This window comes from Capricornis sumatraensis, chromosome 22 (assembly GCF_032405125.1).
Source record: "Capricornis sumatraensis isolate serow.1 chromosome 22, serow.2, whole genome shotgun sequence".
NCBI classification, from domain to species: Eukaryota; Metazoa; Chordata; class Mammalia; order Artiodactyla; family Bovidae; genus Capricornis; species Capricornis sumatraensis.
Genome location: NC_091090.1, coordinates 44325926 through 44398014, shown reverse-complemented (window position 1 = coordinate 44398014; position 72089 = coordinate 44325926). Strand labels below are relative to the sequence as shown.

The 72089-nt window shown below is 42.3% G+C and overlaps 1 protein-coding gene across 1 annotated transcript; it reads left to right on the top strand.

Moving 5' to 3' along the window:
* The first annotated feature begins 22157 nt into the window (after positions 1-22157).
* On the top strand, positions 22158-42996 carry MYLIP (myosin regulatory light chain interacting protein). Its single transcript, XM_068960583.1, has 7 exons — positions 22158-22409; positions 23469-23659; positions 34866-35051; positions 36530-36727; positions 37399-37563; positions 38508-38928; positions 41519-42996. The coding sequence occupies exons 1-7, from the start codon at positions 22323-22325 to the stop codon at positions 41606-41608; spliced, it is 1338 nt and encodes a 445-aa protein (XP_068816684.1). The 5' UTR covers positions 22158-22322; the 3' UTR covers positions 41609-42996.
* Positions 42997-72089: the final 29093 nt, after the last annotated feature.

Genomic DNA, 72089 nt, shown 5'->3' with positions numbered 1-72089 from the left:
ATAGAGTGATTTGGTGTGGGGGTGTCAATTTGATTACTTCATTATCTGTTACCTAAATATCTCAAAAGAAAATAGAGTCTGTTTCAGTCTTATCTTGTAGACTGTTACAAAACCAAATGAGATCATGTCTGTACACTGTTTTGAGCTTTTTAGTGGAAAAAACATTATAAACAATGTGTCTTCTTATTATACATAATAACTTGTTGCTGAAAGAGAGCTCAAAATTACCTTAAATGGAAAGTGATTAGGAAATTAACGTTAGTCTCCATTGCACTTATTTTTGGAAATGGCAAATTTTCTAAAATAAGAAATGGAAAGTTCCAGGGGCAAGTGTAGACTATTACAATAAAGTTTTCCTTTATTTAAAATTCTTCTCTAAACTAAAGAAACAAAACCAACTCTGCGTGTTAGGGGAGGGGGAGTGTAGTTCTCATGAATAAACTAGGTCCATTGATTTTGGAAACTGTTCAGTCCCTTTATGATGGGGGAAGAGGAGGGTTACTGCTGTTCCCGTTGTGTCGTTGTTATTTCTGAAGTGCTTACTATACTATATTCCTTACCCTGAGTTTCTTTCTACATTTGCAACATGGACTGAGAAGCAAGACACTACTGAAGTAATCTGAGTGACAGTAGTGTGACAGAGATGTCACAGCTTTGTAACCATATCAGATCTTGGCACCCTGGGAATAGGCAGAGGCCAGTTCTGGGGCTGCTGGCTTGGTCATTAGGATCCAAGGTCACCTGCAACCATGGCGGCAATGTCACGAGCAGAAGCCTAGTAGCCATGACTGATTGGGCGAGGCAGCCTCCGGGGGCCCTACCAGAGCCTTTTTGAGGGACCACGGCCCAGGAGGAGGAACCGGAAGAGGGAGCAACGACCCAGCATACAGAGGCCTGTGTGGACTTAGCAGAACCTTCTGTGGCCATTTTAACTGACTTCTGTGGCTACATGCTCAGGCAGAGGCTTCCACGGTGAGGCAATTCACAGGCACTAGATGAACTCTGGCCAGATACGTTGGGCAAACAGAAGCAATCGTCCAGATTAGTATAGGAATTGTTCACTTTATACGGCTGACTAGAACCTGGAACCAGAACTTTGTTCAATAGAAATAAAGTTTTCCTTCCAGGATTTTCTGAATTTGTGTTGCAATCAATTTCATTAACACAGAGCAAAGTCCCTCAACAGGGCAGATGTGAGAAGCAGCTGATGTGAATGGAAAATCACCCACAGTGCTGTCTAGTGGATATCGATAACACTAGCCCAAGGTAGGCCAAAGGTCTGTGTGTCCAGGAGAAGCGAGGTCGGGTGCTCAACGCAAGGTCAGAGGAGTGCTGGACTTTAAGGGACCATGGCCGTCAGGAAGGATCGTTTTTGTCCATTTCACAATTTGACCTGGGTGTGGATGGCCCTAAAAAAAAAACTTGCACTTCCTTTGCTTTCAGGCAAAGGTTCAGTTCAGTTCAGTTCAGTTGCTCAGTCGTGTCCGACTCTTTGAGACCCCATGAATCGCAGCATGCCAGGCCTCCCTGTCCATCACCAACTCCCGGAGTTCACTCAGATTCACATCCATCGAGTCAGTGATGCCATCCAGCCATCTCACCCTCTGTCGTCCCCTTCTTCTCCTGCTCCCAATCCCTCCCAGCATCAAAGTCTTATCCAATGAGTCAACTCTTCACATGAGGTGGCCAAAGTACCGGAGTTTTAGCTTTAGCATCATTCCTTCCAAAGAAATCCCAGGGTTGATCTCCTTCAGAATGGATTGGTTGGATCTCCTTGCAGTCCAAGGGATTCTCAAGAGTCTTCTCCAACACCACAGGTCGAAAGCATCAATTCTTAGGTGCTCAGCCTTCTTCACAGTCCCACTCTCACATCCATACATGACTACTGGAAAAACCATAGCCTTCAGGCAAAGGTAGACACCTTTATATGTATTCTGAGGCTGGGAAAAAACTGACCTTAACCATACAATTAAAATTTTTTTTTCACCTTGTAGAATAAACGAATTTGATTAAACTATGTGAAATTATCATCTGTGACCTTAACAGATTCATATTGCTCAAACTAATATTCCTATTCATCATCATGCTTAGTCACTCAGTCGTGTTTGACTCTTTGCTACCCCATGGACTGTAGCCCACCAGGCTCCTCTGTCCATGGGATTCTCCATGGAGTGGATTCAACCCATGGAGTGGGTTGCCATGCCCTCCTCCAAGGGATCTTCCCAACCCAGGGGTCAAACCCAGTCTCCTGCACTGCAGGTGGTTTCTTCACCATCTGAGCCACCAGGGAATTCCTATTGAGTAGTGTTTAATCATATTGGTATTACTTACTGCATCAATGAAAGAAAGAGGAACTTGTAAATGTAAACACATCAGATGCAATGGTCTCCAACCTTTTGGACACCAGGAACTGGTCTCTGGAAAGACAATTTTTTCATGGAGCAGGGTGGTGGGAATGTTTTCAGGATAATTCAAGCACATTACATTTATTGTGCACTTTATTTCTATTATTATTACGTCAGCTCCACCTCAGATCACCAGGCACTAGATCCCAGAGGTTGGGGACCCCTGAGTTAGAGGATGTTTCTGACTCAAGGGAATTATTAGTAGAATGACCTTATAAGTTGTAATTGTAAAGTCAGACAAAGCCATACAAAGAATCTGTTCAGTCAAATATAATGTCGTATGGTCCTAAAACATAAAAGACTGAAAGACTTCATCAATTTCCAAGATCTTTAAAATGACATTTCTTGTGATCGCATTAAATCTAAGGTGTAGAGTTAGAAGGAGAATGACCCTTATTTGTCTTATAAGGACTTACCAACTTGAGTGGGAGCGGCAGGCTCTTAGGGTTGACAGAAGAACAATCTAGTGGAGGGGCAGGTGATCACCCCCCCTCTTAAATTTAAGGTACTATTGACAAAACAACTGTAAATAGGTTTAGGCACCTTACCTTGGTATCACAAGAGAACTAGTCAGCCTTCCACCTAAATCTCTATTAGCAGATATCATCAGTTGCAACAAAACCGGCTGCTAGCAGCCTGAGTCCCTTTCATATATGCTGACCAAGAGGGCTACCTTTCAAAGAACTCTGGAGCTCAGCCCAGAAGGTTTCAATTCTCTTTCAGCTGTTGCCTTCCAACACCTGGTGGGCACATGCTATTATCATCAGCATCACCTCTATTTCAAGTATTTTCTCTGCAAAAGTGTGGACTGCCAGGCTGACAATGGACCCTCAGCAACATAGCCTTATGGGCCAGGAGTGCATGTATGTGCAGTCTTCTCCAACTCTTTGCTAACCCCATGGACTAGCCCAACTAATCTGCCAGGCTCTTTTGTCCATGGAATTTTCCAGGCAAGAATACTGGAGCAGGTTCCAATTTCCTACTCCAGGGGATCTTCCTAAGCCAGGAATTGAACCTGCGTCTCCTGCTTTGGCAGTCAGATTCTTTACCACTGAGCCACCTGGGAAGTCCACCAACCAGCCAGGAGATATGACTACAAAGATTCTGGGGAAAGATTGTCTTGGCCCCAGTGAACTGAGACCTGTGAAATTATCTTGACCATCCTCAAAGGCACAAGCATGTCATTCTGAGCTGTTTCTATGCCGCTTTCAGAGACACTTGAATGATAAGCCCCAACTACATCCAATTTACCATCAAAACTAGATGAGGCTAGTATTCCAAAATATTCAAAAAAAAAAAAAAAAGAACAATCTGGCCTTTGGTATAAATAGGCTTATTTATTTTATTTCAGTTGAGAAGATAAACTGACACACATGCTACCATTAAGGGGTTAACAAACCCTCCTCAATTTGTAATACGTGCTTAGAACATTTCTCAGTAATCTGTGAGGTCCATACCAACTGGAGCTAGAATGTCCTGCACATCAGCTACTGATTTTGAAATAGATGAGAAATAATTTTGTTAAGGCTTTTTTCGTTATTCCTGTACAGAAAAAAAGATGAGACTGATTTATACAAATTTTGAAGATCATTTAAGACCTCAGAAAAGTCCTAGAGGATCTTCCACAGCCCTGTGGCAGCTTCAGATAAAAGGCAAAGTAACTGAACAAAGACCACAACCAAACTTTGAAGGACTGGGTAAGAAGGCAGAAGGCATGATATCAGGGCTATTAGCATGAACAGGAAAATCAGCAAGCTGATACCAGTGGTGGGTGCACAAGTCTTGCTTACAGCTGTGGTTTGATCTTCCCTACGTGGAGGATCTCGGAGAAGGCACTGGCAGCCCACTCTGGTATTCTTGCCTGGAGAATCCCATGGATGGAGGAGCCTGGTAGGCTGCAGTCCATGGGGTCGCTAGGAGTCGGACATGTCTGAGCGACTTCACTTTCACTTTTCACTTTCATGCATTGGAGAAGGAAATGGCAACCCACTCCAGTGTTCTTGCCTGGAGAGTCAGGATCTGCTTATGCACATCCATGCCTGATTAAATATGCAGGGGGTCTCCCAGCATGTGCAGGGCCACTCAGAGACACACGGTTCTGCTTCTCACTGTTCAGGGCTGGCTGCTTCTTAGACAAGCCCATAGGTGTACAATCTGTATATCTGTACACACGGCTTCTACCTCTTGGCTTCACCGGCCATCCTGCAAGGGTCAAAAGCCTGTGTTTTAGCATCAGTCAAGTTGATGGTTCTTTAAGGCCAAACTAGGAGTTCCATGAGAGGTGCCAGACCATTTCACGACACCAAAAGCACAGAGCCCCCCAAAATGTTCAATGTAGTTTTAGACTTACTTGTTTTACATGCATTCACTGACAAGGGAGCCTCTTGGCTCATTAGTTTTAAGTGCTCCAGCTAAATCATGTACATTTCACAGAAAATGTAATGTGTCATTTAAAATGTCACCAGAAAAAAGATATGCAAAAATATCACCACTGCTGTCTCCTTTTTATTTATTTATTTATTTTTTTGCTGAATTTAACAACTAGTTTCCTTTATTACCTTTCCATTTTCTCTGCAATACCCTAAAAAATGAAGTCAAAGAAAATGTTTTTAAGGGTCATTGGGTTAAATTTCAAACATGCAAGGAAAACATTGCCACCTGCTACCCTCAGAAACCACCTCCTTGTGTCTCTATGTAACACACCGTCAAATATTCCAGTAGGATTGCTAAGGTGATGGCAGTCTTCTTTGGAAGAGCTGAGTCAGATTCCCTGTCCCAGCTTCTCATCTAGGAGCTCTGTGACCAGGTTACTAAGTTACTGAATCTGAACTCGTTTCCTGTTCTGTGAGATCCAGGCAGCCTCACAGGGCTGTTGTCTTAAATAACACATAGAACCCTCAGACAGAGCCAGGCATGGAGCAAGCACTGTGGCTGTAGCCTTGGGGTAGGAATACACGCCAACACAGACTTGACAACCCAAGCCCTGCTCTGCAATCTTTAAGTAACAAAGCAATATGGCTGCTCCCATGGAAGAAAGGGAGCAAGCTGAATGTGGTTACTCCTTTGCCGTATGGCAGGGAATATTCATTTCCTGCAGCTACACTCAGTGGTAAAGAAATTGCCTGCAACGCAGGAGATGCAGGTTCGATCCCTGGGTCAGGAAGATACCCTGAAGGAGGAAATGGCAACCCATTCCAGTATTCTTGCCTGGAAAATCCATGGACAGAGGAGCTTGATGGGCTACAGTCCATGGGGTTGCAAAGAGTTGAACATGACTGAAACAACTTAGCACGCATGCACTAAAAGCACAGATTATCTTGCCTTTTATAAACATCCTTCTAAGTTAGGAGACTTGATGCTGTTTTGTCAAAACTGAACTGCTCCTTCTTTTAGCCTAACATATTATTGAAATGTACAGCTTTATCCTAAAGTAGGACTGATTAAAATTTAACATGTAGAAAAAGTATAAAGATTTTTAAAATAAGCATTTAAAAATCTAGGCACTGAGAAATTTCTGAGTCAGATATTTCACTATGGTTAGGGAGTTAAACAGTAGGCAACGAGGGGAAAACATTCCAAGGTAAGTTCCGGGTGATATCTTATTTCCTCATTGGTTTTAAGCAAACATGTGATGCATAAGGACGAATTTTTTCCATTCATTTGTTTTCATCATGATAATATTTTCCATTATAGTGCAGGGAAGGGTGGAAGAATGTCTTATTTTGGCAGGCCTAAAATGCCAAATAGTATCTACAGTCAAAACTTGTTGTGGTACAAGTACACAGATCATAGACACACAGTGTGTGGTCTCTTCTACTCTTATTTTGTGTTGTAAAGGAAAATAACAGACTAAACGGTCTGGCCTTTACCCCCACAGATGCTCTGCTAAAGATGTCTGAGAAACGCATGGTAGATTAGTTACCTATGTTGTTGTTTGGTCACTAAGTCATCTCCAACTCTGTGATCCTAAGGACTGCAGCATGCCTGGTTCCTCTGTCCTCCCCTATTTCCTGGAGTTTGTTCAGATTCATGACCATTGAGTTGGTGTTACTATCTAAGCATCTCATCCTTCTGTCCCCTTCTCCTTTCACTTTCAATCTTTCCCAGTATCAGAGGCTTTTCCAATGAGTTGGCTCTTCACATCAGGTGGCTAAAGTATTGGAGCTTCAGCAACAGTCCTTTCAGGGTTGATTTCCTTTAGGATTGACTGGTTTGATCTCCTTGCTGTCCAAGGGACTGTCAAGAATCTTCCCCAGCACCACAATTTGAAAGCATCAAATATGTTACCTAGGGGTTAGCACCTTTCTGGTGTTCAGTATTTCCCTGTGTTCGTGGCCCTGGGTCTCTGAATCTGATGACACTGTGATCCTATTTCAACTGGTAGATACTGGGAGTGTCCCAAACTAGAGGTTTTGTGAATTGCCATAGCAGATGGTACATGCCTCAGTCTTCCCCAACAGGGACTCAGTTCACCGCTGGCAAATTGAAAACAGATATCGATGATATCATCACTGACAAGGAGCTTCCTCCTCATTCCAGCCACTGTTTATTCCAGCATCTGTAAGCATTCATTTCCTTCAGCAGACTGGGAATTACTGGTTATGGGTGGCAGCAGCAATGATGGAAGAACTTTGTTGACTCCTTTGGATCCCTTAAGGAAATCCAATGAGAGAAAACTCCTATTGTGTCCTTAATCAGTGCTCGTTCTTCCTAAAGAAGCAAAAAAATTCATGCTAATTTCTGCCTTATTGCTGCTCCTAGATGAACATCAAGTTGATTAAGTATTTTTTGTTGTTGCTTAGTTGCTTAGTCGTGTCCGACTCTTTGCAACCCTACAGACTGTAGCCCGCCAGGCTCCTCTGTCCATGGGTTTTCCAGGCAAGAATACTGGAGTGGGTTGCCATTTCCTTCTCCATGATTGGATTATAACTATTTTTTGTTGGAAAGGCACTAGCCTGAGCTGATAGGGTAGGAGGAAAAATGAGATTGATTCTAACATGAAACCAGAGGTTTGCGCCGAAACACACCAAACTTTTGTAATAAAAGGCTCATTTTCAGGGATTTCCCTGGTGATCCAGTGGCTAACACACTGCACTCCCAATGCAAGGGCACGGGTTCAATCCCTGGTCAGGGAGCTGGATCCCACATGCCAGAACCGAAGATCCCGCATGCTTCAGTGAAGATGGAGGACCCTGTGAGCCGCAGCTAAGATCCAGCACAGTCAAATACATAAGTAAATAGATTTTTTTTTCTTAAAAAAAGACTCTTTCTCATTTACAGCTGAAGCTAGAAATAGGTTCACATTCTGCTACACTGCTAAGGTTGTGCTCAAAGAGGGGGCTTGTACTCACCAGGTACAAGGGAAACAGAGGCAAACTTTGAATGCCACCAGCCATTAGGGCCCCAGCAAAGAGTGGACTAGAGATTCTGTTTCTCGCTGCTCTGTAGGGGGGCACTGAGCATGCAAGGGGGTGAGAGAGGGAAATATCACTGCAGGCATGTCTCAGAAAACACACAGCACTCCTGCAACAAGCCCTAGCTGTGGCTCTGGCTGGGTAACTGCTGCGTCATATTGACCTGCCCCAGAGAGAAGGGGCCACCAGTTTCTGTTTATGGAGTCACTGAGAATTGCAATATGCCACTAACATCCTTTAGGCTTTAATACAGCATTTGCAAGTAAATTAAAGCTACCATTCTAAATTCAAGTGGCCTGGACCAGTTGTTTATGTTAGGGTCACAGGCTTCAGCTAACTCAGGAAAGTCAGCCAACTAAAGGAGGGAAGGAAGTCTGTTACAAATTGGTATTTGTTTGAGAAAAATACAGATTCCCCTACCAGAGTTCCAGGATTCTTCTGCCAAAATGCAGCCTTTACATCCACGTCGTCTGAGTTCCAGTGGACATTTGGAGAGTACCGGTTTCCATGGCAAATCCAAGGAAGATATAGTTTCCCCAACTGTTTACTCTTTGAGTACAACCTAAAAATGGCAGCACATAGGAAAGCCTGACCCACTTATGTAAGAGGCATAAGTTCACTTTCTGATGAAAGCTACAGTAATTTAGAACTTCCTATGCTATTGTAAACATAGTAGATAATTAAGGTTTGAATTCCTTTCCATAGAGACTAAAGGAAACAGTGGAATATCCTGGAGAAAATTCTAGGAGTGGAAGCCAAGAGTTCTTCTGCTGGCCCCCAAATTTGTTGTGTGATCGTAGGCAAACGGCTTTAAATCTCTGGCCCCAGTCTGCACGGTGAAAGTTATGTCTGGGCCTCTAAGATCAGACTCAGTGCTAAACCTAGGAATGTCTAGTTGTGCTATAACCTAGAAAAACCATTCAGCATTCATTTTCAAGTCTTATATCTAGAAATACAGCTTCCAAGTTTCCCTTACTTGCTGAATCAATATTTGCATAGGAGAACTTCCACAATAATATTTCAGAGATAGTCACTCTATGAAAAATTGCAGAACTCTTTTAAGTGTTTCTTCATATTACATGTTTGTGTGTTTGCATTACATTTTTCATAAGACTGTTTCTTCTTTTCACTCTTGAAGATTAAAATATTAATAACTGTATCAGCCACAAGGCCACAACTGTGAACCAGAGTGGAGTTTACCTTCATGAGAAGGGGTTAATGTTACCCCTCAGGAGAGAGTGTTTTACTCTCTGCTGTCATAATATTGTGAAGAGTTGACTCATTGGAAAAGACTCTGATGCTGGGAGGGATTGGGGGCAGGAGGAGAAGGGGACGACAGAGGATGAGATGGCTGGGTGGCATCACTGACTCGACGGACGTGAGTCTGGGTGAACTCCGGGAGTTGGTGATGGACAGGGAGGCCTGGTGTGCTGCAATTCATGGGGTCGCAAAGAGTCGGACACGACTGAGCGACTGAACTGAACTGAACTGTCATAATATTTGGATTTTTCAACAAGGTAGGATTAAGTAAACATTTTTAACCACCATGGGATGTTAAAATACACACACATGTATGCATGTAGGCACATAAGTATATATTGGGTTAGCCAGAACTGTTGTTCAAGTTTTTCAGTAACATCTTACAGAAAAACCCAAATGAATGGTTTGGCCAAATCAAAATGTCTATGTATGTATAGAACCATGCTAATTTTCATCAGAATTTAAAAAGCTAATTACCAGGTTTCACTTAAATAATACTCTAGAAATATCTATCAGGCAAAACATAAAATATTTACAAAAAGAAGCTTTATTGAACAAAGTTCATAAACCACAAGATATCATATTCAAATAAAGACTATAAGTACATTTAAATCTCTACTTGTCTCATTTCAGATCACAGTAAACCAGCTTTACTCTCACTGGTCTTTACAACTTGCAAAATGATTTGGCTTAAGTTTCCTTGGGAATTCTGTCCTGAGAAATCTCTCCACAGTCTCACCATTACTGTGAAAGTCTCACATTTTAGAAGGCTGCTGCAAGCAAGTCTCCTTCCCCAAACTCACACAACTCCAGACAGTTTTTAAGGGTGTTTGCATGCACATGTGTTTCCCCCTCTCCTTTTAGCTTGAGGAAACAAAAGCAATACATGCCAACTATTTATTTACAATTCCAACATACCTAAATAAGATTCAATAAAAATATTTGAACCTGTTTTATCACAATAGCTATAATAACCAGTCTTCAAATTGTATTCAGCATCTGTCACAAATTATCTCAAATAGAAGTTTAATTTTACCTACATGCCCATAAAACAGAACCATTTTAAATATTTATGGTAGTATATTTATGCACTAAGCAAATATTTATGTAGCTCTTTGTTTATGCTAGGTACTTTTCTACGGATTGAGCACTCAAAAAGCAAAAATCAAATAAAATAAAGATACTACACTAAAGCTATTACACATCCTGACCCTGGATCCCTGGCTCAGGAAGATCCTCTGGAGAAGAGAATGGCAACCTACTCCAGTATTGTTGACTGGAGAATCCCGTGGACAGAGGAGCCTGGCAGGCTACAGTCCATGCGGTCGCAAAGAGTCGGACATGACCTAAGTACACACTTAGAGGCATCATCTCACAGATGCTCACTTCATCTAGAGCTTGCTTCTCATCCCCTTCAGAAACAGATCTTTAAGTGTATAGGATCCAAGCAATGCTTAAAGTTCTAACCATATCTCTTTCCATGCCAGGCTACTTTAAAAATATGCAAACTGTGTTGAGAAATATAAATAAGCTCACAATCTATTCAATGGGATTCCAATTTGCAAAACTAGAAACTTTACTTTCTTTACTGGATCTTATCTTGCTCTTGAGCTCAAAAGTGCTCCATGTTTGGTCAATTAAAAAGTAACAGATCATTATAACATACTGTTCAGGAAGAGTTAATGTGGCAAGCCTGAGACTGCTCTTTAGAAAGGACAACTTGCAAGGCTAGCCCTTGGCTTGGGTCTGGGAATTTGGATTTCAGGAGGGTTCCCACCAGTCCTGGGTTTCCCCAGTGGCTCAGCAGTAAAGAATCTGCCTGCCAATGCAGAAGATGGAGGTTCGATCCCTGGGTGGGGAAGATTCCCCTGGAGAAGGAAATGGCAACCCACTCTAGTATTCTTGCCTGTGAAATCCCATGGACAGAGGACCCTGGTGGGCTACAGTCCATAGGGCCAGAAAGAGTCAGACACAGCAGCGACTAAACAACAACTCACCAGTACTAGAACTGACAAGAATGACTCATGGTGCCCAGTCTGTCTACACAAACAACTTGGCTTATGCTGCACACCTGCTTTGCTTTGGGGAGTCTGAGATTTAAAAATTTTTTGCCATGCCACACAGCATGTGGGATCTTAGTTCCCCAACCAGGGATGAAACCCACTCCCCTACATGGGAAGGATGGAGTCTTAACCACTGGACCTCAATGGAAGTTCTGAGTCTTTGGCACTTGCCAGGCAGAGAGTCGGAGAAGGCAATGGCACCCCACTCCAGTACTCTTGCCTGGAAAATCCCATGGATGGAGGAGCCTGGTGGGCTGCAGTCCATGGGGTCACTGAGAGTTGGACACGACTCAGTGACTTCACTTTCACTTTTCACTTTCAGGCATTGGAGAAGGAAATGGCAACCCACTCCAGTGTTCTTGCCTGGAGAATCCCAGGAACGGTGGAGCCCGGTGAGCTGCCGTCTATGGGATCACACAGAGTCGGACACGACTGAAGTGACTTAGCAGCAGCAGGCAGAGAGTGCTTATGTGTTGCTGCTGTTTAGTCACTAAGTCGTGTCCAACTCTCTTGCGATCCCATGGACTGTAGCCTGCCAGGCTCCTCTCTCAATGGAATTTCCCAGGCAAGAGTACTGGCATAGACTGCCATCTCTTTCTCCAGGGGATCTTCCCAACTCAGGGATCAAACCTGCGTCTCCTCGATTGGCAGGCGGATTCTTTATCACTGCGCCACCAGGAAAGCCTGTGCTTATGTGACCAACCTACAATAAAAACCCCTGGCCCCGAGTCTCTAATGAAGTTTCCTGGTAGACAGCAGTGTGCATGTGCTATCATGACTCACTGCTGGTTGAATTGTGTTCTGTGTGACTCCACAAGGAGCAGACCCTGGGAAGCTCGTATCTGGTTTCCCTAAACTTCATGCCCTGTGTTTTTTCTCATACTGAATGCACCAGGTAGCCTTTCTCCGTAAGCAGTCTCAGCTGTGAGTACTGCCAGTCATTCCAGAAAATCACAGACCTGGGAGTGGTCTTGAGGGCCCCCAACACACATGAAATTAATGAGTATCTCCTCTCCCCCAAGTACTTTCTAACAGCTGAGGATATTTCAGTGAGCAAAACAAAAGCCCCTGCTCCAGAGAGCTTACATTCTATCTGGAGCAGTTAGAGGGAAGACAGGGAGAGGAGGGAGGAGTCAGGCAACTGAAAGACCAAACAAGCAAATTATATTAAGAAAATATGCTTGATGGCAAGAGGCGCTATGCCCAACAAGAAAGCAAGAAAGGGCTTCCCAGGGGGTCCAGTGACACAGAATCTGCCTGCCAGTACAGGGTACGCAAGTTCGCTCCTTGGTTCAGGAGGATCCCACCCACCACAAGGCAACTAAGCCCAAGTGCCACAACTACTGAAGCCCACACACCCTAGAGTCTGTGTTCTTCAACAAGAAAACCCACCATAATGGGAAGTCTGCAAACTGGAAATACAGAGTAGCCTCAGGTCGCTGCAACTAGAGAAAACCCCTGAGCAGCAAGGAAGACCCAATGTAGCCAAAAACAAATTTAATGAAAGAAAGCAAACAAGAAAGAAGGTATGGAGTTTAGTCATGGAAGGCTTTGAGTTAGGAGAGGAAGGAGGTATGGAGCAAGTCATGGAAATATTCAGGACAGAGCTTTCTAAGCAGAGGGAACCGCTGGTGCAAAGGCCCTGAGGCACGAGCATGTTCAGTTCAGGAACAGCAAGAAGGGCAGTGCAGCTGCAGGGCAGTGAGCAACCCCCAGGAGTGGTAGCAGATGGGCTGGGGAATGTGGAGGCCAGACCAGGTGGGCCATTACCAGCTCTCTGGCTTTTATTGAGTCAGACAGGAAACCATCAGAGAGTTATGAGCAGAGGAATGATTTGATTTTAGAGCATCATTGTGGCTCTTTATGGAGGATACACTGTAGATTACTGCCAGAATTTGTGGACGACTTAGATGCAGAGTGTGTGAAAAAGAGAGGAACCCATGATTCTCGGGCTTCAGTTGGTGAAGTTACTGTGTATTGAGGTGGGAAAACTGAGGAAGGAGAGGGTTTGGCAGATGTAGTTGTAGGTCCGAATCAGAAATGTAATTCTCTCTTCCAAAAGGAAATTTTCATTTCTCTTTTGTGTAGACCAGCAAGGGAGATGGCAGAGCTTCCTTCGAAAGCCACTGATGTTTCGATGGTCATCACACAGAGATCTGGCAGCAGGGATCCCATATTCCACATGACTCTTAAAAGAAAACACATGTGCCTTGTGATATCATTGCACAGCACGTTGTTTTTATAATTTTATTTCCATTATGTTATATACTTTAATCCTTTGGACTTTAAGAAACATAAAATTAAGTATATCTCCGATTGTGCATAAAGGAAAATATATCTTGCCTCATATATTAATAGTGCTTTTATGTAACTGATCTCATTTAAATCATATAACAACCCATTGTGCCCAATGACACAAAGTCTTACCCCAACTTTACAGCTCTGAACACTGAGCCTCAGGATGTGGCTTTGATGTGATTTACAAGGTCAGCACTAAAATTCGCATGAGTATCATTTTCTAGCCTATCAGTCTGAAGGCTGGTGATCTTCACTGACCATGTTTCCATTTTGCCTATGTGGATGTTGCATAAAGGACTCTGAATGAAAACTTAGAGCAGAATGATCTTACAGGGAGGAAGAGGAAATATTAGAAGTTGGTAACAAATGACCTACTGCCTAACTTAGCTCATAAGCTTTTAGAGACAGCATTGCTTTATTTCTCTCTGGAAGTATCTCAGACATTATCATATTAAAATATGTACTTGGTATATGTATACACACATAAAGACACTTCCTTATGAAAATCTCTTTGGTGTGGTACAGCTTGTTTCTCGAGTTAGACTGGCTGCTTCCTTTGTATCTGAAGCTACATGTTGGTGTTACAGGAAGCACGATCGGAAAGGTCTGCCTTAATAGTTGTCCTAGAGCAATGAGATAATATTATTATAATTAACAAGGTTCAAAGGACTTTCAGGTAATGAGAATGTACAGAGTTTTAAAAAATAAGAAACATGGGCTTCATAGAATTTAAAGACTGCAAAAACTCCCTACTTCTTTTCCAGTAACCTACTTGTCCAAGCATACATATCCACTAGACAGTATTTGGGGAAATAGCCTGAACAGTTAATGAGTACCTTGAATTGACAGAGTGGGTAGAATAATATAAATATTTATCCTTTGAAGTGTAACTAATGGAGCTTCAGTGTATTCATAGTGGAGCTCCATATCAAAGTTCCATTTCTTTGGTTAGTTTAAAATACCTCATTAATATTTTGAGTAATGCTGAGGAACTACAAGACTATTTCTAATACTATTTTTAGACAACAGAAACAGTGGTGACTCATTTATATAAAGTTCTAAACTAAAGAAAATTAGGTGGTTCTTTTACATCTCTTTTTATAAAATTCTTGCTAACTGAAACAATTGCAGCCAACACTTTGGTATATTTCCTTCCACGTTATTTCAGTTTGTAGGTTTGGTGTGTGTTTTGCATTCTAGCTATATTACCCCCTGGGTTCTTTATTTATGTATTTATGTTTTTGGCAGTGCTAAGTCTTCATGGCTGCATGGGGGCTTTTCTCTAGTTGCAGAGAGCAGCAGCTTCTCATTGTGGTGGCTTCTCTTGTGGGGAATGGGCTCTGGAGCATTCAGGCTACAGTGGTTGTGACTTATGGGCTTAGTGGCCTTGAGACACGTGAATCCTCCTGGACCAGGAATTGAACCCATGTCCCCAGCATTGGCAGACAGATTCTTAACCACTGGACCACCAGGGAAGTCCCTCCCTAGTGCTTCTTACACTTTACTCAGCAGTGAAGTAAGGAGGGAGGGGGGATCCTAAAGGCTCTGCCACCCGGACAGATTCTGTCTGCCCTTTGTTATTCCATTAATTTTTGCTGGGTATGGTGGATGCTGAGCCCCCAGTTGTTGGTCACCCTCAGAGGCCTGCAGAAGAATCTTCCCCCGGGGTGAAATATGCAGACAGAAGTTGAGAGTACCTTGAAGGTTAAGCACCTAAGGGCTAGACAGGACTGAGGTATGTGCTAAACCATTCACACAGGACTTGCCTGCTATGTGCCCCCTGATGCTTGCATACTTTTTCTTCTCCCAGGTGGACAGGACGCTCATTTTCCATTGCCACAGCGACGGGAAGGAAGGCTGAAACCAGGAGTGCCGGCGGGAGAACTGCAGGGCAGGACGCAATGCCATCCAGTGCCTGGGGTCTCGTTATTAGGAAATGTGAAAAGGTTCCTGAAACTGGTAAGCAGCCCACGGGAGCTGAATAGTCCCAGTGATGAGGGAGGCACTGCTGAACACTGAACCCTTTTTCATAGTTTGATTTCTTTTGATGACAGCATCCAATGAAGGCATTATAGTTTTGAAAGACCTCGAAATGAAGGTGAGTCTGGCAAGGGATAGCCAACCCCTCACAAAGCTATTAACCCATCTAATTGGAATTTGATCATGACAATTAAAGGCACATGTCCGTCTTTTTCTTTTTATAACCTTCAAATAAGATCTATGTCTGAAAGCTCCATCTATGACGACAATTGATTTAGAAAACCGAAAAGTGTGTGAGGGGCATTAAAAAGAAGGTCTGGCCTTCAGTAAACCTTTTACCCTTCTTTGGAATAAGTGTGTTACATTGTGTTATCTTTGCTTTTACTTTTAAAATTATTATTCTCAACTTGAGGCATAATCTACAAGATCTATGCTCTTCAAAATATCAATGTCATAAAAGACAAATAGAAGCTGATGAAGTGTTTCAGATCAAAAATGGGTAGAGTGACGAATGCAAAGAACAACCCCGGGTTTTTCTTTTGCTATAAAAGACACTAATGGAAAAAGTGGTGAGATATGAATAAGGCCTAGATATTAGATAATCGTATCACATCAATATTAACTTGCTAATTATAATTGTGTGTGATTCTGTAAGATAATACCCTAATTTGGGACTATGTGGATATTCATTTCAATTAATACTTATCCTTGAAGTATTTAGGGTTAAAGGTAGCATCGTGTATGCAACTTACCCTCCAATAATTCAGGAAAAGATTACACACACAAAGAGACAGAAGAATAAAGCAGTGTGATCCATATTTGAGGATCTGGTGTGAAACTGTTTTGAAATCATTGTATTATTCTTTCCTGTAAGTTGAAAATTATGTCAAGTAAAAAATTTAAGTAATGAAAGATAGATTTAAATCTTAAAACATGTTTAACATGGTCTTATTAACATTATATAAATATTGCAAGGCACCACCATAAACACTTAGGATAGTGTTTTTCCCAAAGCTTTTTATTTTGTATTGGGGTAAATCTAATTAACGATGTTGTCATAGTTTCAGGTGAACAGTGAAGGGACTTAGCATACACAGTCATGTCTGCATGCTCCCTCAAACACCCCTCCCATACAGGCTGCTATATAACATTGAGCCGAGTTCCATGTGCTATACAGTAGGTCCTTGGTGGTTATCCATTTTAAATATAACAGTGTGCACATGTCCATTCCAAACTCCCTAACTATCCCTTCCCTCCATCTTCCCCACCACCACCACTCCCTCAGCAACCAGAAGTTCATTCTCTGTTGGTCTGTTTCTGTTTTGTAAATAAGTTCATTTAATTATTGATAATAAGTGTTTTCCTTTTCATGACATACACTAAAATCCTAATGGTGAAACATGATTTTTGCATTTATAGTAAGAAATGAGCTAACTAGTCTTACTGTTATATATATATCACCAGGAGCAGCAAATCCTGCCAATCATCCAACAGCAAGAATTGTCCCCTAAGAGAGCTGATTTACACAGCAGGACATCAAATAGATGATAAAGGCACAGAATATTGGTGAGCAATTTAAAGGAATACTATCATTTTTACCACTGTACATTTGAATATCACTTTTATTTTTTTCTAAGTATTTTTGCCCATATTATCTCATTGTATATCCTGCCATATATTTAAAACTTGCCATTTTTCAAGTGGCCATTTTCACAGCTAGATGGGATTTTTTAAAAATCTATGTATATTTGAAGCTGGTTAAAAACAACTGTAATCTAAGAAAGACCTCTTATTGACTGGAGCTAGAAAAGGAAGAGGGGATTTTATTATTCTCAAAACACCTGGAAATTTGATGTTGCTTATTCTTAGTCTATATCACAATGCTGAAGTCTAGCACTTGCCTTGAGCAGTCTGTATATGATAAATAATTTTTAGTCATGAAAAGAATGGGCTTCCCTGGTGGCTCAGACAGTAAAGAATCTTCTTGCAAAGTGGGAGACCTGGGTTCAATCCCTGGGGTGTGAAGATCCCCTGGAGGAGGGCATGGCGACCCTCTCCAGTACTCTTGCTTGGAAAATCCCCATGGACAGAGGAGCCTGGTGGGCTATAGTCCATCGGGTTGCAAAGAGTTGGGCAAGACTGAGCGACTTACACTTTCACTTTTACCCTCACCAAGTTCTGTGTCACACCCATCCACACAATATATCATGTTAGCTCCCTTTTTCTTTTTTTCACAGAAGGGCATGTCCAGACACAGTGTGAAAGGCTGGGAAGAGGGGTGTCATTACAGATCAGCTGGTTGGAACACCTACCAGTTAGGGCAGGTTTGTGAGTATGAGCCTTAGGCACACTGGATCTGTTCTCTGTTCCACGCCTCCCAACTACATCCCCAGCATCTACCTACGCAAACTCAACCAAGATTAGAATGACTATATACCTTGTTGTGGGTGGATCAGCCCTTGCATATCACCAGACTTGAGAAACAGTTGCCTAATCATCTATCATCTCCATAAATAAAAGACATGTATCCAAAGAATGAACAAATAATTTTTGTTGTTACACAAAACTTGCCAAATTGGAAATTATCTCCCAGTTCTAAGCATCTCTCAATGAAATGATACATGCAATTCACGGTATACTAGGAGTAAGAAGGAAAACAGAAGAAAGGGGAATATTTCAGAAAATTTTTTAAAAGGAGAAAGCTGAGAAAGAGTAGTAATTGGAATTTTTCATGAAGGTTATTTTTCTGTTTATGAAAGTGAAAGTGTCAGTCGCTCAATTGTATCTAACTCTTTGCGACCCCATAGACTGTAGCCTGCCGGGATCCTCTGTCCATGGGATTTCCCAGGCAAGAATACTGGAGTGGGTAGCCATGCCCTTCTCCAGGGGATCTTCCCCACCCAGGGATCAAACCCAGGTCTCCCACATTTCAGGCAGATTCTTTACCATTTGAGCCACTTATAATTATTTATAATTTTCGTAATATTCATAACATTAGGTTTAGATTTGGAACTCCCCACCACAAGTGTCTCTTGATCTTTCTCCAGAACTTCATATGCAGTATTTGATTATACAACAATCAAAATTTAGAGCACATTGCATGCAAAGTACAAAAGTAAAACAGCAACATTAACTGGAAATGCCTGATAAAATACAGGTACTTCATTCTTCCCTTATACTTCTGTCTTTTCTAAGAACACCATAAACATAAACTACTGTCACAACTAGGGAAAAAACCATTTAAACCGCCTGCTAGTTAAGACAATGCCATTTTATATGTTCCAGAGTCTAATATAGGTGTTGCTTCTCCTGTCCTACTCTTCAGACAGCCAGGTTTGGAGATGAGATGCTCTACTTTGATGGCAGGCCAACATCAAATTAAACTACTCCTGAATTTCACAAATCTAACATTTCAAATGAGAGACTTCAGCACACTCCACACAGTTTAACACACTTGTGCTCGATGAAGCATTGCTGATAGAATAATTAGCTTGAATAATGTGTGAGAGGGTAAAGACAGCTTTTTAGGCAGTCGCTCACACTATTCTTCCCTCTGTGCTCTTACAAACAAGCATTCAAGAGGTAAAGAGGGAGAAGGGCCTTTCCTTTGACCCAGCACGGGATCTCTGCAGCAGTGTGTGCAGTGTTTAGAAAGGAATGCACACGGAGAGGTAGCCAGACAGCCAGATCAAACCTCGTGCTCATCCAGAAGCAATATTTTGAAGCCAGACTACCATCGTATTGCATCTTAAAAATCTTATCTAGTACTCCGTCTTTAGCCTTTGTACCTGTGACAGAAAGAAAAGGTGTGGATGCTGGGTGTACTTGAACAGCCATTTAAGCTATGGTTTCTATTAGCATTTTTAAAATCTACCTTCTTGCAACCAATCCTTTTACTTTGCTGGTTAATTTTAACCCCATCTTTAAGAGGTTACGGCTAATGGAGAGCATAAGAGAGCAGGCACAAGTAAAATGTAGCACTTCGCTGGCTAATCCGGAACTGCCAGTCACAGCTCAATCCAATACAGTTACCACCCCCAGGCCCGGGTGTGCAGGCTTATTTTGGAGTTAGACCCAGCTGGGGCTTGAAACCGGCTCCAGACGTTTCATAGCATTGCCAGATGGTGGGATCCTCTAGGAAGCAGTTCTACTGTGGGCTTTTTACTCCCTAACCAGGTCTTTGAACATAATCTGCTTTCTCACCCAGGCACCAGCAAACTTAGCCTTCTCATTCCTAACTAATCTGCTCTCTATATCTCTACTCAAGGAAGAAATGAGGAAAGAGAAAAACCAGGGAGAGAGAGAGGAAGAGAGGGAAAGATTAAGGTCTCCTATTTCCCGGACATGCTAACAGAAGCCAGTATTCTTTTTCTTCTTGGTTATCATGATTTCTACCCCCACCCCAAGTGCTGCTTTTCCCATTTTTAGCTTTGTTTTGTTTTAAGAAACCCTTCTCCTTTAGTCTTATCTGATGATTCAATTTCAAAACCCACTGACATCTTTACCAACCATCCCACAGTCAAAGCATGGTCTGGGTTTGTATTAAGAAATATCCCTGGCAAGCCAAAAATATGCTATTTTTAAAGTAGTTTCTCCACAGCATGAGTATTTGGTTTCGGCGTTTGGTTGTTTTGGGTTTAGGTTTTGGTTTTTGATTTTTTGTTTTTGGCCAATTGATATGTCTCCCTTTCCATTCATTCTCAAGCCTCGTCCCCACTGATTCTGTGAGCTCCCCCAAATTTTGTGCACTAAATTCTCTTTTGCCTTAGTTAGACAACTTTTGGTTCACTGGCATTGGTTTAGCCAGCGTGGTCACTCAATAAGCAAAACTGTTTACCAGTACACTTGGCCTCTGTCTTGCCCCTCACCTCTTCTCCCAGTTCTAAAATTTCTACAGATTAAGCACAGATTAGATGACAATTACACAAATGTTGTCTCCTAGATAAATTTCCCAGATCAGTAAACTGAAATTAAATGAATCAGGAACAAGAGTTGATACAAGACAGGACTATTTCAGCAGCATATCCTGAGATGTATTATATATATATATATATATATATATATATATATGGCTGTGTTTGGTCTTAGTCACGGCACAGGGGATCTTCCTTGCATCACATGGGATCTTTCCTTGTGGAGCAGGGACTCTGGTTTTAGCGCTAGGGCTCAGTACTTACAGGGCTAGGCAGCTGAGGTGCACTGGCTTCTTAGCTCCCCAGCACGTGGGATCTTAGTTCCCCTACCAGGGATGGAACCCATGTCCCCTGCATTGCAAAGCAGATTCTTAACCATTGGACCACCAGGGAAGTCTTGTGAGGTGTATTCTTAAAAGACACAAGGAAAGATATGCATGTGCGTGCCCTTCTGCAGCACTGGAGGTTGGGACGTGGTTTAGTTTTAGCCATCGTGGGCTTTAGTGAAAGACTGTGGTGGGATCCTAACCAGTAGTCTTCTCCTCTGATATTCTTACTTCTTTGTAAATAAATGTCAGTGGGACAGAAATAATTGGAACTCCAGGAAAGGGATAATGACAGAAGTCATCAGCAGGTGGTGACAGAGCTGGCAATATAGATCTCCTTACATATACCATAAATTGGGTCATTCAAATGCTTTCTTGAATACTACCTCTGCTGCTCTTCCCCAGCAACGCTGGGGGAAGGCAGGACAGACACTAGAGTCTCCATCTGCCTGATGAAACGCTGAGCTGCAGAGAGAAGTCAGTTTTCAAGGGTCCAAGGCTGAAAGCCACATCTCTGGCTTCTCCTATAAAGAAACCAAAGATGTAGGCTGAGTAACGTGTTGGCTAAGAGAAACAAGTGGTAAATGAGGGAAGAGTTGGAGACTTTAAAGTATTAATAGCTTCTATAGAGGTTCTGAGATGAGTCCCTTACCCTGAAGTTAAGGATAACACCTGGTTGTCTGAGAGGAAGGGCTGGCACTGGAGCAGGTGCTCAATTAATGTTTAATGAACAAATGAGACAGGGCGTGAGACAAAGATGGGCAACCTGAGAGAAGGTCTTAGTGCCCTGAACCGTGTTTTGATTCAGCACAGCGGGTAAACAGAAGCCTTCGGAGAGGGTTCATAGAGAAAGCACTAGAGGAGAAACTCCTTGCCTTATTGAAGAACAATTGTACAAACTTTTATACTCAGATTTTGTTTATTTTTTTCAACGACGAGATCTAAAATAATGAACAAGAATTCTGCCTTCCAACCAGTCACTGTGGCAAACCCCAGAGACAAGAGTTTTTTCAAGCTTTGGAGCTGCTCTGCCTTCACCCCTGAAACGTGCTATTGGAGCGACCCAAGGCTTCTAAAGAATAGCAGCAGCTTGCAGACGGTTAATCACTGTAAATTCAAGCCCGTCAAAAAGGCTCGGGAGCTCCAGGCGGTCGCGGGCTCGGAGCAGCGTCGCCCAGCGGGCAGACGCAGCGGCTGCGCTCCGGGGCCTCCCTCTTCTCCACAGCGTTCCGGCGCCCGCGAGCCGCCAACTCCGGGGCGGCCGGCGTGGGGGGCAGGGGGACACTCCGCCGGCGCTGGGAGGGCGGGCGGCGGCTGAGCGGGCGCCGCTATTGGCTGACCGGGTGGCGGCGGAGGGGCGGGGCCGCCGTGATTGGCAGGGAGGGCCCAGCCGATGGGGGCGGGGCCGTTATATCTGAGGAGTCCCCGTCGCGGCGCAGGCAGTCGGGCTGCTGGAGTGCGGCGCCGCCGCGGGACTCGGGAAGCCGGCTGACGCGCGGGCTGGCGAGGCAGGGGGGGTTGGTGCGCGGCGGCTGCGGGGCGTAGGGCAGGGGTCTGCAGGGCTGCCGTCTCCCTGGGGCCAGCCTTGCCGATCCCGGAGCTGAGTCTGAGCCCCGCGCACACCAAAGACGAGGCGGCTGTGGCAGCAGCGGCGGCCCCAGCCATGCTGTGCTATGTGACGAGGCCGGACGCAGTGCTGATGGAGGTGGAGGTGGAGGCGAAAGCCAACGGCGAGGACTGCCTCAACCAGGTGAGGACCGGGGGGCCCTGCCGGCCCCCTGAGACCGGGGTCGGGGGGCCTCGCGGTGGTGCCGGCGGCGGCGGCGGCGGCGGTGGGGAGTGCGCCTCAGGCGCCCGGCCTGCGCCCCCTCCTTCCCGAGGCCGTAGGGGCGCGCGGCCCCCTTCCTGGCGCGCGCGGGGGTGGCCCGTCGGTGGGGGTGGGGCGGGGGCGCGACGGGCCGCGGGCCTGCCACCCGGTCCCCCAGCCCGGCACTCTGCCGGAAGAAAGCGGCCCGGCACACCTGCTGCAGGTGGTGTGTGCACGAGGCTGCCTGTCGTCCCCGCGGGGCCCGGCGGCGCCACCTGCGTCCCGGGATGAGGTGGCCGGAGGCGGTCGCAGGTCCCTCAGGTTGCTGGGCAGACAAGCCGGGCCCCTTGCCTCTCCACTGCTTCTCAAGCGGCCGGTTCACCTCCCTGCCTCTCCCGATTCGCTGGCGACGGTGGGTTTGGGTCATAAACTCCTTGGTTGTCTGTCAGCACGCGCGTTTCCTTAGGAGTAAAAACCGTTCCAAACAGCGCCTAGCGGTGTGGCAGACGTCAGGATTTGCTCTCAAGGGAAACGCTGTGCCTTCAACCCACCTCGACCTGAGATGTTTGGAAAGCCTTCTGTAAAGCTTAGCAGACACTTGTGGCGTGTTTCCTCAGTGTGTTTATTTTTTTGGAACCCAGATGGTTAAAATTGTCCAGATAATAAGCTGCCAAGTCAGCTGTGCAGATTGTGCTGGTGGAGGGAATTCCAGTGATTGGAATAAGAAGGAAAATACCCCGTGGATTCCCCTCCTCAGGCTTTCTGGAAGGCTGCATTTTGAGAACTCCTTTTGTGCCTGCCTCTATACCACGACTAGTGGTTTAGCATCACTGGAGCCTTAGAACTTTGTTCTTATAGCCTACAACAGGAATTGTAACACCGTTGTTGAACTTTGTGTTTTGTTTTTTTTTTTTAAACATATGCAAGAATCTTAGATGGAGTCGGTTTGCTTTGACCACATGGACCGCTTGCTTATCTATGCTGCATTCATTTTTGTTTTAGGTGTGCAGGAGATTGGGAATTATAGAAGTTGATTATTTTGGACTGCAGTTTACGGGTAGCAAAGGTGAAAGTTTATGGCTAAATCTGAGAAACCGGATCTCCCAGCAGATGGATGGGCTAGCCCCTTACCGGCTTAAACTGAGAGTCAAGTTCTTCGTGGAGCCTCATCTCATCTTACAGGAGCAGACTAGGTAAAATGATGCTAAAATAAACCAATGTCAAATAGACCTTTGATTCCCTTTAGGGAGAGCCACTGCACCTTCCCAGAGATGCTCACAGGCAGGTTTGTTTTGATACAGAGGTTCATAACTTAGACGTTTTCCATAGCACTGTTCTTTTGTTGAGGTGAAAAGAGAGCAGCATAGTTGCCCAGGGGTACATTTTCCAGCTCTTGCGGTATTTTTCTTGTCTTTATAAACGATGGGAGAGCAGGGATGAATTCTTACAAACGTTTGAGATCAGCGCCACAACTCAAAAAAATTCTTAAAAAGAAAGAAAGAAGACCCAACTGACTTCCTGATAACAGCATCTACTGCCCGATAGTAACCTCTGCCTCAGCAGTGTTACTGTAGGTCATTGCAGACTGTTCTAACAGAAAGCAGGAAACAGTTCCTCTTGGGTTACTTAAACTTGGTCAACTTCTTCAGCCTAGTGTCAGATTACAGTGTGTAGCAAAGAGCTCTTTTTCCGAATTTTTTAAGTTTTTCAGTTTCTTGCAAATGCAGTTAAGAAAACTGGTCTAACACCAGTAGTAACATGCTACCCCACAAACACATTACACATGATTGTTGAGTTTAGATTGCTAAATTTCTCTCTACTTCTAGAAAGCTACCAGTAGTACGAGACAATTGGAGCGTGTGGTTTCCTTTTTCAAACAGAAAATGGATTCTGCCCTGGACTAGACATAATACTTTCCTCAAGGATGAGCTAAGCTAGGAAACTGGTGTTTAGTATTTATTGCTGAAATGCAGGAGACCTAAATCTTATAGTGGTATATTTATTTTTTAAAAAAATGGAAAATGACTACTTTTAAACACAGCAAACTTTGGATCTTAGTTTTAGTGTTTTCCTACTTTGGCTTGGAAATTTGCCACGACCATAAAAAATGTGAGTGTGACAGTTTTGAGTAATGATGAGTGAGCCATATTCTTTAGCAATTTTTAGCATGTCATTTTATTTTTTTGGTCGTTTACCAGAGGATGGCTAGACACACATTTTGAAATACTGTTTATTTGAGTTTGAAATCTCTGCTTTGCCTTGTTATGGAGCTTTAAAGGGTGAAGGAAATGTTCAATTTTGTATCTGAGAGAAGCTAGTATATTGAGTTCTTAGTGCTTCTAAAAATGTCTTGCAAAATATTCAAGTAATTCCTTGTTTAAGAATGTCTTAGCTGTCTGTATGACATCAGGATAGGTTGCACTTTTTCTTTTTTAACTTAAAGCTGGTTTGTGAATGCTTCTACTTTGCAGTTCAGTTTGATAACTTGCAATTGAGTAAGAAAAAAATATATGTAAATATATAAAACACAACCTCTTGGAATTTTCATTGTTTAGTTTTATCCTGATTTTGCAGTTATTTCAGGGCCTCCATTTACAAATCTATTTTGATGACACAAACTTATTTTTTTAATCTGCAGAAGCTTGGAGGACTAAATACATCATTAAATGATAGCAATCATAACAGTGTAACATGTGCATTTGTATTATAAATGCTTACAGATTTTACAGTTTGCTACCAGACATTCTTTACCTGTGTTTTCTTATAATAGAGTTAATAACTATTATCAAATCCATTTTATTCATGCAAGAAATACATTTTATGAATTAGAATTGGAATTAAATTTCCTACTCTATTGACTCAATTGACTTTGACTCTTGAGATTCAAGCCTAATAGCACTCAAAGAATGCACATACCTGGTTAGACTCAGTAATTTTAATTGATTTTTATTCCATTTGAAATCATACCAGAAAATTCAGGTGATCAAAACTGTTGATTTTTAAAATATTAGTATTTTACTTTTCTGTGGGGTTGTCTGAAGTAACAGAATTTTAAGGAAATGCCACCTAAATTGTATATAGCATTCAGCTTTATAGATAAAGTGATTTATAATTAGCTTTGTACCTTTTCATTAGGAACATAAGTTGTGCTGGGCCCAGTTTTGCTATAGTTAGCATTGTGTTTATGTGCCAGATACTACAGAACAGGAACACTTATTTCCCCTAATGTTAACATAGTAAAGCTGGTGATTAATGTTTTTGATGTTTAATCGTTTGTTATAAAATATTGGTATAAAATGCCATGGAAGTAAAATAGATCTATTTACACAGTGAGTAAGCTCAGCTTTGCCAGTCCAGTTATGAGAGGTGATATTTTAGCATCTCCCAGTCAAGTCATGAGGGTGCACTTAGTATACTGGAAGTGTCTGGACAGTTTATTAAATGGTGCTGAAATATCCTGCCCAAGCTGTCCTCCATGGACAATTAAAGCAGCCTGCTTACAGTAGAGCTGGCCTAAGGGGGGGCAGTTCATACATTACTTTGCATCAAATTAGGGAGGCTGCTAGAGAATGACAGGTGGAAAGGCCTGTCTGATAGAGTCCTAGGGGCCACACGGAAGCCCTGCATTCTAGGTTCAGCTCAGCCACCAACCACTGGCGTAAACAGCCTTCTAAGACTTGAGACCTGCTGAATACCCTGAAAGAGTTTCTTTAAGATCCCTTCTAGCCGATTTTCTTTTTTTTCCTTTGGCTTCTATTTCTCTTCATATCACTTTTCTAATGCTTTTTTCTAGATAACATTTCTCTGAAGATAGAAAAAACATTTCCAGTGTCTGCTTAGACAGGGAAATAGAGTTAGTCTGGTCTCTTATGTGGCCTAATTTTAGATTTGATTCTTTACCCAGACTATTTTGTTTGCTCTTGAATGAGGAATTCTGGAAAGTAACCGGAGAGGTTTGTTTAGACTCAGCTGGAACATTTCAGAGAGGAAGACAGCAGGTATTTTCAGCAGATGTTTGCCATTCTGTGGATTAAAACGAAACGTGAGACTAATATATTCTGAAAATGGATCTGAAATCTCAGTGATCTTTGAAATTCTTACCTTTCAGAGGCTCTTGGTTATTCACAGCAATTCCGACCAGATTTTGTCAACATTTTCAAAACCAGAGGTTAGAGAATTATATGCTTCAAGGATAGTAGGTATTTATACCATCCACTGCCAGTAAAACCTTTCTGTTTCTCCTGACTTTGCCACGTTTTAGCAGAGCTCTGTGTTCTTTGCTAGGGGGCACCCTTCTTAGTTAAGATTCACCAACACCTGAATCCTTTATCCCAGAGAACAATCCTCATACAAGCACTCCGTGATGCTAAAGTACATGTTCATGGAAATGTTGTAATCCTGAATGTCGCATCCCATTAGGGTCTTAAAGTTGTGAGCAGTGATGAGTGTGATTGCAGGCCCCAGCTCACTCATCACTCCTTGGAAAAGCCTTCTCTAGGCCCACTGAGGAGACTGAACTCTCCTTAATATATCATGCCACTTTCCTTTACAACGTTTAACGAATGTGTAGCACTCATTTACTTTTGTGACCATTTGCTTATCATCAGCTACTCTAATAATCTAAATTCCATTAAGAAGGAGCTGATCAACCATGTATCCCCAGAGTCTAATAAGTACCTGGTGCGTAAATATTTGCTGAATCAATGAATTAAGAACTTGGAAGTCAGTAAAAATGGGGTTAACTGATACTGATAATACAGATTTTCTTGTAGATATTGACATGTTTTGCCAGTTTGCTTCTATAACCTGAAAAGTTTGAGATGATCTAAAAGAAATCTCATCATTAAACGTTTTCTAGCGGTTCTTCTTGATTAATTTGCTCAGTGTTTGGCATTCTTCTGTTTGCTTGCTTCCTTCGCCCCCTCTTCAAAGCCATTTGTTCATTGTAGCTGTTTGTTCTTATCGAGGATGAACTACCACCCACCTGGACCTTTTATGAAGTTCAGATAGTTTTCAAGCTGCAGGCCGGCTTTATCTAATTTCAGCAAATTTGTAGGTCCTTGATACTTATTAAATTCAGTTTTTCTCCATCTCCCAACAAAAATCACTTAGACATGCGAAAGTTCAGGAACGATGGCATCACTGAAACCCACAAAGCAAATACCACATATAAACTATAGGCAGAGATGAGGTGATAAGCTCAAATCAGTCCACAGCTGAATCACGTTGACCCTAGCCCATGCCTGTAATCATGTTCAGAATCTTATAAAACATTGTCACGAGGGTAAATGTTGATTACAGAACTTACCTTTGTGTGATTCATGATGGGTAAATTCCATAGGATGCATTGCAGGAATATTATGTTTTTTATATCAGTTACATGTCTAAGAGTGGAACAACACATTCTTTTTTTTTTTGATACACCCAAATATAACACTGGCCCCAGGAAAGTAAAAAAGGTTAAAAACAGACATGTATATTATTTTCAAAGAAAGTATTAATTACATTTCTGAATTCTAATTTATTAAGTCTTTCTGCTCAGAATATGGGATGTTTGTGTGGTTTTCTGTTTATTTTAGCCACAGGATGCCCACCTGGGCACCTTCATCTCTTTTTGAACTTCTGATACTTATATATACATATAAAATATCAGAGAACATTGAGAAATTGATTTGTAGCCAAAATGAACTTTTCATTTTGAATGTCATTATAAATAAAATCTGACTATTTAGAGGGCACTAAGGGGTCAGACCCTGGAGAAAGCAATGGCAACCCACGCCAGTGCTCTTGCCTGGAAAATCCCATGGACGGAGGAGCCTGGTGGGCTGCAGTCCATGGGGTTGAGAAGAGTCGGACACAACTGAGCGACTTCACTTTCCCTTTTCACTTTCATGCATTGGAGAAGGAAATGGCAACCCACTCTAGTGTTCTTGCCTGGAGAATCCCAGGGATGGGGGGAGCCTGGTGGGCTGCCGTCTATGGGGTCACACAGAGTCGGACACAACTGAAGCGACTTAGCAGCAGCAGCAGCAAGGGTCAGACCCAGGGTGACCAGTGGGATTAGGTTCCAGGTATATTTATTCTGAGTTGTGTCCCTGATTCCAGGCTTCTAATCTAGATTGCTGAGAAAGAGATGGTAGTTGACACTCTTAAACTCTGCGATTGCCTGGATTGTTATTTTCCCAGGGACACCTATCTCCAGTGAGTGAGTAATCATACCTTTTAGAAGTGAGATTTAATGCTTCGAGGTACTTTTTCTGGAGTGAGTTGTAATCAATTTGAAGTGAGGAATTTCTCTCACCTGTACCCTCCTTACCATTTAACTGCTTTGGAGCCTGAGGAGGAAGCAAATTTATCAGTGATTCCCATTTTACATTTTGGGCTTTGAGAAAGATTTCCTTAAGCCTGAATAGAGACCTGACTTGGTAATTACTGGCTGTGACAGTTTTCTCAGTTGCAAACTTTCCATGAAATGTGTTAGAGTTGATGGTTCATTTTCGTTATGGCTCCTCATTTGAATTCTGAACCTTGACCCTATTACTAGTATTATGTTCTCAACCTCTTAACTATAAAGATTTTCAAATGTACAGATAAGTTGAAGATTTTTACATTGAACACCAAAAACACCTAGATTCTGCTATTAACAATTTGACATTCTTGTTTTATCACATATTTATCCACTTATTGGTCCCTCTACCCATCTATCAATTTTTTTAAATACCTTTCAAAATAAGTTGTAAGTAGATATCTCCCTAAATACTTCACTATGCATATCGTTAACTAGAACTCAATCTTTGCCTATAGTTCTTTTTTCTTTCAATATAAAATTTCATATGATGGAATGCATAAATTGTAATATTCCACTTGGTGAGTTTTGGCAAATAGATGTACCTGTTTAAATGAAACCCTTTTTAAGATTTAGAATATTACCATCACTCCAGAAAGTTCCCTCATGACCTTCTGCAGTCATTCTCTACTCTCCTTCCCTACTTCCACCCACCTCACTCCACAACCAGGTTGTATGTTTTTCCAACATAGATTAGTTACGCCTGTTCTACCTCTTGTCAGTGGAATCACACAGTAGGTATTCTTCTGTGTCTGGGTCCTTTTGTTCATCATAAATTTTATGAGACCCATCGTCTTGTTGTATACATTAGTGACTTGTTGCTGTTGATTGCTGAATAGTATTCCATTGTATTATGTACTGCTGATTATTTATCCATACTCCATTGATGAACACCTGTTTTCCAGCTGTCATGAAGAAAGCTGCTATAAACATTCAAGCACAAGTCTTTTTTTGTAGACATGTGTTTTCATTTCTCTTGAGTAAATAAGATTGAAATAGCTGGGTCATAGAGGAGGTAATTGTTTAACTTACAAGTAACTGCCAGACCTTTTCCAGAAGCAGTTGTACCATTCTGTGCTCCTGTCAGCAGTGTGCAGGGGGGCCAGTTCCTCCACATTCCTGCCCGCCTTCTGCTGGGTTTGCAGTGCTAGCGCATTGTGGTTCTAATTTCTACATCTCTATTGATTAATAACACTTTCTCATCAGCTTATTGGCCTTTCAAACATCTTTTGTGAAATACCTGTTCGGGTCATTTGCCCATTTTTACTTTAGTTGTTGCCTTTATTTTTGAGCTGCACACGTATTCTTTGTATATACCAGTTTTTTGTCAGATATTTGTTTTATATGTGTACCTTTTTCTTGTGATTTGGCTGGTCTTTTTTTTAATGCATTTTGACTGGAAGAAGTCTTTAATTTTGGTTAAGTTTCACTTATGCACTTTTTTCTTTTATGATTCTTGCTGACTGCATTCTGAGAAACCTTTGCCTGTCTCCAAGTCATGAAGATACTCTCCTGTGTTTTGTTCTAAAACTATTACCATTTTGGCTTTTATATTTAGGCCTGGATCCATCTTGAACTGATTTTTGTTGCTCTGGAGTTTAAGATACAAAACAAACGTATAGCAATTCTGTTGTGGTTAGATAATTTTAAAATATAACCTGGCAGTTAGAGCTTGTGGTTTAATGACTCATTGAACTGAGGCTCACGTTCAGGTGACCTCAGTGGGTGTCTCACTCTGTGAGGGACTAACCAGCTGTTAAAATGGAGAGCCAGGTTCAGTCAGTCTCTTGGGGAGAAATTCACTTCAGTTATTGGGACCGGAGAGTTTTTAAAAATAACTATTTAGTAGTTTGCCTGCAATGCAGGAGACCTGAGTTCGATCTCTGGATCTGGAATATCCACTGGAGAAAGGAATGGCAACCCACTCCGGTATTCTTGCCTGGAGAATTCCATGGACAGAGGAGCCTGGTGGGCTACAGTCCATATCCGCAGAGCGTCAGATACAACTGAGCGACTAACACTTTCACTTTCAGCCATTTTAGAGATGTTTTAGTTGGTTACTTCATTTGGAGTTTAATAGTGAATGTGGATATAGTTGTCTTATATTTGTGTCATGAAAAGCTTTTCAAAATTACATAACCGGCAAGATAACTGGAGGGCAGTAATAGAGAGTAACTGTCCATGATGAACAGATCCACAACTCCCGATTGGTTTGCAGAAAATTCTGCTTTGATTATTAGATGATTTCTTTATGAGACAAGGCACGGTTTAGAGGAGAGTATTCTGATTACAGTTCTTAAAAGATAAAAGACCTAATTTTATGGCTTAAAATTGTGGAAAGGAATTCATTTTAAAAATAGAGGAAATTCTAAGTACATATTTCTAAACAAAACATATTAAGGATGTGTGGCTCTTTTTTTTAAATTAAAATATATATCCTCATATTTATTCCTATTTTCTTTCTTTTTAATCTTCCCTAATGCTGCAGTAAGTGTGAATTCATGAATGCAAAAACATGAGTTAGTTGGTAATTTTTCACTTTGGGCTTCTAAGCCCCATCCTATGCTGAAAGTATCCAGTTTCTTAGTAACTGAGTAAAACTGGAAGAATCATGAATTTCAAGGTGCAGCCAAAGGAATGTTTAGAAAATGAGCTTGTCTATTAAGATATATTCATAGACATTTGCTTAAGACATGATTTTGTTCAAAGGCTTTCTTTCTGTTTATGCTTCTAGCATGTAGCCTAAATTGAATTAGATATGCCAATCACTTTTGATCTTTGGGAAAAAAAAAAAGGCAATTCACTGCAGGTCTGACTTCTTTGAACACATCTACTTATCTTGAGAATATTGGTAACCTTTAACCCAGCCTGCGAAAAGGGAGAGGGTGAAATCCATGAACCAGTCAGTTACAGGCCAAATAGTTCAAGGGAAAATAATAGAAGAAAATACTTCACTCAGAACCACCCCTAACTGTTGAGCCATCCCTGGATTCCTTGCTGTCAATGGTTCTGCACGCCCTGTCATCCTCCATCTGGGAAGAACACATTAAATAAAGTCTGCTGATGGCCTGCCGCCGCTGTGACCTTTGCTATCGCTGCTCCACGTGCTCTTCTGGAGAGCATAAACTTGTCACCTAAGTGCCAGTTTGCAGCCTGAGTTATTTTGATAGGATACTTTCCTTCACACCAAAAGACTGTAAGTTCCATGAAAAGAGGAACTATCACATATATTCACCCTTGAACCCCAGAACTCCAGCATAGGGCTTGGCACAGAGACGATGCATGACAGACTTGTTGACTTGAAAAGGTTGCTTGATTGCCATGAAATGGCAAAATGCATGAAGCGCCCTACCAGAAAGTTTCTGTAAAGAGGGGGATTTTTGTACTTAAGAGGGTAGCAGTCGCAGTACAGCCTAGAATGTGGAGTATATAGAAAACGCTATTGCCCTCCACCCCCTTTTTAAAAATTCCAACTCACATGCCGAGAAAGGATCAGCGTTACTCTCAGGCTGCTGGCCACCTGTTAATATTTTGTTATTGCTTCTCTGCCTTTGATTTTGGCAGTTGTCTGTCTAGAAGTTGGCATGGATAGTTTAGAAAAAGAAATTGGACTGATTTTGAACCTCTTCTTTTGCCGGCTATACTAGTCTCTAACTTAATACCTAGGAAATCAGTTAAAAGACACTTTCACATAAGCAGTGATTAAATCGAGAAGACTTAGTTTGGCTGATACCCTCGAAAATCTTTCAGCACATGCTTTCTTGTTTAATGTAAGCATATACTGAGGTTTTTGTTTGCTGCTAGCATGTCCTCTGATGACTGCAGAGACAGAGGCACATAAACCAAGATGAAGTTCACCGAATGGTTGTCTAAAAAGCCTTCTGGGGCCTGAAGCAGTGTCGCAACACCAAGATTTTATGGGGCTGCTAGATCTCAGTCTTCCGAAATTTCAAAACAAGTTATTTTTGTAGTCATTTCTTTCCCCCAGTAGGGACCCCCTTTTCAGTTTAGCAGTATGTCAGAAATACTTTAAAGACAAGCAGATGTTTGGTTTAATAAAAACCATGCTTGTGTTCTCTCAGTGCTATTATGCATTCTTACTGTGATTTCTTCATAGGGGGCTTTGAATGAAAAAAAAAAACACTGCAGTGTCTGGCAGAGTCTGATAATTTTAAACATTTCTTTATCGTTGTAGAAGGCACAAAATGTTGAATTTAAGCATTTTTTAAAGGAGGATTAATGGCTCTTGTCAGCCCAAAGTTTTGAGACACTCAGCAGTGCCCCTCCTTGTTTTTTCTAGCCTCAGGTTCTCCTGCCTTGCATTGTTCTCATACCTTCTACCTGGATGTCAGACACAAGACTAACATAAATAAAAGTGACTTGAGGACTCGAATAAGGATATCCAGCTGAAGGGGGAAGCTGAGTTTAGGAGCACCTGTTCAGAGCTTTACAGTGATGATCACAATTCATTTGTTAATTGAGGGAGTAGTGTGGCATTTCAGCATGTTGGAAAGGATGTATTGAGTCATCAGGGAAAGTTATACTTCTGCATTTGCCAGAGACAAATTTCATAACCCTGGCCAATCTGTCTATGACAGTTTAAACACTCTGTTCAGAGTCTTAGGCAATACAAATTGTCAGGTAACAACATCTGAAGTTTTCAAGGACTCTAAGTTTCACTTACTTTTTGGTAAATGTGGAATGCAGTGTTGCGTACAGTTAGGACAGGGTCAGATGGAATGAAACTAGGATGGGAATATAAACTGATTGCAGACAGTGTGTAGTTTTATGTACATTTATAGAACTCTCTGATGTTAGATGCACTTAGAAAGTCAGTTTACATGCAGCTAAATGGTTTGTGTGTAAATTAGACAGAAGGGTATCCAGATGAGGGGATAGGAAGAGTGGCCTTCAGGACAGAGGGAACAGCAAGACCAGAGATGTGGGAGTGTGAATATGCTTGGTTTTTCCAGAAAAAAAGAATTGTCCCTTTCCTGGGGCATAGTGGCGGGAGGGAATGACAAGAGTGCACGTGTGTTTGCTCAGTCACTTCAATTCTGTCTGACTCTCTGTGACCCTGCGGACTGTAGCCTGCCAGGCTCCTTTGTCCGTGGACTCTCCAGGCAAGAGTATGGGAGTGGATTGCCATGCCCTCCTCCATGGGATCTTCCCGACCCAGGAATCGAACCCGGGTCTCTGATGTCTTCTGCGTTGGCAAGCGTGTTCTTTATCACCAGTGCCACCTGATATGGCTGGAAATCTGGGGCAAGACGTTGAGAAGTCTGGGTTCATGCTGACAGTGTGCTTCCTTGGCAAACAATGGGGATGTCTTGAAGGATTCTGAACAGAGGAATGGCAAGTCTATATCAGAAGCAAGCAGCTTGGAAGATGGATTCATGCAGAGTCTAGAAGAAAGATCAGCCTAGGGGATATTGTAAATTCTCTGACAGTTGAGAGGTACAGTAGGACAGAGGAAGTAAAAACAGGGAAAACGGAACTAGATTTAAAAGAATTTTCAGAGATAGAAATTAGGCAGAAAGAAAATGAAGAATCAAGATTGAGTGTGTGGTAAAAATAGCAAATCAGTCTCTGCTTTCCACTGGGAGAAAAAGTGGGTTTGGGGAGGAAGACAGTTTGGCTCCAAACAAGGTGAAATTGGGATACTGAAGAACACTGAGGGGCGAAGTCTGTAAGCTCTTGGATATTTGCATATGAGCCTTAGCAGAGAAGTTCAGGTGAAAACGAGAGATTTGAGTGTCATTTGAATAAGATATCAATTACACATCAAGAAGAAATTTTCTGATTAAGATCATTTCTTTTGAAATGTATAATGCAGAAACGTGTATATAATTATTATGTGTGTATGTACTCCTTAGACTTATTTTGCCTTACTCATAATTTTAATAAAAGGTCTGTAAGTGTAAGCATTTCCCAGGTAGCTTTCTACCCTGCTCTGTTTTTCTTACTTAAAAGGGATTATGGAATTGCCACGCAGTGCGTCTGACAACCATGTTAGTCCCCCGGCATAACGTCATTCTCATATTGCTTTGCAGGCATATCTTTTTCTTGCATATAAAGGAAGCCCTCCTGGCAGGCCATCTCCAGTGTTCCCCAGAGCAGGCAGTGGAACTCAGCGCCCTCCTGGCCCAGACCAAGTTTGGGGACTACAACCAGAACACGGCCAAGTACAGCTACGAGGAGCTGTGTGCCAAGGAGCTCTCTAGTGCCACCTTGAACAGGTGAGGCCTCACTTCAGGCTCCTGTTTGTTGTCATGGATCTAGCAGATTTATAAGAATCTCCAGGAGAAAGATCAAACTGATAGATACAGGTAATTTGTGAGGTTGAGGCTAGACCATTGCCCACTCTAACCAACTGTTTTCAAAAGATTCTTATCCTTTTCTTTGAGAAACTTACAAACACAAAATATAATCCACACAAATAAATGCCCTTATACAAAATGCTGTGTAACAGAAATTATAAAGTCTCTGGCCTTTTAAGAATGTAAGTCTCTTAGAGAGTCTATCAGGTATGTTGACCTTTCCTTCATCCCAGAAAGGATTAAATCAAGAGACCTAACATAGGTGTTTTAATTATCTATTCATGGGTAATGAGTTGCCCTCCAAAACTTAGTGACTTCAAACAGGAAACATCATCTCACAGTTCTCTGGGTCAGGAGTCTGGCGTGGCCTGCCTGGGTTCTCTGGCTTCGGATCTCTCAGGAGGCTGCAGTCAAGCTGCCCATGGGGTTCACCCTCGTCCGAGGGCCTAGCTGAGGGAAGGATCCGCTTCCAGCTGGGCTCAGGTGGCTTGTTGTTGCCTGGCCTGTGCCCTTACACATGGGCCTCTTTCCATAACATGGTGACTAGCTTCCCCCAAGACAGGCAGTCCGGTCAGAGCAAGAGCGAACACCCAAGATGGAGTCTTTATAAATTAATCTCAGAATTGAGTGACAGCCCATCCCTTTTGCCATAATCTGTTCATTAGAAGCAAGTCATTAATCCAGCCTATACTCAAGGAAGGCCTCCTGGTGGCTCAGATGGTAAAGCGTCTGCCTGCAGTGCAGGAGATTCCTGGGTTGGGAAGATCCCCTGGAGAAGGAAATGGCAACCCACTCCAGTACTCTTGCCTGGAAAATTCCACTGACTGAGGAGCCTGGTAGGCTACAGTCCATGGGGTCGCAAAGAGTTAGACACGACTAAGTGACTTCACTTTCTTTTTTTCATACTCAAGGAAGTTATAGAGGGGCGTGGATACCAGGGGATGGGGATCTTTAAGGACTATGTTGGAGGCTGTTCCACCCCAATAGATAAAATAGATCCTGCATATTTAAGTTCCAAATGACCTAATCAATCCCATATAATGCTATATTATAATGAAACTTAGAAAGTAAACTTAGACAAATACATGAGCCATTCCTAGGTATAAATTTTTTACATATATTTTTAGAGATTTTCTGTTGTTTTAATTTATCCTCATCTGGCATCCCCAGTAGTTTTTTCTACTAAATATTTAATAGTTGAGATCTTGAACAGTGTCTTAAAAGTATTTTACAATAAGGTTGCTAATTAAATGAAACATCAATAATATATAGCTTTAAGTTTTTATGATTCGTAAATGACAGTGTCAGTCTAATTCACTAGTGGAAATAATAGATTTCTCTCTGAAGACTGCATCAGTTAACCTCTCTGTACACTCTGGCCTTTTGGTGTCTTACAGCATTGTGGCAAAGCATAAGGAGCTGGAGGGGACCAGCCAGGCTTCAGCCGAATACCAAGTTTTGCAGATTGTGTCAGCAATGGAAAACTACGGCATTGAATGGCATTCTGTGAGGGACAGCGAGGGGCAGAAGCTCCTCATTGGGGTTGGACCTGAAGGAATCTCCATTTGTAAAGATGACTTCAGCCCAATTAATAGGTATCCCAGGTCTTAAATTTGTTTAGGGTGGCTCAGACGGTAAAGCGTCTGTCTACAATGCGGGAGACCTGGGTTTGAGCCCTGGGTTGGGAAGATCCCCTGGAGAAGGAAATGGCAATCCACTCCAGTACTGTTGCCTGGAAAATTTCATGGACAGAGGAGCCTGGTACGCTACAGTCTATGGGTCACAAAGAGTTGGACATGACTGAGCGACTTCACTTCAAGTGTGTATATACTCTTATAGCTCTGATCATGAAAATAGAAAGTGGAGAGGGATTTACTAAACAGTCATCCTTTAGGGATAACATGTTTCATTTGGGATAGGTACATTAATTTTATTCAGGCCTTGATAACCATTCCATTATTTTTTTTAAATGCAGGCTTAAGTGTACTGATGTGGCGGAGTTAATATTTCTCAAATGTCATTCATGGCTATAAAAATCTCATTTCACCTACACACAGTCCCCCAAAACTCCCTCTAGAGCTCCTCTTCACTTACCCCAAGTGCTTTTCAATGAACCTTTATAACTTGCAAGCAGAGTGCTTATCTGATGGTCTTATCTGAGCATCTGGTTTTACGGCTGGGCCACGGCCCATGGGAACCTCACTAGGTGCCTGCGCAGTGGCGGACCTCCCCTGAGTTGGCTTACTTTTCTCTTCCCCCGTTTTAGGATCGCTTACCCCGTGGTGCAGATGGCCACCCAGTCAGGGAAGAATGTGTACCTGACCGTCACCAAGGAGTCTGGGAACAGCATCGTGCTCTTGTTCAAGATGATCAGCACCAGGGCGGCCAGTGGACTCTACCGAGCCATCACAGAGACACATGCGTTTTACAGGCATGTACCCTTCCTGTGCTCCATGACCCCAGGGTCTGCCTCGGGGCTGAGGTTTCCAGGTGACAGCAAGCCTCCTACAATTCCTGGGATCATTGTGTCAGTGAACCGTGTACAGAGTTTAAAAAATCGGCTATTTGTGAGCCCTTCATTTCTGCCCTAGCAGGGGTCCTTCTCAACATTGTCCTGCTTTTCTTTCAGAACACGTGCATGTGGTGTGGAAGGTGTGAGTGTGAGCTGCACAGACTCGCTCCACTGCTCATCTCTTAGCCCCTTTCCTCACCACCCCCACCCTCCCCACCCCCTGACCAAGGTAACTCTGAGTGAGGGCTTGTTCAGGGAGGGCTTGTTTTTGCCCTTGTGTTTTGCCCTTTCCCTGCAGGATAACCCAAATTGTTTTTCCTCCCTGGGAGAGTAGCTGCTCTGAATCCTCAGTGTGTAATGAGGATCCCTCGATAACCATATTGATTCCCTCATTTCTGAGGGTGCTTTAGTGTTGTGATTTGACTCAAATATTTGGAAAATCAAAAGCTACAAAATGTAATTGGCAGGCAACTGAACTATTTTATGTTAAAATAGACACATTGTGAAGCAGAATGGAAAATTTGTAGAAATTTTTATCATAAATCCAAGGTTACAAAGAAAAACGTCCCTTTTCTTGCCATAAGCTGCCTTCGACTGTAGCTACTGTCCGTGGAGGTGCCCTCTGTGTTCACCACTGCCCAACCAGAGGTCCTTTCTCAGGAGACATTTGAGAAGCATAGAGGTGGCATCATTGAGATGCTTAACACATGCGAGACTGAAAGGATTTATTTTCATGCATGCTGACAAGAATGTTAAATGTCTGTGGACATGAGCCTCCCTATTCACGGCAGCATTTAAGGTCCGGCTCGTGGGGACACCCAGGCCTGTCAGCACTGAGGTGGGTGTTGCGTCTCTGTCCGTAGGTGTGACACGGTGACCAGTGCCGTCATGATGCAGTACAGCCGAGACCTGAAGGGCCACTTGGCTTCTCTCTTTCTGAATGAAAACATCAACCTGGGCAAGAAGTATGTCTTCGATATTAAAAGAACCTCCAAGGAGGCATATGACCACGCCAGGCGGGCTCTATATAACGCGGGTGTGGTGGACCTCCTACCCAGAAGCGACCCCAGCCCCCCAAACTCTCCCCTGAAGTCCTCAGAGAGCAGCACCAGCTGCAGCAGCTGTGAGGGCCTTGGCTGCCAGCAGACCCGCGCCCTCCAGGAGAAGCTGCGCAAACTCAAGGAGGCCATGCTGTGCGTGCTCTGCTGTGAGGGTGAGATCAACTCGGCCTTCTGCCCCTGCGGCCACACCGTGTGCTGCGAGGGCTGCGCCACCCAGCTCCAGGTGAGGGGGCCGCCTGGCTCCAGGTGAGGGTCTTGCCTGGTTACAGGTGAGGGGGCTGCCTGGCTCCAGGTGAGGGTCCACATGGCTCCAGGTGAGGGGCTGCTGCTTAGCTGGCTGCCACGGGCCAGGTGCTGACTTGTGGAGGCACTGATGGAAAATGTCCATGTCTACCTGGGGAAGGTCTTTGTATTTGGTGACTAGGAAGGTGTGGCCCTTAGAAAACAGTATAGATTAGCACACTTTTCTCGACAATGTAATTACTAAACTACAGGCTTCTTTCCAGTCCTGGAAACGAGGATCAGATTTACACGGTAAGACATCTCGTTGGGCTGGACCTTCCAACAAGATCTCCCAAAAGAAGGCTGAACTCCTTTTCCATTTCATGTTTTCTCTGCTTCCTGACACTTAGGAGGATGGTGTCTTTTACTTATTTATTTGGGGAAGAATTCTTAGAGTTTTGGGTGATAGTTAACTCACAGTAGGTTGTTGCCTGATTATTTATGATTCATTTCCTTTTATTACCAACTGTGTTTCTCAGGTCCCCTTGGATTGGCTCTCAGTTAGCAAGTCAAACTACTTTTAAAGTTTGTACACAAAATAAAGTACCTCTTACATAGTAGGTTTTCCTTTCTTGCACCTTGCATTTCCTTTTACAAAAATTTTTTCAGTTTGTTTTCATCCCCTAGAACTGTTAGCTACATGTCGCTGTGGTTTTATGTAAAATTAGCCCTAAATAACTTCTAGTCCTTAAGAAGCTGCTAATTTCAGAACTATTTTTAGGGCTACACATGAGCCAAGAGGATGCCTGCATTCTTCCTTAGACTATGCAATACACTCTTTCCCCAGGAGTGGTCGTGAATTTGCCTTTTTCTGTCCACGTTGTCTGACCCTCACACCTAAGGCTCCCCCTGTGATTGAGGAGGGGATCTGCTTGCTGAGAGGCCAGCCCAAGGGTGGGGGTGGGGGTGTGTGACTGTCCTGTGACTGGAGCAACCATGCTCCCTGGCCATGTGACATCCACCCAGTGATGTTGTCCAAGCCAACTAGCCAAGGACACAGTCTCTGGAAGGGTCTCTGGGTCTCCTGCATCCCTGCCCGAGGCTTCATAGTCAGCGCATGTGGGGACTACAGTCTCATTTCACAGCAAAAGACCGTCAGTAATCATTTCACTCACTGTGCTGTGTTTAGAGTCTGACTGAAAACCTGGTTAATTTCCTTCAGTTTATACTTTTTCATAATCTTTAGTTTTATTTACTTACTTTTAAAACTTTTTATTTTGTGTTGGGGTATCAGTTCAGTTCAGTTGCGTCCGACTCTTTGCGACCCCATGAATCGCAGCACACCAGGCCTCCTTGTCCATCACCAACTCCTGGAGTTCACTCAGACTCACGTCCATCAAGTCAGTGATGCCATCGGCCATCTCATCCTCTGTCGTCCCCTTCTCCTCCTGCCCCCAATCCCTCCCAGCATCAGAGTCTTTTCCAATGAGTCAACTCTTTGCATGAGGTGGCCAAAGTACTGGAGTTTCCGCTTTAGCATCATTCCTTCCAAAGAAATCCCAGGGCTGATCTCCTTCAGAATGGACTGGTTGGATCTCCTTGTAGTCCAAGGGACTCTCAAGAGTCTTCTCCAACACCACAGTTCAAAAGCATCAATTCTTCAGCGCTCAGCTTTCTTCACAGTCCAACTCTCACATCCATACATGGGGTATAGCCGATTAATAATGTGATCGTTTCAGGTGAACAGTGTAGGAACTCAGCCATACATAGACATGCATCCTTTCTCCCCCAAACTCGCCTCCCATCCAGGCTGCCACACAACATTGAACTGAGTTCCCTATGCTATACAGTAGGTCCTTGTTGGCTATCCATTTAAAATATAACATTGTGTACATGTCCATCCCAAACTCCCTGACTATCCCTGCTCCGCATCTTTCCCCCTGGCAATCATAAGTTCATTGTCTAAGTCTGTCTCTTTCTGTTTTATAAGTAAGTTCATTTGTATCATTTCTTTTGAGATTTTACCTATAAAAGATGTCAGGTTTCCCTTGTGGCTCAGATGGTAAAGAATCCGTCTGCAATGCAGGAGACCCAGGTTAGATCCCTGAGCCGGGAAGATCCCCTGGAGAAGGGAATGGCAACCCAGTCCAGTATTCTTGCCTAAAGAATACCATGGACAGAAGAGCCCTGGTGAGCTGCAGTCCATGGGTTGCAGAGAGTCGGACACGACTTTGCAACTACACTTTAACTTTCATAGGTGGTGTAATATGATATTTCTCCTTCTCTGCTTGACTTAACTTCATATAACAATCTCTAGGCCCATCCATGTTGCTGCATATGGCATTATTTCATTCTCTTTAATGGCTGGGTAATATTCCATTGTATATGTGTATTATCATCTTTATTTTTAATCCTTTGTCAAGTGCAAACTTACAAACTGGTCAGAAAGCAAAGATCTCTCCCAGGGAAAAGCTAGAAATAATTGTGACCACAGCGTATTTAGAAAATGCACTGTAACAGGTACCACAGGTAAACACTGAAGACACAGATCCGAGAAGGTGTCCTAACCTGTAGTGCCGCTTCTTTTCCAGTCGTGTCCCGTCTGCAGATCACGGGTGGACCACATCCAGCATGTCTACCTGCCAACGCACACCAGTCTTCTCAACCTGACTGTGATCTGATCTGCTGTGCACTTACAGGACATGCCATGTCTCCATGAACTGCACTAGTATAAGCTATAAAAGAGATAGATTGTGGAGAGAAAAAATACTCCAACACCCATCTGCCATGCAACGTATAGGGGAAGAAAAACCAACAAGGAAGAATAGAAAGAATATAACTACTTCTCACCGCCAAAATGTACCATGTGTAGAATCAGCACCTGCTGGGTGGTGACCAGGAGGAGCTCTGGGACCCAGATACATTCCTTGGACTTTCCTTCTTTTTATGATCAAGTAAGGAATCAGGAAAAATCTTTGACATCAGTTAAGTGGCACCCTAACCCTAAAGTGGGTACCTTTTAGAAAATGATGTTTTAAGTCTCCTTAATGTATCCCAAGGTAAGTTTCCTACCTGCAGCCAATTTTGTAAGAATTTATTTTAAGGATTTACTTGGTTCTTTTTGTACGGGTCACGGAGCTCTGGACATTTTTAATAGGAAAATTTTTCTTAAAGAGATAGTCATCGTTTTAATGTCATTTCTGTTTTTTCTAACTTGTTCAAAATGATTGGGAGGCAAGCAGATTTAAAAATCGATTCGGGAACTTTTTTTTAAAGTGGGCAACAAAGTTGTCAGATTTAAACCAGTCTGGCCAGTGGAAAGCAGATCACTCCACATGATGGATTCCTGTCCCTTCCGTCTCCCTTCTTCTTACCACATCCCCAAGCCTTTCAATGATAGAATGCTACCAGTTTAGTTAGATGATTTCTATGTAGTAGTTGGCACTCCTTGGGCCTCTTGAGTTGGGGGAACATTTTAAGATTAAAAAGGGAGTGCATGTTCCTTGGAAGGGAGAGCATTGCTCGCCGAGATGACGCTTCATGGCATACAAATGGGGTGGTTCTTGAATTCTCCCATGCACCCTGCTCCAGCTTCACCCGGTGGGGTTGCTTTTGCTTGATCCATCAAGCCTTTTACAGCCTTATCATAGATGTCCTAGATATTATATGCTTTTTTCCTTTTTTGGTAGTAAATGCTTAGGTATTAACTCTTTGTTGTCCCTCTATGTTATAGAGGGGTTTCGGGTGTTTTGTTTTGTTTCTGTATTCTTAATCATGTTTTTCCACTCCCACTTGGGAATTTTGGACGCTGGTCAGCTTGTGGGTTTTCTAGGATGTTGGGAAACCTAGGTGACCTTATTGGGTGCAATACTAGCTACGTTAAAGCTAGAAACCTACACTGTCACTTTACTGAGATTTCTGAGTATACTTTCCATATTGCCTTAATGTAGCAGTAATGTGTTTATGCATTTGTTTCTTTGCACAGACATTTTGTCAAATATTAAAACTCTACTTTTTTATGGCACATATTAGCATATAAGCCTTTATTCCAAGAGGTATTTATTTTTTCACTTGTAAAAAAATAATGTTTCCACATAAAGAACTCTGTTATATCCTAGAGGACTTCTGTCTTTTATATTCAGGATAATAAAGACTTTAAAGCAAACATGGGTGTTTGTATCGTCATAGTGATTGTTATTTAAGCCAGTTTTTAATCATTTAAAAAGAACACAGATAACATCCTGGTTAGTATCTACTGTGGTTCTTCATGGAAAGTTTGAAAATGTTCAGAGTATTGGCTCTAACTGTGGAGAATGTTTACCAGTTACTCATTCATCTATGTTTTCTGGTTTATAGGATTGGAATGTAGGTGACAGTGGGGTCATATGCACAAGCAGAAGAGAAGTTGGGAAAAGGACTGTAAAGTACTGGAGAAGGAAGGGAGTGGCAGAGTTGAAAGTTAAAAATATAAACCTGGGTGGTACCACTAGTGCGTGGCCTAGTCAGGACAGCTGAGTGTTGTCCCGGGTCCCAGCAGAGACAGCCCCAGGCTGCAGACATGACGACTGCCTTCCATAGGACAGCTTGCCTGCTTCTGCCAGTACCTCTTTGCCCTACGTGTGCCAGTGTGTGCTCATGAAGTACGTTGTGGAGCAGAGTACAGTGCACGTAATATAAAGAACTCAGAACTATCTGTGGCAGTTGTGTAATTTCAGCTGCTGCAGAAGTTCAGTACAAGTGCAGTGACTTTAAGTAAATAATTTTCTAAAAGTCAAGAAAAGCAAGATTTGTTTTTCACAAATCAGCCCACTGTCAATTTCTAGGAATTAACTCATTTGTTCAATCAATACATTTATTGAGCACCTGCTAGGTTATTATGCAGCACTGGAAATTTAATAATGACCATGACATGAATGATATAGGACTTAACCTATAATTTACACTGTTTTCTCTATATATAGAAATTAATATTCAGAATCATAGAATATTAACACTGGAGGGAATCCTAAGGGAGATGGTCTCAAAATGCTGGCCAGAATAATGGATGGATGGATGACAGGCCAACAAATGGATGAGATATTGTTCACTCTTCTAGACCGTGGACTCCTAAAATTTAATGACTAACATAAAAACTACTGTATTACAAGGTGACTTAATAGAGCTATAAGAAAAGTGCTATGGAGGCACAGAAGTTGATTATTGGTTCTCCTTAGGAGCCAAAAACCCTGTAAGCTGAGCCTCAACATTATAGAGGAATTTTGCTAGGTGGTAAAGAAAGCATATGGTGCACAAAGGGTTAGAGCGCAGTTTGGGGGTCTGGACCATCTGCTGTTGTCAATGACGTGGTAAGAAAATGAAGCTCAGAAGGGAATGTGGCTAGAGTTACAGTAGTGGACGTCCTTGAATTCTAGGCTTCATTTGGACTTGGTTCTCCACTGCGTTCAGAACCAAGAACTTTTGAGGATGAGAGGGTGGCAGTCAGATCTGGTTCTTGCACAGGGAACTCCTACCTCAGAGGAAAGGACGCACAAGAGCAGGAAGAGAACAGAAAACTCAGTTTTGATCATCTATTGACATTACTTTGCCGACGAAGATCCGTAGAGTCAAAGCTAAGGTTTTTTCAGTAGTCGTGTGGATGTGAGAGTTGGACCATATAGAAGACTGAGCATCGAGGAATTGATGCTTTTGAACTGTGGTATTGGAGAAGACTCTTGAGAGTCCCTGGAACTGCAAGGAGATCCAACTGGTCAATCCTAAAGGAAATCAGTCCTGAATATTCATTGGAAGGACTGATGCTGAAGCTGAAGCTCCAGTACTTTGGCCACCTGATGCAAAGAGCTGACTCACTAGATTAAAGGCAGGAGGAGAAGGGGACGACAGAGGACGAGATGGTTGGATGGCATCACCAGCTTGATGGACATGAGTTTAAACAAGCTCCAGGAGATGGTGAAAGACAGGGAAGCCTGGCATGGTGCAGTCCATGGGGTCACAAAGAGTTGGACGTGACTGAGCGGCTGAACAACAACAGTTGACATGGAAATGAGACAGATCAAGAGACTTCAGGAGTATGATCAGTATTTAGTGAGACAGATGAGTCATGCACCAATTCTAATTTGTATAAAAACCTGGGTTGGAACTTCCAGAGGATGGTAATGATAAAGAGAAGCATTTGATGGCCATTACATTTAATTGATATTTGAAGACGTGACAATTCTAGCAGTCATGCATAGGAGAGCCTTAAAAGGAGGAAAGAAGAAAGCTGGAGAGGACCCTGAAATGACCCAGATCTAAGGTGGACGGTGAGACTAGGAAGGAGTCTGAGAAAGACAAAGGGATGAGGAAAAATCAAGAGATTGAAAGCCACACTTGGAGACAACTTCAAACAGGACGGCTACATCCAAACAGGCCAGCAGAGTCAAGGAGCTGGGGGACCGAGAAAGGTCCATACAGATGTGGCACTGTTAGGTGGTCCCAGGTTCCAAGAAAGAATTGGTGCATTGTGAGACTGAGGAGAGGCTCCAAGGTTGCCAAATTGTGGTGAGCTGAGTACAAATGTGAGATAGAGACATGGCAGCAATACAGTGGGGCCAACATGCATTGGTGGAGAGGTGGAGTCGGTCAAGGTGGTACCATAGGACATAAACAGGACTTTATAAGGGAGTGTGAATCAGTGATGCCACATGAGAGGATGGTTGTTCCATAGGTTTCTATCCTGTCACTGCTGTTTGACACTCCAGTAATGCAAAAGCAGCATACCACTCATGCTTCACTGAGTTGTGTGCTTTGAAAAAAGTTTCAGCATGCTATTTCCTTTAGTGTTATAAAGCGTATAGAAAGCATTTTTTACAAAATCTAGGAAGGGTCCACTTTAATTTGGAATTCTATGTGAGCTAAGAGCCAAGTTACTGGCTCTTTCCAACTTAAAATTTTTTTATTGTTAAAACACCTTGCTTAGAACATTTTAAATATTTATGTCTGGAACAATTTTCCCAAAATAATGAACTGTGCAGTTCTTGACATTAAAAAAAGAAAAAGATGTTACCATAGGAGGAGGCAGGCTCAAGAGAAGCACTTGGGTTTTGCATTTTAAATGAGAGGGTGTGGAAGGCATAGAGGAGAGGGCCCTGGAGAGGGTGAGTCAGAAGGTGCAACAGAGAGGAATCAACTTTGGAACTCTGGAGAAGCTGTGGCTGTTCTGCCAAAAGTCACAGTTTATGAGGCGCTGAAAAAAAAAGCATTCTTGCATCTTTTTATTAAGGGCTACAAAAATTAGTGGAGAAGCTAGACCCTACCTGACCCCATTCCAGTAGGCCTGCAGAGATCCTGTTGCAGATGTGGAGCTCAGATGCAAGGCGGGTACATTCTGGGGTTGTCCCCTTAACCCTGCCATTGAACACTAAGGATCAGAAGCCCCACAGGTTCCTGCTGCTGGGCAAGGCATGAACTATATTTCAAGAAAATTATGAGAAAGACATGCCCCGTAGACTGGAAGTTTGAGCAATTTCCAAACATGGGGAAAGTGCATATTTAAGTTGCTGCAAGTATGCCTAAAGCAGGATGGTGCAGAAGATACTCAGGTGTTGAGAGAGCCCAGAACAAACCAGGAAGTCAGCATTTTAAAGGTAGTTTTATCAACCAATAGGAAACGAAGCCTAGATGGAGTCAGCACAGTCAGAATTTAAGACAAAATGCAGCCATTGTTGCCTTTCTCATTGCTTTATCGTATTTAGTGCCTTCTCACAGAAATCCTACAGCATTGCAAATTACTTTTATTCATATTTGCAGAATCTCCTTGAAATGAATTTCAAAACTACAAGATGTTAAAGATGGAGCCCTATGCCTTTTAAAAGCAAAACTATGTCAAGACCACACCAATTACACAGAGTTAACACACCTGCCAGAGGCTTATGGAAAAAAAATTCACTTCAGGCACAAGCTAAACATCTGTTGCTCATAAACTTGTGCTAATGCTAAGGGGAAGGAAAATCTCAAAGGCAGAAGCAAGCGAGCCATTCTTCTAGTTGAGAGGAAAATTCCTGGTCATGTGTGTGAAACAAAAAGATGATAATAGTTATAAGACCAAAAATACTGCACATAGAAGTATGTATATATATGTATGCATATATATGCATATGCGTATAATTTTTCATTGGTGAAATAAGGAGTCACTGTGGATTAGGTGCACTTGGGGAGGCTTTTTGAAGTAGATTAAGTTGTTGTCTGTCTTGCAGTCAGTACAGAATTTGGACTGGCGGGAAGGAAAGCAAAGCGTGAGGATCTGGAAGCGCCTGCAGGTGAGGGACAGAGGATGTGAGCGGTGAAATAGGAAGAAAGTAGAACCAGTTCATACAGAGACTTCGGGAACAAAGATCTTAAGTTTGATTTGGTGAGTGTGTCAAAGATACCATAAGATTCTTCCTTATCTGTGGTTCACTCGGTTTCTATTCATTAATTTGGACGTTGATTTATTAACTCGACAAATATGTATTAAGCACTTGGTAGATATCAGGCTGTCTGTCAGGGTCAGAGCTGTGGTTCTCATCCGGCCTGACTCTCTCCCCCAGGGGGTGTTGAGAAGCCTCTAGAGATGGTTTTTTGTCACCACACTGAGGATGACATGCTACTGGCATTTAGTGGGTGGAGACCAGGGATGATGCTGAACATCCTGCAGTACGTAGGACAGCCCCCACACCAACGCGATTTTCTGGCCTGAAATGTCAATATCGCAGCTGGTGGGAAACACTGGGCTGGAGAGTTCAGATATCCCAGGGAAAGTCCTTGCCCTTTCAGGATCACAGGGAGAGCTGACACTGTGAAATATTCATGATAATCCTGCTGTCCTAAGCGCCACAGTGAAGTGAGTGCTGGGTGCTATGGAAGAGCCGAATAAGATGTCACTGACTTGTGCTTGGGGTTGAACTGATTTCTGGAAGAAAGACACATTGGAGATCAGTCTTAAAAGATAAGTTGAAACTTACCAGGAAGTTTGGAAGATAGGAAGTGTGGGTGGAAGGAGAGTGTTCAAACATGTGGCACATTTGGGACCAGTGGCTGGTGTGGCGTAACTGGCATACAAGGTATATAGTTGGAGGTGATGGTGAGTGATGGGGCTGGGCAGTTAGGTTGGGACTACATCCAGGAGGGTGCTCCAGGCCCTCTCTTCCCCAGTGTCCACCAAGGTCACGTAAGGTAACCTAGAAGGTGCTGGGTTCCACAGTTCTCTTCATGGCACTCTTGTCTGTAGATTTTATTTCCTCATCTGGGCTCCGGTAAGCGTGCGTCCTCTGAGTTTTGAGTAAAAGTAATAGAGAAATAAAACCCTTGCTAATAATTTGCCCTAAAGATGGAATCTGTCAGATAATCATTCAGAATTTAAAAGCTCGTCTCAGTATTCCTTCAGATGAAGAAAATGGTAGGATAAAAATATAGCAGAGCTTATTAGTAACATCTTACCCATTTTTTCCCTAAATGGTTAGAACATACCGCCTTAACCCGCTCTTTACATCAACGTTCCTGTTATTAAAGCTGTCTATATTTCAGTTCTAAATCCTGGGAGGATTTTCCCCATGAATTTAACATGACTAAGGAAACTTGCTCCAGGGTAGAACCTTGCTGCAAATTATCTAACTGAGACTAGGCTGCTTAATAAAGAGACTAAAAACGAATCACAGCCTTTTTGTAGCTTCAAATGTGGAGTTGCCTTTCTCCTTCACCCTCAATTTCATGATTATTCGTAATAGAAAGAGACCAGCTTTATACAATGACTGCATGGAACAAATATCCTTTGTGTTCAAAACCGGATGCTGCCGCTGATACGGGCCAGGAGGGAGTATGTGGGAGAGAGTTAGGGGTACTCTCTAGTTCTAGTTAGGGGAGCCACCATTTCTAAGATGCTTAAAGGGGGCCGTGTATGACACCTCTAGGGTCAGGCAGTGTCTTCTGAATGACCCTCAGGTTATCTGTTCAAGCCCAAATCTCTACTCAGTTATAACCGTGACTTTCCCGGGTTTAGGTATTATGTAAGTTCTGCCAAGAGTAAGTGTATGCAGATAACCCATTATGCTGGAAAAGGAAACTTCAAGCAGTGTTCTAAGTGTTTCTCAGTGGCCCCCTCTCCTGCGCTCTGCATCTTTGCAGGGGTAAATGTAAGGTACACCCTGCCCTCCAGTCTGTGGGAGCTGTGAGCACTGCCACCATTTCAGTCATTGATTCTGGAAAGCTTTTCCTTCTTCGTATCACCCCGATGCTTGAAAGGTGTTTATCCTTTGGAGCAACCACCAAGCTTCCCGTCTCCCCGCTGGTATTTAACCTCAGTTTATGTACAGTATCACCTAAGACTCTTTGGAGGGTGTTAGCACAGGTGTCAGCAGCAGTCCAGTGTGCAATTCTAGACTGTACTAATGGCTTTCGGGGAATCAACTCGTTTTATCCTCACAACGTGCCTGTGAGTAGGTACTCTTTTTGGCCTAATTTATAGATGAGAACCCGAGGTCCAGAAAAAGGAAGTGACTTCTCAAGTTCACAGAGCTAGAGAGACAGAGAGCCAGGAGTCAAAGTGTGATGTTGTGATTCATAATAAAAGTATATATTTGGTCTTCGTCACCATTTCTGGCACAAAGTCCCCAAAGCCCTTGCTTGGGATTTCTTCAGTGATGAGAGCAATAAAGATGTCTTTGGTTATGCTAATGAGGTAACGTTGGAACCACACCTTGCCAGGGGCCCCAACCTTGAGGTTAGAGGGTCAGAACTTTCAGTCCCATCCTCCAGCCTCTGGGGGAGCTGGAGCTGGTATCAATGGTATCAATGACCACTAGCCAATGAATTGATCAAGCTTGCTGATGTAATGCCAAATGGAGAGCTTCTGGTGGTGAACGTGGAGATAAGGGAGATTCACGGTGCCTAGAGAGGGCACGGAAGCTCGGCACCCCTTCCCACACACCTGGCCGTATGCACCCTTTCCATTGTCTTGTTCCTGAGCTATGTATTCTTTTTTTATAATAAACCGGTGATCTGGTAAGTGAAATGTTTCTCAGAGTTGTATGAGCTGCTCTAGCAAATTAACCAAACCTGAGGAGGGGGTTATGGGAGCCTCTGGTTTGTAGCCAGTTAGAAGCATAGGAAACAACCTGGGCTTTCAACTTGCATCTCAAGTTGGAGAGAGCAGTCTTGTGGGACTGAAGCCTTACCTTGTGGGATCTGACGCTGTCTCGGGGTAGATAGTGTGAGAACTGAGTTGGATTCTTGGACACTCTTGCTGGTATCTGAGAATTTCTTGATGTGGCGTGGGAAGCTTTCCTCCATCCCCAACACCCACACTGTTCATGCCCAGATGCAGGCCAGGGGAGTTCTGAAGCGCCACCCAACACTGCTGCAAAGGCACACAGGGCCTCAGATGCTCTCTCCCAGAACATCTGAAAGGACTTAATGGGCAAATAAATGGTTTTGTGTCTCTGTTTTTATTTTTTAATGAGCATGACTAACAGTCCAAATTCTGTCTACCCCCTTAAGTTTGAGGGTACAGCTGTTGATTGCAAGAATCCTTACTATTAATGGTTCTTATGCTTTGAAGCAGCCTAGTTCCATCCCATGAAGCTATGTTTTTTTTTCTTTTGAACTTATTTTGTATTGGAGTATAGCCAATTAGCAACGTTGTAATACTTTGAGGTGAATAGTGAAGGGACTCAGCCATACATATACATGTATCCATTCTCCCCCAAACCCCACTCCCATCTAGGCTGCCACATAACAGAAAAAAAAATTTTTTTAAACAATCCTGTGTTTTCTAGGAAATAAAAAAACTTTTAGAAAGTATACAGGTAGAATCAAATGGGATTAGGAGTCTGGGATTTCCAGCACTGTGTTTTTTGACCAACCGAAAGGATTGTTGAAAACAACTGAAGGTCTTAAATCTTGGCTCGCTTTTTCCCTTTCAAAATATCAGTGTTAATACCCATTTCTTTGCCAGCCCTCCTCTGCTGGCTTCATGTTACCACCACTAATCCCGAGGAAAGAACAAGAGCCTGGGCATATTAGGCCTTCCAGTTGGAGGAGAGAATGTGTGCATTGCATCCTCTTTCTGTAACCAGCATAGTGGACCCCCCGGAGGGTCACCCCTATTCCAAATCCACACCCACCAGGGGAAAAAAGCCAGCATACTAGAGCCAACTCCACAAAGCATTCCTGAGAAATGGACATATCCCTCAAGACTGAGGAAAAATGTAAAAAGACTCTCATCACATACACAGTGTGGCAAAAACGTCTACAAACCCTCATGCTATCATTACACCATAAACAGCAACAGAGAGAGGAAGTAAGTAAACGGGTCTCATAAATTTAGGGAAGGAAACTGTGGAAGAAGAAAGAACAAAGAAGTGAAAAATATTTTTCTTTAAACTCAGGTGAACCAAATATATTTGTCTGAGTTAGCAAAGGGGAGTCAGCTGGGGGGCGGGTGATAGTGACATAAGCTTATGAAATGGAAGTACTGGTTCCTTCTGTTTGCGCGTGTGCTGAGTCACTTCAGTCATGTCTGACTCTGAGTCTTATGGCTCCTGCATTGGCAGGCGGGTCCTTTACCACCAGTGCCACCTGGGAAGCCCTTTCTTCTCTTTAGGGCTCCTCCTTATTATTTACGAACCATGAGGCTCAAGTGCAATGTCAGGAGAGTGAAAATCGTAGAATTAATTCCTTATCATATGTCTCTTACCATCGACAGCCATCCCTCAGTATCCACAGGAGTTGGTTCTAGGACCCTCCACAGATTCCAAAGTCTGCACATACTCATGTTTGTTATGGTGACTCAGATGGTAAAGAATCTGCCTGCAATGCAGGAGACCTGGGTTCGATCCCTGCGTGGGGAAGATCGCCTGGAGAAGGGGATGGCTACCCATTCCAGTACTCTTGCCTGGAGAATTCCATGGACAGAGGAGCCCAGCAGGCTACAGTCCATGGGGTTGCAAAGAGTCGGACGCAACTGAGCCACCTTCACTTTTAAGCACACCTTCCTGTGCACTTCAGATCCTCTCTAGATACTTATAAAACCTAATATGAAGGCGATGGCACCCCACTCCAGTACTCTTGCCTGGGAAATCCCATGGACAGAGGAGCCTGGTAGGCTGCGGTCCATGGGGTTGCGAAGAGTTGGACACGACTGAGCAACTTCCCTTTCATGTTTCACTTTCATGCACTGGAGAAGGAAATGGCAACCCACTCCAGTGTTCTTGCCTGGAGAATCCCAGGGACGGGGGAGCCTGGTGGGCTGCCGTCTATGGGGCCACACAGAGTCGGACACAACTGAAGTGACTTAGCAGCAGCAGCAGCAGCCATGCAAATAGTTGTCAGCATACAGCAAATTTCAATTTTACTTTTTAGAGTTTTCTCGAATTTTTTTTCAAAAATTTTAAAGTTTCTATTTTATATTGGAGTATAGCCAATTAACAATGTGTTAGTTTCAGGTGGACAGCAAAGGGACTCAGCCATACATATACATATATCCATTTTCCCCCAAACTCCCTTCCCATCCAGGCTGCCACATAAATATTTTTGATTCACAGTTGGTTGAATCTTACGAATATGGAACCCACAGATATGTAGAACTGACTGTATATGCAGTTTGTCAAGAGAAGATACAAGCCACACCCTTTGTTGCAGGCCATCTCAGAGGCTTGGTGTAAGTAAGAAATCATTAGGTTATCAGTAGATCTCAGCTTTTCAGCTCCCTAGTTGCTCAACTACACTGTAAAAGGAAGAAGCTGTGAATCTGTCAGGGCCTCAGTGTACTGCCCTTAAACTTGAATATCAATGGCTTAGGAATGAAGGAAAGATCATGTTTGAATGTAAATGTCTAACTTGTTATCCAGAACCATCTGAGTCATAAGATAATGTCATCTGTTTTTTAAGGAAAGCCAAAGACAGCTTGTGCTTCCCTGGTGGCTCAGTGGTAAAGAATCTGCTTGCCAATACAGGAGACATGGGTTCGATCCCTGGGTGGGGAAGATTCCCTGGAGAAGAAAATGGCAACCCACTCCAGTATTCTTGCCTGGGAAATCCTATCATCAGAGGAGCCTGGTGGGCTACAGTCCATGGAGTCGCAAAGAATCAGACACGATCTCAATGTTACTGGGTTATCAGCCACCCGGCAGGCACCAGCCCAGGTATCTCCTGCACCTGGTCAGTGCATCTAGCTGATATATCACTGTCTGACACATTGCTATCTGTAAACACATTAGCTCAGGGTTCTCTCCACTGCCAGCAGAGCTCAACCTATACTCCCTGAAAGTCAAAATGCTTCATCACTTGGCCTCTACATACTTTTCCAGGCTGCGTTCCTGTCCCACCTGTTATCCCACTGGTGCTGAGACTGGACTAAACTATTCAGCTCTTCTAAATGTGGTTTGCATCCCCTGTCTTCTCATGCCTGGACCTTTGCTGAAATGTTTCATAATGTCTGAAAGCTTTTTCTTCTTGCCTCTTTGCGTTGTGGCTGTATTCACTTGACCTAAACTTTCTTCCAGGTCCAGCTTAGATCTCCTCACTTGCACAAAATCTTCCACAAATCTCCCCTCCTCTGTTAAAGTGAATTTCTTCTTCCATTGTAATTGAGAGCACTGTGCATCAACACATAGCATCAGGGGCTTTTGGTTGCTTAAATGCCTGGATTACAATAGTTCCCCCTTTGTACTTATCATTATCTAGCATGCTATACGCTTACTTATTTATTTCTTCACTGTCTGCACCACCAGAAAGTAGTGGGACTTTATCGGCTTTTTAATTGGCTTTTTAAAATGCTGTATCCCCATTGCCTGAACAGTGCCAAACAGATAGTAGGTGCTCAATAAACATTTATTAAGTTAATAAGTGAATGAATCATAGGAGCCTAGAGGTCCCAGATTGCCCCCATCTTTCCATCACCTCAGAGTGGCTGGCAACGTGCTTTGCACATGCTTCTCAAATCCAACTGCATTCAAGAGCCAGCCACCTGGATCTGGCTATGTATATCTCTTCTGCTTTGAAGAGAGGATGTGGATTTAACTGCAATTATACAGCTGTGGTGCCATGAGGCAGGCAAACACAATGGAGGATGAGTCTTTTATAGGAAAATTCTAGGTTAATGGGCAACCCTAATTGCAAAATCTAATTAGGAAGAGGAAATCAGTTAAATTAAGAATCTTTCATGTAAGAGAACCAAATAAGCTGTTGGGCAAAATTTTTCATTCCTCATTCTCTTCAATCAGCTTCCTCAGAGAAGATGTCAAGACAGCAGGACTTCTGCAAGAGGATTTTATTGGCCCCAAAACTATACTCTCATGACTACAGAAACCAAGAAGGAAAGAAAAGCTGGCCTTTGGTCACCAGATTCCTCTTTGGCATGTGCTCAGGAGGAAGCTGCCGTGTCGCCTCTCCTAAGATCGAAAGGATTATCACTGTGAAAGCCCAGGCTCTCATGCTTGAGTCGCTGCCAGCATGCTTCCAATTTGAAGAACTAATCCTCCTAATTGGTCACAATCACACCCATCCTCACTGAAGAAACACAGAAGCCCCATGCAATTCACCTCTATTGCTGAAACAGTTACTTGTCTTCTTCAGTCACTGGTCTGAAAAGACAGCTTTTTTTTCCCCTTAATATTTGCAAGTATAAAGTGTTTATATCCTCATCTTCTGCAGCACCTTAAGAATCACAGAGTCTATTCCTTTTTTTCCTGAGAAATCCAATGTAAATACATTAAAATAAAGAGACATGACAAGATGAATATAAGAATTACCAACATCAATTCCAACAGAATTATTTTATATAAATATATGTAGTCAGAAGCAGAGTGATAACCTTAATATCAGCTCCATCAAAATATCACCTTTATCACTAATGGTGTGAATTAGGGCAAGCAATAGCTCTGATTTTTGTCATATGTAAAGCAGGGATAAAAATGATACCTGTTCACAGTTGTTCTGCAAAGATTAAATGAGATGATGCTCATATAGCACTTAGCACTGCACCTGGAATATAGTAACCAGTCCATTAGAGCTGAATGAATAGATTAATAAACCTCTAGATATCCTTCAAGCCACTGATCCAGACCTGCTATGTTTCTGAAACAAGACCTATTCTTATGCCCCAAACAAGTAGATCCCAAGGCTTCTCTTTACAGCTGTGCTACTTGTAACTTAAGGGGCACCATTCAAAGTTCATACCCCAAGGATTTGTATATTGACTGTTAAAGTTTACTGAATATTACAGTGCTTTTCTAATAGATGGGAAAGTATTGTGAGGAAGAGGAGACTTTTTCTACTTTGCACAAAGGCACTGTATGGACAAGGGCTGGCCCTGGATAGTAGAGACAAGCAGTGGCGCCAGCTCCCTGGATGAAAGCAAGCCGGGTTAGATGACTGGTTTTAGCCACAGTTGGGCTCATTCACAGGACTCTAAACACTGTAAGTATTGTTGAGTAGAGCTGAAAAGCTGCTCTTGCTGGGCAGTCATTTGGTTTGTAAATGTTAGTTAATGTGTTTGCTGTCCTTATTATAATCATCACTTCATCTTACTGTATGATTTATTATGTTCAAATTCATCCCTGGGTCGGGAAGATCCCCTGGAGAAGGAAATGGCAACCCACTCCATGCTTCTCTTCTAAAATAGTCTGCCAGCATCATCTATCTGCCATATTGAAGTTCAAAAGGCAAACCCAAGTCAGCATCATATTGTCCTGAAATCAGCCATTCCTCTCTGGAATTAGACCCTCTGCAGATCCACTTCCCTCTTTGAACTGAAAACAGGTCCTGAGTCTGGACAGAGTACTTGAACTACCCCCAGCTGCCTAACTGGTTGATGACAAGTTCAGTTCAGTCACTCAGTCGTGTCCGACTCTTTGCGACCCCATGAACCGCAGCATGCCAGGCCTCCCTGTCCATCACCAACTCCTGGAGTCCACCCAAACCCATGTCCATTGAGTCGGTGATGCCATCCAACCATCTCATCCTCTGTTGTCCCCTTCTCCTCCTGCCCTCAATCTTTCCCAGCATCAGGGTCTTTTCAAATGAGTCAGCTCTTCGCATCAGGTGGTCAAAGTATTGGAGTTTCAGCTTCAAAATCAGTCCTTCCAAGGGACACCCAGGACCAATTTCCTTTAGGATGGACAGGTTGGATCTCCTTGCAGTCCAAGGGACTCCCAAGAGTCTTCTCCAACACCATAGTTCAAAAGCATCAATTCTTCTGTGCTCAGCTTTGTTTATAGTCCAACTCTCACATCCATACATGACAAGAAGGATGGGCAAAATTAAATGAGGGTTGTGAGTTCTGGCAAGCAAAGTTAACCAGGACAAGCACAGGGCAGCAACCAGAGATGGCCTTCTGAGCGGCTACCTGAGCAAGGTGTCCTGGGAATCAGAGATAGTCACAAGGACAGAACAGACTATAGCTCCAGAACCAGGAGTCTCTCCCTTTTTTAAGTCCCCATAACATGCTATTTGTACCTCCATATATTAGACTTGTACATTGCCTGGTCATCTTCTTGGAAGTGTGTTCATGAAGGACAAAGGTGGGAAGAACCATGACTCCTCCCTCTCCTTGCTGCTGTCATGATAGCAAGTCCATGCTGGTTGATCAACCCACTTTTGTAATACACTTTTCTATGCCTAGGGCTTCCCTGCTGGCTCAGAGGTTAAAGAGTCTGCCTGCAATGCGGGAGACCTGGGTTCGATCCCTGGGTCGGGAAGATCCCCTGGAGAAGGAAATGGCAACCCACCCCAGTACTCTTGCCTGGAGAGTCCCATGGGCGGAGGAGCCTGGTAGGCTACAGTCCACGGGGTTGCAAAGAGTTGGACACGACTGACCGACTTCACTTTCACTTTCTATACCTTGATTGTCATGGTGCTGGTTACAGAACTCGATGCATTTGTGAAAACCCATTGAACTGTATGTCACAAAGAATGACTGTTACTGTGTGTAAATGAGGAGAGGTGATGACAGACACCATTGCTGCCTACCCAATAACCTTTCTCCCACAGCCTGCTTCCTTACTAACTTTGTTGTTCAGTCACTCAGTCGTGTCTGACTCTTGGAGGCCCCACAGACTGCAGCACGCCAGGCTTCCTTTTTGTTCAAGTATCTCTTGGATTTAGAGGAGGCTGGCCTCTCCCAACCTCTCTTGGAGATAAATTTTGATTAATCTAAAACAACTGGTAATCAAATACCTCTTGTCGTTGGTTGGTTGAAGAATGACCTTTGAGAATGAAAACACTATGTCAAAGAGATATTTGCATCTCCATATTCACTGCAGCGTAATTTACGATGACCTAGACATGGGAGCAGCCTAAGTGTCCAGCAACAGATGAATGGATGAAGAAGATGAGTTTAGCCATAAAAAAGAAGAATATCCTGCTATTTGTGACAACATGGATGAACATCTTGAGAGCAAGATGCTAAGTGAAATAAACCAGATAGAGAAAGGACAATACTGTGGCATTTGACATAATTCCTAGCAATCTACTATGTGAAGCGCTGTAAGCTTCTGCTTGAGTTCTGCCTTTTCTTTAAAAAGGGGTTTAGGGTGCTCCTGTACCCTCTTCTTTTGTGACTTTCAGTTGTGTCAGGATGTGATGCTTGGAGCTGCTACTGCAATCTTGTGAAGATGAGGAGAACTAGCGCACAGGCAAAGGATGGCAAATCAGACAGATGGAGAGAATCTTGGTCAACCTGACAGCATTGAGCAGCTGAGTTCACGGCTCCTGAAGACCCAGCTCACCCCTACCACCCCCTGACTTAACCACTGTGGAAAGTAATACATTTTTTTTTCTTATTGTTAAAGCTGCTTTATTTGGTTTTCCTATTATCTACAGCCAAAAACATCATGATTAATACACTGGTGCCATGCTGCTAGAAATGGGTCAGGAGTTCTCCTGTGGGTTGTATCCAACAATAAACACACATCAGGTGTCTGTTACACCATCGCCAAGATACCTTGTTTGTTTTGTTGCAGAATTGTCTCTTTGATTACAAGTTGGCTTTTGCTACCTGGGAGCCACTTGTAACTTAATTCAACCAATGACAAATGCTAGAAACTAAAGCCAATAGCGCCTTTAAAGCTGTTGAAATTTGTCTTTATTTCTATGATGATCTTTTTCTTCTTCTTTTTCTAGGCCCTTTCCTGTTGGATAGAGCATTTTCAGCCCTTCACATGCAGTTTCTGACTGAGTCTGCTCTCAGTGAGGCTTTCTGAGGACTTTTTATTGTCTTCTGTCTAAAGCTTCATCATTCTTTAGCATTTATTTTCATCTAAAAATTCTGTATTCTTCCTTTCCCTCTTTTCTCAACTTTAGATAAAATCAAGGTGGTCCACTGAAAGTAATGTTTAAGAAATAATGTGAAGAAAGCAATCTTTAAATCCTTGATGTCTTTTTTTAAAACCACTTTATTCATCACCTTATTATTTTTGTTTTTCATATTCTTCTCTTGGTTGAAAATGTTTATTATCCAGGAAACATTTTTATTCCTATTGAACTCTTCCAGATTCGAACCTTTGCCCTTTATTAACTCAGATTTGATGATTGCCTTATTAATCCAACAGAAAGGGCTCCTCCCCTATCCTTCCAGCCCCACAATTGCAAGATAAAAAATTATCTGCTGCTGGCATCTTTCAGGCAGTGTGCCAAGCAAGCAGCCGACATTTTTCATCAGAACTCAGAACTATTTCATCAGAACTATTTCATATATCTCTCAGAGGTAAGAAGGAATAAACACCAAGAGATGAAAAGGCTATATGGTCTCATACTGCAATAACAAAATATAATAAACTGAGTCGACATTTTGAGAATCTTCATACAAATTTCATCCTACCTCCTTCCACATGAAGGCTAAGATCCTAGGTATTGTAATTCCAACATTCCCAAATCTTTACTATTAGGATCAGACTCCTGGCATCTAACTAATTAATTTATACGTTCTAGATATTTTATAATAATTTAAAAAATAATTTTTATTACTTTATGGCTGTACCACACAGCATGTGGGATCTTCGTTTTCCAACCAGGGATCAAACCTGTGACCCTAGTGTAATATGCCTAGTGTAATAATTTGCTGAGTAGATGCTCAATAACTTAAATTTTTTAAATAAAACAAAGTTGAATGTTTATAGTCACTACTAGATGACAAATGATGTGCATGAATTTTGGCTGTTTTGGAACACATAGTAAAGGACCTCGACACTGGCAGCATCTTGAGACCCCAATACAATTCAAGCAATTCAGGACCACCAAGGTCTGAATGTTTATGATGTGAATTATCTAGTTCTAGTTACTTCACCTTCTGCTTGCTGGCACCTCTCGCACATTTTATTCTAATATTTAAAATATCATCCAGACTCCCCGGGTGGTCCACTGGTTAAGACTTCATGCTTCCACTACAGGGGTCACAGGTTTGATCCCTGGTTGGAAAACGAAGATCCCACATGCCATGTGGTATAGCCATAAAGTAATAAAAATTATTTTTTTAATTATTATAAAATATCTAGAATGTATAAATTAATTAATTAGATGCCAGAAGTCTAACCCTAATACTAAAGATTTGGGAATGTTGGAATTACAATACCTATGATCTTAGCCTTCATGTGGAAGGAGGCAGGATGAAATTTGTATGAAGATTCTCAAAATGTCTACTCAGTTTATTATATTTTGTTATTGCAGTATGATATCAAATAGCCTTTTCATCTCTTGGTGTTTATTCCTTCTTACCTCTGATGGCAGCTGGATTTCATTTCATTCATTCATTTTTGTCCATTCATTCTTGTCCATTCATTCAGCAGTTATTTTTGTGCATCACCGGGGGTACCAACCACAGTTCTGGGTGCTGAGTATATAACAGTGAATAGACAGAACCCCAGCACCATTGGAGCTTACATTCTGGTTTTGGAGACAGTAGAATGTAACACAACCATAAGCTCATGAACCCAGTTCTTTTCAGATTAATGAGACTGAGTAAGGAATGGAGTGATGGCCTCTCTAAAGAGGTGCCATTTGAACTAAGGCCTGATTTTAAGAGATTTCTTGTTTTTTGGACACTCTTTCGATAATGCCTTCTTTTGTCTCTATTAAAAGTATCTCGCAGCAAGGAATAGAAAGACTAAAGTCTAGTGATGTGATATTCTCTGGTCCCATGACAGCAAAATAAGGAGCCTGGATCATCCAGAGCCTCTTTGCAGCTCTGAAATAATAACGCTTTGTTCCCATAGAACACACCCAAGAAATCCATCTCATTACTTTTTCAGTATCAGAAATCTAAGTGGCCAATACTCTTTTAATGGCTTTATCTTTGGGATCACTTTGCTTTGTAAACCGTGTAATGACAAGTTGGCACAACCCTAGCATTTTCATGAAATAGGAAGCAGGATTCAGACATGCTGGCAAGATACCCAATACGGGGGACATGTCTTCCTTTGGGGTTTGGATTGTCAACTAACTAAACCAGAGACGTGTCTAAAGAGGTTCTGAACTTGTCTACTTCTGTTTGCTCTATTCTTTTAAGGGATAAAAAGTTCAGAAAACTCAGGAGAAAAATAAATGAAGAAATAAATATTCAAATCACTTAAGGCAGCTGTTTCTGACCAGGAAAAACCACCACTAAATGTTTGTCAGTGCAGGGGTCAGCAGGGGGTGGGGAGGAGGGAACAGTGTTGCTATTTACAGACCTCTCCTGCTCATTTAACCGGGGGGAACTTTCTGGACAGCAGATGCCAATACTCAACAACAGTCATGACTGCCTGGGTAAAAGTCAGGTCTCATTATCTCCTGGTTAACAATTCACATTTTGAAACAGACTATCTAGACTCAGATGTAATCCTGTCTTCAGGCTTGAAGGGAAGTAAAACACTATTTTAATCTAATACATAAGTAAAAGCAGGAAAATCCTCGCCGGAGAGTGGAAGAGGTTCATGGTTCTATTGTACTTCCTGACTGTAAATGTGTGAAAGAAACCTTCAGGAGAAGATGTTCCCCAAAGCAGCCTTTTAAAATGTTAAACCACTGCGCTTTGGAAACCGAGATAAAGAGCTTTGTACTGCGAGCTGTTTCTCTGTTCCTTTCTCCTGAGCTAAGCCTCCTGTGTAATAGCTTCTTCAGTGTGCTTTGTTCTGCAGAGATGTTTCATATTGCTGCAGTGCCTTCTGTCAGTAATCAAAGGCACACTGAGTCAGACTTGGCCTTTGAAAAACAACCAGGATAATGACTGCCTGTAATTATATAAATGTTTAAATAACAATGGGTTTTTAATTTCATTTAATGAAGGCAAAACAGCATATTCTAACACAATGCCTTTCCTTGTAAGTGGCTACCTTGTCCTTTGGGTAACCTTAGGATAGAACCTGGTAGCACAATTAGAAACATAGTAGGTGCTTTAAATGTATATATTTTTTAATGAATAAATGAATGAATGCTTAATAAATGTGCCTGGTCTGATTCTAAAACACCCTTATCTTCCCTTTAGAAAACTGGCCTTTTAGTCATCACTCTTTTAAGTGTTTACCTCAAAAGCATATGAATATTGAAGAATAATTAACAACTGAAAGTAACATACAATATGCCTTCTTTAATGTTGCTGCACCTTCCCACATAAATTCATGTGAGATGACTCTCCAGAGATTTTTGTTGTTCAGTTGCTCACTTGTGTCCAAATGTTTGCAACCCCTTGGACTGCACCAAACCAGGCTTCCCTGTCCTTCACTGTCTCCCAGAGTTTGCTCAAACTCATGTCCGTTCAAGTCAGTGATGCCATCCAACCATCTCATCTTCTATCGCCCCCTTCTTCCCTTGCCCTCAACCTTTCCCAGCATCAGGGTCTTTTCCAATGAGTCAGCTGTTTGCATCAGATGGCCAAGGTATTGGAGCATCAGCTTCAGCATCAGTCCTTCCAATGAATATTGATTTCCTTTAGAATTGACTAGCTTGATCTCCTTGCTGTCCAAGGGACTCTCAAGAGTCTTCTCCAGCACCACAATTTGAAAGCATCAGTTCTTCAGTGCTCAGCTTTCTTTACGGTCCAAGTCTAACATCTAGAAAAGCCATAGCTTTGACTATACAGACCTTTGTCGGCAAAGTGATGTCTCTGCTTTTTAATATGCTGTCTAGATTTGTCATAGCTTTTCTTCCAAGGAGCAAGCGTGCTTGCCTAGGCAGCACCTATACTAAAATTGTAACAATACAGAGAAGACTTTAGGGGTATTAGTTCTGTAAGAAAGAGAAGCTGTCCCTGACATTTGAGAAGTGGCCTGCCCACAGCTGGACCTCAGAGCTACCAGGAGTTTGCCTGGTACTGATGGCTAGATGGGTGTCCCCCCATTGGATATAAAAATCACAAAGAACACTAGCATCAGATAGGGTCACTTTGCAACCATGATAGACAAAGCAAACCAAAACAAAACACCATTTGAGAATCTTGTCTAAGCACAGACAAAAACACGATTCCTGTGTAAACCACAGAAAACAAAACAAAACCCAAAACCCACGGTCATCTTCCTATACTGGCTAACAAGAGTAACTGCTGCTTCTCTACCAATTATGGCTTTAGCCTTGATTAATTTCTCCTGCCCTAGAGATAACGTTTAATAAGATATTCAGTAATAGATTTGCTACTGTTTCCTGACAGGATCCAGTGCAGAGCAAAGCTCCACTTTCTTGAATGTTCTCCAATGAGGTCTTACCAAAGCCCAACTCCTACAAAAAGTCATTTTCAAGACAGTCTTCCTGAATCCCACTGTGGTGGCCCCTGGCATACAGTCACCATTGTTACAGGGGGCTGAAATCCTAACTCATTCATCTGCAGGTGTGTGCTTGGTGGTCCCTGGCTGGAAGGTATTGATTACATTTTGTGATTTCAGTTACTGATATTTTCCCCAGTTTGTCATTTTCCATTTTATTTTACCAAAGTCGTCTTTTTCACTATGCAAATTTGTGTTTTTTAAGAAGTAAAAAATAATTGCTCTGGATTCTGAATCATAGCAAAGGAAAATTTCTCCACCCCTCAATGTCAGCAAATTTGGAAAACTCAGCAGTGGCCACAGGACTGGAAAAGGTCAGTTTTCATTTCAATCCCAAAGAAAGGCAATGCCAAAGAATGCTCAAACTACCACACAATTGCACTCATCTCACACACTAGTAAAGTAATGCTCAAAATTCTCCAAGCCAGGCTTCAGCAATTTGTGAACCGTGAACTTCCAGATGTTTAAGCTGGTTTTAGAAAAGGCAGAGGACCAGAGATCAAATTGCCAAAATTCGCTGGATCATCAAAAAAGCAAGAGAGTTCCAGAGAAACATCTATTTCTGCTTTATTAACTATGCCAAAGCCTTTGACTGTGTGGATCACAATAAACTATGGAAAATTCTGGAAGAGATGGGAATACCAGACCACCTAACCTGCCTCTTGAGAAACCTGTATGCAGGTCAGGAAGCAACAGTTAGAGCTGGACATGGAACAACAGACTGGTTTGAAATAGGAAAAGGAGTATGTCAAAGCTGTATACTATCACCCTGCTTATTTAACTTATATGCAGAGTACATCATGAGAAATGCTGGGCTGGAGGAAGCACAAGCTGGAATCAAGATTGCCGGGAGAAATATCAATAACCTCAGATATGCAAATGACACCATCCTTATGGCAGAAAGTGAAGAAGAACTAAGGAGCCTCTTGACGAAAGTGAAAGAGGAGAGTGAAAAAGTTGGCTGAAAGCTCAACATTCAGAAAATGAAGATCATGGCATCTGGTCCCATCACTTCATGGCAAATAGATGGGGAAACAATGGAAACAGTGGCTGACTTTATTTTTTGGGGCTCCAAAATCACTGCAGATGGTGATTGCGGCCATGAAATCAAAAGACGCTTACTCTTTGGAAGGAAAGTTATGACCAACCTAGACAGCATATTAAAAAGCAGAGACACTACTTTGTCAACAAAGGTCCGTCTAGTCAAGGCTATGGTTTTTCCAGTGGTCATGTATGGATTTCAGAGTTGGACTATAAAGAAAGCTGAGCACAGAAGTATTGATAGTTTGAACTATGGTGTTGGAGAAGACTCTTGAGAGTCCCTTGGACTACAAGGAGATCCAACCAGTCCTTCCTAAAGGAAATCGGTCCTGGGTGTTCACTGGAAGGACTGATGCTGAAGCTGAAACTCCAATATTTTGGCCACCTGACGCAAAGAGCTGACTCATTTGAAAAGACCCTGATGTTAGGAAAGATTGAGGGCAGGAGGAGAAGGGGATGACAGAGGATATGATGGTTGGATGGCATTACCAACTTGATGGACATGAGTTTGGGTAAACTCTGGGAGTTGGTGATGGACAGGGAGGCCTGGTGTGGTGCAGTTCATGGGGTAGCAGAGTTGGACATGACTGAGCGACTGAACTGAACTGAAGTGAAGCTATAAAGGAATTTATTCATTTTTGCTTCTAGTACCTGTATGGTTTCACTTTTTACATTTAGATCTTTGATTCAGTTGGAATATATCCAGATACGTGATGTGAAAAGGATATTATCTTTTTCTAAATAGTCATTCAATTATCCCAGTACTGCCAATAAAAAATCCAACTTTTCTCTGATTTGAGAGGCCACCCTCATTACATCCTACATTTGTGTATGTAATTAGGTCTATTTCTATATTTTCTATTCTTTTCCACTGGTCTATCTGTCCATTCTCGTGCAATATCACATTGCTTTAAGACAGAAGCTTCATAATATATTATTTCTGGAAGGGCTAACCCCATGCTCTGCATTTTGAGGTTTGCCTACTAGTCTTGTTTTTTTTTATTTTTCCCCTTCTAGATGAATTTATAATCAAGTTGTCTTGTTCTAGGGGAAAGCCCTACTGTTAACTTTATTGGGATTACATTAAATTTACAAACTAACTTAGTGAAAACTAGCATGTTTATGCTGTTGAGTCTTCCCACCCAAGACCATTGTGTGCCTTTTTCAGGTCTTCTTTTATATCCTGAGCAGTGTTTTAGAGATGACCTCACATGAGTTCTAAGTGTAGGTTCATGTCTAGTTCTTTTTGTCTTTTTAGTGTCAAAAATAGTGTTCTCTCTTCCATTGTGTCTTATATTGGATTTAATTAGCATATGAAGAGGTTATTGGTTTTAAATGTTAATTTTATAACCTGAAACTCTATTTTTATTGTTTAGGGTAGTTTTTCAGTGGCTCTTTGGAATTTGCACGTATGTAAAATCATATCACCTGCAGAGAGTTTTCCCTCTTCCTTTCCATTTTTTACCCTTCTAATTGCTTTTTCTTTTCTGATTGTATAGGCTAGTACCTCCATCCCAGTGTAAAACATTAGTAAAGATAATGCATCTTTGTCTTGTTAATCATGTTACTGAAAAGTTTTTAGTGTTACCACGGTACTAGAATTTTGACTTTCGATCATAAAAAGGAAGTAGTCGTCAATTTCTATTCTACTGAGTACTTTTAACAGGAGTGAAATTTCACATAATCAGATGCCTTATCTACCTCTGTGGAGATGATTATATATAATCTTTCATTTTAGGTCTCTTAAGATAAAGAATTATATTATTGAATTTTCTAATAATGAATCACCCGTGCTTCTCAGAATAAATCCCAGTTGCTTGTTATAAATTTTTAATGAACTGATATATTGTGTGTTTTAATATTTCATTTAAGATTTTTTTCCTATGATATTCATAAGTGATATTAGTCTGCAGTTTTCTTTTTGATGCAATCTAGTGTACTTATTAGTATAGTCTTTCCAAATCTGGAAGATACAAGAACAGCACTGGGAAACAGTGTTAAAGATAAAACCTGATTCCTGTAGCAGTTAAAATTAAAAGTGGAAAATGACACAAATTATCTCAGAAAAAAATCCATATCCAATATTTGACAAGGAAAGAGAATTTATATACCATTCATGTTTGTGACTAAAATAATCCAATGCTACTTTAAGATTTTAACTCTCCCTGCACAGAAACTATAATTAGAACTGAGTTCTATATAAACCCTTTTTTTTTTTTAGCAGCTATCGCCAAGCACATCCCCAATTTCTAAAAATGCTTTTATTCTTTAGCTAAGTAAACAGCAAAAAAGTGCTGGAAGGCAAATAATAATAAATGTTCAGGGCACAGATCAGCAGCTGCTCAGGGTAAGTTTCTTGCTGTGTAAAACAGTTTGGTTTTGAAGAGAGTTAAAGAAACAACCATCTGATGTTCAGAAGTTAAGATGAAAAAGTTAAAGAGCTGCCTCCCCCAAACCCATAACCCCAGTCTAAACATAAGTAAAGCATCAGTTGAATCCTAACTGTGGGACAGTCTACAAAATTCCTGACCAACACTCCTCAAAACTGTCAAAGTCATCAGAAACATAGCAAGAGGTACTTAAGGAGTACTGAAGACTAAATATGACCTAGGTGGGTTATTGGAACAGAAAAAAGACATTAGGTAAAAACTGAGAAAACACGTAAATTATGGGCTCTATTCAATAACAATATTATTGCTTCACTAATTGTGGCAAATGTGTTATAAAAATGTAAGATGTTAATAATAGAAGAAAATGAGTGTGAGGTACAAGGCAACTTTCTGTACCATCATCACAATTTTTCTGTAAAGCGAAAACTATTCTAAAGTTAAAAGTGTATTTTTTTAAGGTTAAAGGAGCTTAAAATATAATATGCTGCTGCTAAGTTGCTTCAGTCGTGTCTGACTCTGTGCGACCCCATAGACAGCAGCCCACTAGGCTCCTCTGTCCCCGGGATTCTCCAGGCAAGAACACTGGAGAGGATTGCCATTTCCTTCTCCAATGCATGAAAGTGAAAAGTGAAAGTGAAGTCGCTCAGTCGTGCCCAACTCTTAGCGACCCCCTGCATTGCAGCCTACCAGGCTTCTTCATCAGTGGGATTTTCCAGGCAAGCGTACTGGAGTGGGGTGTCATTGCCTTCTCTGAAAATATAATATAGGTGTGCCTTTTCTCCTGCTGCCAAAAAAATACAGAATTAGACCAACAGGTACATGCAGAGGTGCTCATCACTAATCATCAGGGAAATGCAAATCAAAGCCACAATGAGATATCACCTGACACCTCTTAGAATAGCCATCATTAGAAAGACAAATGATAAATGTTGATAAGGATGTAGAGAAAAGGAATGCAAATTAGTATAGCTACTATGGATAACAGTAGGAAGTTCCTCCAAAAATTAAAGACAAGACAAAACTACCATATGATACAGCAATTCCACTTCTGGTTATATATCCAAAGGAAATTAAAACAAAATCTCAAAGCAGTATCTGCATTTCCATATTCATTGCAGCAATATTCCATTGTGTGTGTGTGTGTGTGTGTGTGTGTGTGTGTGTGAGCCATGACAAAGAAGGAACTCCTACCATTTGCAACAGCATGGATGGACCTTGAGAACAATGTGCTAAGTGAAATAAGCCAGACAGAAAAGCAAAATAAATGGCATTGATTGCATATGGGATCCTAAAACATAAAAGCAAAAAACAAATCAAAGCAGATAACAGATTAGTGATTGCAGAGGCAGGAGACTGGGGTGAGAGAAATGGACACAGATGGTCACAAGGTACAAACTTCCAATCATAAAGTAAATAAGTTCTAGGGATGTAAAGTACAGTTTGTTGACTACAATTAATAATACTGTTTTGTATTTTTGAAAGTTATTTAGAGGATACATCTTAAAAGTTCTCATCACAAGAAAAGAAAATTGGCCACCATGTGAAGCAATGTGTGTTAACTAGCCTTCCTGTGGTGACTACTTTGCAGTATACAGAGGTGTCAAATCATGGTGTGGCATGCCTTAAACAGATACAACTTTATATGTGTAGTATATCTCAAAAAAGCCTGGAAAAGTGTAGAATCATATTCTCCAATTCTCTATCAGACTTTTCAAAGTACCTACTAGTGTCAGCTCAATGTGCAGTTTGCTTTTTCACTCAGAAGTATATTTAGGCTTGTTATGGTGAAGATGAACGGTGGGTGGAATGAAATGGGGAAGTGGTTTGTTTGGAAGAAAATCAAGACGCAGAATCAGAGTCCCAGGAGGGACGGATTCACTGCCTTCCTTTTACAAGAATTTGCTGATCAACAGCGCTCTTTTCTTTGCTGCTGCTCCTTTCTTTTTTCATTCTGGGAATTTGTTGGGTCAAACCTGCAAAGTAAAACAGAAACAGTGCCCCCTCCAGGCCTTGCTAGCTCATGGTCAGGAGAATGTGGGAGCCTGCCTTGAGGCCAGTCTGGTGGCTTCAGGTTACGACACACTTTTCGCATTCCTGTTTGTCATTGGCTCTTGTTTTCCACAGTCTGTCCTAGAAAACAGTCAGTCCTTAACCGTGATCTCTGAGTTAGTATTTTCCAAGACCCTTAGTTTTGATTGTCCTTCTATCCTGTCCAACATAGAGATAAAGCTGTCTTATTCTTTTGGAAGCAGCTAGAGTCACTACCCAGAAGATACAACTGCGTCTTTCTCAAGATGTCCATAAAGAGGAACCAGGCCCAATTCCTCAAATGCATTTCAAAGACACGCAAGCCATTTTAGCCCTAAGAGCCATTTAAGTATATGGTGCTTGTTTAGGAAACCTGGGACAAAATCCATTGCAAAGTTCATTATTTTAACTAGGAAGCAAAACTATCCTGAGTTTTGTGATATATCAACGTACACAAGGGAAAAGATACAAATACGAGGCGGGCCTAGACATCGCCCATGACGGCTGTTGTCCAGACAGCTACGGGGCCTGGGGCATGGCCGGCTGCCCGGGCCAGCTGTGCGCTTCAGTCCCCTGGGGATCTTAACCTTGGCCCTAGAACGTCCTTACTGTAGTTCAGTTCCCTTTCCTTTGCATTCAGATTCCATTCAGTTCCTTTTTTATCATATTTTCTGTGAGTAGAATTTTAAAAAGGACTGTTTGTGGTTTGAATCCAGAGCAAGACAGGGAATTTGCTTGAGTTAACACAAAAATGACATTAGAAGGGGAACGTTCTCTTAGTCTTTGGGGATACCTACCCAATACCATCAGGCTTTTAGAGAGGATGGCTCTAGTGTTCAAAAGATCATAGCATGATATAACGAATTTTTGCCATTAATATTTTATTATGGAATATTTCAAATACATACAAAAATATGTATGTTTTGATTGTGCTGTTATCCTGCCTAACATAGAGATAAAGCTCTCTTGTCCTTTTGGAAGTCATACCTATAAAGAACCCCCAACCTCAACAGTTGTGCCCTTAAGGCCAATCTCATTGAACATACACTTTCAATCACTCTCTGGATGCCTCCCTGCCTCTCCACCTGCCCCAGTATTCTGAAGCAAATCCAAGACTATAATCTCCTCTAGAAGGAGTAGGGCTCTTTTTCAAAGCATAACCACTATTCTGCTATCACATCTCACACATGGAGTAATTCCTTAATACGATCACATATCCAGTCAGTGCTCACTTTTGCCCATTGCCTCATAAGTATTTTTTGAATTATTTAACTCATTTATTTTAATCTGGATCAGAATAAGGTCTATACTTTGCCATTGTTTGACATGTCTCCTGTCCCTTTGATGTACAAAATTCTCTCTTTGTACCTCTCTCTTGCATTGGGCACAACTTTTTTTTTTTTCCTAAGAGAAACCTGATCATTTCTTCACAGTCTGGACTAGCTGGAATTTTTCTACAGTCTAGATTTTGTTGTCTACGTCCTGACATTGTTTAATGCTTTACTCCTTCCCCTTGTAGACTCCCCACTCCTACCCCCCACCCCCATTCCTCCCACCCCCACTCCCCCCATACCTGTTTCTTCTTTTTTAACTTGGATTCAGTGAAGTAAAGCTTTTGAGCTTAAACTCAAGGACAATAGATTGCACTGAATACGTTCTCCTTTTGAGAAAGGCAGGGCTTCCCTGGTATCTCAGCTGGTAAAAAATCTGCCTGCAATACAGGAGACCCCAGTTTGATTCCTGGGTTGGGAAGATCCCCTGGAGAAGGGAAAGTCTACCCACTCCAGTGTTCTGGCCTGGAGAATTCCATGGACTATACAGTCCATGGGGTCGCAGAGAGACACAACTGAGCCACTTTTAGTTTTGAAAAGGTGTTTCACTTTTTTCCCACAGACCCCACTGGTCTACCAGGTCACCTCGTAATTTGTCTGGAGGATTGAAAGGAGAGCAGTAAATCCCAGAACATAAACAAATCTATTTATTTTCCAGAGTTTTAAAGAGAAGCACCCAGGTCCTGAGTTTCAAGCAATCAGCATTTGTCTACACAAAGTGTACTCTTCTTTATGGCAGCATTTGGTTTTTCAAAATAATCTGTTTTAACTCACTCCACCCCTCTCCTGCTTGCCATCCATCCAGCCACAAGGGGCAGAAAAAAAGAAGAAAAGTTGAAATATTTAGTATGTTGCCACCTGAGTCCATTTTAGTTACATCACACAAACTTAACACAAGCAACCTGCGATGTTGATCTTAAAACAGCACAACAGGCTCCTCCAAGACTTCATGCCTCTCTTTTCCTTTCCCTTCCTGTTCCATCTGACCCCAATCTCCAAACGGTTTCATGGGAAAGCAGTGGACCAGCACTGTTGAGAAGGAAATGCCGAGCTCCTTCCCAACTTGAGATTTAATCCAGATACCTGGTCTACACTCCCTGACCTGATAGAACACTGACCTCAAAAAATTAGGACTGCTGTCCAAACACCCGAGGTTTTCTGTTCCATTACAGACTGATTATCATCAGTTCAGTTCTCTAAAACTCCAGGGAATGTTTTTTTTCTTCCTTCTAAAGCAGAGTCTGGCTGGAAGAGGAGCTTTTCTAGAGCACTAGGCGTAGCCTTTAGTTATGCTCCCTGCAAAGCAGGCTTAACTACATCCTCTCCAAGGAGCCCCACCTGGGGCTTCTGTTCCCCACCCCCCCAGGGGACTGCACTCTTCCTCCCCACCTTCCTCAATACCCGTTGTCTCTTCCCTCCCTCCCCACTGGGCTGCACTTGGGATGAAAGATTCTTGGTTAGTTGAAGGAAAATAGTAGCTGGTCAAGGAATCAGCCCTCATGGCGTTTCTTCTAAAAGAGAGAGCATCTCTTGAATTAGAATAGGGGAGACCAAAGAAATGGGTTTCTACTAATATTTGCTAGTTCAGGGCAATTGATTCAGTGAGGGGTATGATCCCCACTCTAGCCTGCCCTATTGTGCTGGGGATTCCAAGACCTTTGTGATCAAAGCCCTGACTACTTTTGTACTGCGTCAACGCCTCTCACAGTACAACGGTGAATGCTGTATGTGATCTGGAATCTTAAAAACCTGAAATCAAATTCTACCTCTGCTATGTATGACCTTTCCTACTTTGGGCACCTTTACCTTTGGAATCTTCAAAAGTTATACATGAGCCGGAAAGAAAACATACTCTAGTTGACATATTGCCATAAAAACAACTTAAAATAGATGTTTAAAGCTTTCAGCTAATTTTCCTAGGCAAATGAATCTTTCATATAACAAATGGCAATATCAAAATCTTATGGCTTGAATTGGCATAGCTATACCTGGTTTTCTTCGGGGGCGGGTTGGGGGGGGGAGTTAACTCTCCAAAGGACCATCTCTGAGAAGGAGCCAGTCCAAACTTGAGGATATGTAAAGTTGCACCCTTCAAGCAAATAGAGGAGAAGGGAACTAACCCAAGTTTATTTCCATGAAAGTAGAAATATGTTGGAATCGAGTTTACTGTAATGGTTGCAACTACCATTTAGTTTATGTCATCTCATTAGAGCTGTAGATTGGTTGTATAAAACATACATATGGAACCTATAACATCTTCTAATTCCTCATCAGCAAAAGGAAATAAAAACAAAATTGAATGCCTCTTAAGCACTCGATTCTTCATACAACAGTATGGAATTAGATTGTGGTGAGAATGCTATTTTTCAGCCAAGGAATCCTATGTCCAAGAGCAACTTGCCTGAGGTCAGTAGGTTAGTAGGCAGCTTAACCAGGAGTCCAACTCCAGCGTGCCAGTTCCAAAGTCCATGCTCGTTTTGTTGCAGTGACACAAATGAGCAACATACCAGAAAATTGTTAGTAGGCATTTAGTAAATGTAAATGTGCAATAAAAACACATTCTGCTGAGAATCAGGGGGAATAAAGGTGATACTGAAACCACGAGAGAGCAGTCCACTTCCTCCAAGTCCTGTC

Bases quoted from the DNA above. Each gene is read 5' to 3' on its own strand.
- MYLIP (XM_068960583.1), top strand. From the start codon at position 22,323: ATGCTGTGCTATGTGACGAGGCCGGACGCAGTGCTGATGGAGGTGGAG. The intron at 22,410-23,468 runs GTGAGGACCGGG...TTTTTGTTTTAG, and splicing joins GCGAGGACTGCCTCAACCAG to GTGTGCAGGAGATTGGGAAT. The intron at 38,929-41,518 runs GTGAGGGGGCCG...CTTCTTTTCCAG, and splicing joins GCTGCGCCACCCAGCTCCAG to TCGTGTCCCGTCTGCAGATC.